Genomic DNA, 72,089 nt, shown 5'->3' on the forward strand with positions numbered 1-72,089 from the left:
TACACCCTGAGAAGGTGTCTTACAATAGTCGCCGAAACGTCGGAATTTTATAACTGACAATGCGGTCTCAAACCCAGAAGAATTTTATTGCCCAATGGTGAAAAGGTTATTAAGATCGCCGCTCTGCCAGCATCAAGTTGAAAGAGTGCTGAACGTTATAAAGTAAGTGGTAGTGGGAAATTGATATAAAGGTAGGGACTTAAAGAAAATCCATGAAAATAAGGGTAGCTGACGTCAGAGTTATGTATAATAACTAAATGTACGTCGATATGACCTGCAACGAAAAGACTTACGACGGAATAGATGATTCTATCATAAAGCAAATGTAAAAGTAGGTTTTCAGACAAATAACATGCCTAAATTCACATTCCACTATGACGTTTGTAATAGTTGGAATAACTTTAGGAATTTAGGCCTCTACAGGATTAACTGCAATGACAGCAGTAAAGAGTACATAGAGCAGTCGGAAAGGACGAAACTCAATTCAGCGAGCAGACGATGTGGCACGCAGTTTTAAAGCACTCTATCATGAACACTGACCAGGGCACTGACATGCCACACAGACCTCAAAAGGGATGATTCTTAACGTCTTGGAAGAACTCGAAATTCGCAGTCACAAAAAGGCTAGATCCAAATCTAATTTTATATCAGCAGATCAAATTCAGTCACAACGCCTATTTCACCATATAAGACGACTTACTACCTCTACAACTGCATCTACATGACTACTCTGCAATCCACAATTGAGTGACCGACAGAAGGTTCATCGAATCACCTGCAAGCTATTTCTCTACTGTCCTATTCTCGAAAAGCGTGCAGGAAAATGAAATACTTACATCTTTTCATACGAACTCTGACATCTCTTATTTTATTACGATGATCATTTCTCCCTGTTTAGATGGGCGCCAGCAAAATATTTTCGCATTCGGAGGAGAAAGTTGTTGATTGAAATTTTGCGACATGATTTCGCTGCCACGAGAAACGCCTTTCATTTAATGATTCCCACCCCAGCTCGCTTATATTCGCCACTCTCTCTCCTCTACTTCACAATAATACAATGTGAGCTTTCCTTATCTGAACTTTTTCGATCTACTCCATGAAAAATGTCTCATAGGGATCCCATTGCGAGCAGAAAAAACCCAAAAGACGACGGACAATCATAGTGTAGGCAGTCTCTTCATTAGTCCTGTAGCATTTTCTAAGTGTTCTGGTAATGAATCTAGTCTTTAATTCGTCTTCCCCACAACATTTTCTGTGTGGTTGTTCCACGATGTAATAGAAATCTTCGATATCGCATTGGCGGCTGAAAACTTAAGGCATTAGAAATCACCTTCCTTCTGCCAATGGCCTTGTCAAAGAGAGCGGAGGAGCGAACAGAGGTTCAAGGCACTCTCTTGTCCTTGGGGCGTGAAACCGCCTCTAAAGGTGGAAGAATCAGCAATGATCAATTCCATGAGGATGCAGAAGACAATGGAAACCACCGCATTAAAGCCACATTACGTGTATCCACAGAACATGTGGTCTGCAATGGAAAAAGTTTCATGATGATCTCTTTATTGGCGAAAGTTTCCGGAATAGTCCTCCATTTCTATCTCCTGGAGCGGACAGCCAAAGGGAAGGTGCCCACGAGAGAAAGATTGAATAACCAAAGAAAGTATAACGTTTTACGAGTCGATCGTGAAATGTCAGAAGCTTGGACGTCGTAGGGAACCTAGAAAATCTGAAAAGGGATATGCTAAGTAGATCAAGTTAAGGAATTCTGCTACATGGACAGCAACATAACCAATGACGGACGGAAAAAGGAGGACATCAAAAGCATACTAGCACTGGCAAAAAGGGCATTCCTGGCCAAGAGAAGTGTGCAAGTACCAAACATAGGCCTTAATCTGAGGAAGAAATTTCTGAGAATGTACCAAACATAGGCCTTAATCTGAGGAAGAAATTTCTGAGAATGTACGTTTGGAGCACAGCATTGTATGGTAGTGAAACATTGACTGTTAAAACCAGTCAGAAGAATTATGAACCAAAAAAAAAAAATACCGCTACAAGGCGTGGACAAATATTTGAAATCACCAAATGCACAACACTTTTCGTGTCTTCAAAAATGGCTCTGAGCACAATGGGACTTAGAACCACTTAAACCTAACTAACCTAAAGACATCATACACATCCATGCCCGAGGCAGGATTCGAAACTGCGACCGTAGCAGTTGCGCGGTTCCTGAATGAAGCGCCTAGGACAACTCGGCCACAACGGCCGGCGAATTCTTAAGGGACCAAACTGCTGAGGTCATGGGTCCCTAGACTTATGCACTACTTAAAAGTAACTTAAACAAACAAACTTATGTTAACTTATGGTAAGAGCAACACACACACCCATATCCGAGGGAGGACTCGAACCTCCGGCAGGAGGGGCCGCGCTGTCCGTGACAGAGCGCCTCTCCTCTCGCCGGGCAGCCACCCGAGTGGCAAAACAAATAAGAAAAGTTCGTCTTGAAAACAACTGAATGACTTCTTCGAGAACTCTAAGTTCTTGGAAAACTCACAAGTAAATCTCTGCGTAACACTATCTTCCGAAAGGTTCTCTTGCAAATGAAACAGACCATCTTCTTAGACATCAACAGTAGACAGAAAACTAAAGGCCCAACTGACGAGCATTAAAAGAAGTTCCAGCATCAGAGTCCACGACCGGAGCAGCGGGTGGTGATCTGCAGTGGTCCCAGGTGGTAAGGGCGACGTCGAGTCTGGGCGGCAACGTGGTGCTGGCGATCTTTTAATTCTGCTGGAGGAGACGGAACTGACTGCTGCTCGCCGGGCGAGGGCAGCTGTACCCACGTGACGGATGATTACCAGACAGCTATTGGTCTAGCGATGTGGGCTCGGATTTGCTGAGGAATATGGGGCGGCGGATGCAGCAGAAGGTCGTAGATGTGGTGGCCTCTACTTGCTCTTGTGCGCGCCCTCTGAACTAGTCTACTTTCTGCAGATCAAGCAAAGTTCGGCTGACTTCAGCAGGTGCGCCTGCAGAAGGCTAGAGCGATGACCCGCATAGCTGTGCTACGTTGCGGGTTGGTTGCCGTGCAGGATACCCAGGAAACACGCCAGACGAAGTACTCATCAGCGCACACATTAGTTCACGGAAAGGCTATATATATATATATATATATATATATATATATATATATATATATATATATATATAAATTAGGGTAATTACTGGTAATGCTGTTCAGATGGTTTCAATTAAATGTCCATATATAATCTTTTTACAGGTACTTGAATAATAAAATGGATAAAAGTATATAAAATAGAAGTATGAAATCAAAGTACACACCAGAAAATAAGTGTGCTTATAAGCACATGTGAGAGCTGATACCTTGTAAGGTAACTATTGGCTTATTTTAAAATTATGACAGTATAAAATAACATAGTTTCCTACAGTTGTAAATTCTAAAAAGGGAAAAATATCAAACCTTGCCCAGCTGCAAAATATACAGTGATATAGAACGGGTGTGCGGTATGAAAAACGGCAGCAAGGATCCACATCGTGTAGGCCACCCGCAAGCAATGTACAAGTGTATAACAGCATACGTAAATACGATATTTGCTAAGGACGATCTCCAAGGAAGAAAATTAACAATTTGATCTAATGTCCTCGGTTAGCAAAAAACAACCGTAAATAATTGCGAAAGCTAGATTACAGGTGTCATGTACACCACCTTATCTGTACGTAACAAACAAACAAAGTCGTGAATAGTAAAAGAACAAATGCAAAAATAAATGTCCCAGAACCACGCTTTTGTATGTAACACTCATTTAATAAAAACTGTCCTACGTAAAACTGTGTCACGTTCTGTGGGTAACTGCAGCAGTACTAGAACGGTAAGGTATATCAGGTTGCCCACGGCTAATGTTTATCTAAAGTGGAGACCAAGTATGGAACGCTATCCGGTACCCCATTAAATTCTAACCAAATGCGGACGACACAAAAATGACTAGTCATACGTATAACAGCATACTCTCCAAGGAAGTTGTAGAGGACAATAAAATTTAAAAGAAATTTGGAATGGGAAGTTGTACGTAGAAGAACACCTTATGTATAACTGAGAAATGGGTACAACAAGAGTACAGCTGCAAAAAGACCCCAGTTTCATCAGATGTACCGGTATAATGTATAGTTACGTATAGGACATCAATACGTTAAAAAAATGTTGTTTGGAGGTGGAGCTCTATGAAATCAATGAGATACGTATCCAGACGCTACAAACAATGTGTGAAGAAAGTAAATCAATAACAGAAACATATGTAGCATAAGCATAGTTGCCGACGAGAATTCCAATCCCTCGACTTAGGAACTGCACGAGCCTGTTCCGAAGAAACAAGAAGCTAATGCATAACTAGAAACACCCAAAACACAAAAATCAGTGATAGAATTTAGTTAACCCACGTCACTGAGGAATTACCTACCTGAATAATAATGGAAGGCATAGTATGACAAAATTTGGCAATCAGTAACACAAACTATACAAAGAATGGAGACTAAAATCCGAAACCAGGGCTTGCAATGCCAAATATGCCAGAGATGCTTACAATGAGCTAAAAACACTGTTGAATGTGAAGTAATGTTCGCCAAGCGAGAAAGAACAAAACGAGGTCAGAAACTCTTGAACTGCAGACCCACAATCCCAATGAATATCGACTGATACTCGAAACTGTTACTAAGTGTCACATCATATACGACGGTATTCCAGAGTTGCAAAGCAATAACAAGATGAGATAATAACTAGGCAGCAGAATAGTAAAGGCAGTGTTGGTAACAATGATAGGTAACTCACGAACAGGACCTGAAGGTGACGCAAATGCAGCGTTGAAACCAGTCGTCTGAATAATAAATATTTCGGAAATACAGCTACTGTGATGTTCCATTTCCATTACTTGTTTAGGTGAGGTTGACTGTTCAACAGTATGTGACAAGTACGATAAACATTATTGTCGTACTTTCCATAACCGGTTACCAAATGGCATACTTCATTAAGGAAATGCAGTGTAGTTCACACCAAAGACGCCTTGAATAATGTACCGATTCTTCACTGACCTCTCCAGTCCCTGATCGTCGCCTATAGAACATGTCTGGGATCCACTGGGACTACGTCTACTTTCATACAAGCTTCCAGCCAACGATCTTCATTAAATGAAACACCATGTGTTTCGGTCATGGCATGCAAGTCCTCAAAATCACGTTCGGAACTTCTTCCTCCCATGCCACAAAGAACGCAGGAGTATGTTAGTTCCCACGGGTTCGGCAAAAGTCATACAGACTTTTGGAATAAACACTAGTTCCAATGAAATGAAACTAAAACCTTATAATACCTCTAATGTTATCGGGCACTTTCAGCTTCAATCAAAGTATTAAAACTGCCCTTTCGTATTACATCTGTAAGTAATACAGGTTTTAGAAATTTCCGTAGCTTTTAAAGAGTTGAAAAATTCTCTCCGTGTGATATTATGTCGCCCGAAATTAATAGCAACTTGAAGTTCTTCGTTGGATACAAAGCGTTGGAACCTATGTTATCTTTTCATGTACTCGAATAGCTTAAAATCACTTGTAGCCACGACGGAGTTCGGCGGATGTTCAAAAACATCTCACATGTGGGGTTAGGGAACAATTTCTTGTATTTTCTGAGAAGCGGAGAATGGTGGAACATTGGCGTGCAAAAACACGACGCCGGAGGTCGAGAGAACTCGACGCTTGTTTTGAATGGCACTGGTTAGTTTTCTTAACGTCTCACAGAAAGATTCAGAATTCATTTATCTTCATGGCTCCATAAAATCCATAAACAAGAACAATTTAGCACCACAAAAAAGGTAGCCTTAACCTTTCTTGCTGATAGAGTACTGATAGAGTACTTTATTTTGAAGGTCAGGTGGTACAACTTCACATCATCTCGTCACCGGTAACGAGTCTTTTCAGTCGGCCTTATCATTCTGACTGAGCAAACTGGCGTAGCGGTACAGACAGGGGTTACGCATCTGGGAGGACGGCCTATCAATTACTGGTTTGAGGTGAATGCCAGGATGAACGCTTTTAAAGGCATGGCCAATCTCTTCCCCAGTCTTCTGCGTCACTACGCCTCGTCCACAGCTCGTGGTCGTGCGGTAGCGTTCTCGCTTCCCGCGCCCTGGTTCCTGGGTTCGATTCCCGGCGGGGTCAGGGATTTTCTCTGCCTCGAGATGACTGGGTGTTAAGTGCTGTCCTTAGGTTAGTTATGTTTAAGTAGTTCTAAGTTCTAGGGGACTGATCACCATAGATGTTAAGTCCCATAGTGCTCAGAGCAATTTCACTTCGCCTCTTGTTTGTTTTAATGCCAGCTCCATGCAGATATGAAAGATATATCGAGGTACCGCAAAACTCTATTAGTATGTGAGAAATTAAAATTGTGAATAACGTAAGGCAAACGTAATCAAGTATCTTGTAAGGACATGTGTTCTTTTTCAGGTCTATTATTGTAAGCATTTGATCTTACCCAGGAGCTGCAATTCTTACCATTATGCTTATAAGTTGTTTGTAGAGATACTGAAAGTGTTTCAGAGATTGTTTTAAGTATTTGTGGAAAGGCTTGGGCGATGATTGTTGAGGGAGAGTGTGTGTGTGGGCGACCATAGCATATGCATGGGAAGGGTCGGAGATGACACATTTTCGTGGTAGATACCCTCAAGTAGAGGAAATAGTGAAGAGCGTGATGAAAGCTCCATTACGGATCAACACGAGGAGGAAAGAGCCTCGTCAACTACACCAGCTCCACCAAGATTTCAAAGATGCTTCAAGACTCAGTAAAATTCCTTTAGTACATAAGAAATTACTATTGTGAATAACGTAAAGAAACAAGTTTGTTTCCGTGACCATTCTCCGTAGTAAGCATAGAAATAATTGTTTTGTAAATAAAACTGCCTTTTCCTGCTGCCACTTAATTTATTTATCCCAAACGCCTTTCGCCTTTTTCTTGTTCTAAGACATCATCAATGGGATCTATAACTATACAGTTTTGTTATTTTTAGAGTATTAAACAGTTCGCATCGCAATTTTGTATGTAAAAAAGTAATTAGTTACGATTTGCTAATCTTCGTTTCCTCTCATCTGGTCTGGAGGTCGCACTACCACGTTATTACTGACATTGTAAGACGTCGTGGTCTCCTGACCCTCATTGCTTACATATTCCACCCTCACAATCATATTCCGCAAATCAAGACGCTTCATTCAAACCCAAAATTGATAAGATAAAGTCAATGTTGTATGAATTCGTGTAAACGATATGCAAATAACTAGTAAATCGCAAATGCGCACCGAATTTGAAATACTCGAGGCTGGCGTACACACATACATTCCAGACGCGACGGTCACAGGAGATTTTAGTTTGGGAGAGGCAGACCACACGCCGGGACGCTGGTCCCTTCAGAGGACAAGTCAACCTTGACTGCCCATAGAGCAGACGGCATTGCCCCAAGTGAAAGGAAGAACGACCCCGTGTTCGGCTTAAAAGCAATTCCACTACATTGTGTGGGAGCGCCCAGCCTACGCATTTTTTACAAACATAGCACACAGTTTCAGAGGTTTTCACACGGAGACAGCAAACGCCAATGCTACAGATTTCCGGATTGGTCGCCTTAAACAAAACGTCATTCACCCGTTTTAGAAGAGCAATGCTGATTGGCAGACAATATTTCTGACGCTTTAAGCTGAAGGAGTAATGAAAGAGACCGAAAGATGTACCCCTTCATGTCTTGCGTGGAGAGGGGCCATTCCGTTGTCGCTCTTGGAGCGAGAACACGTAACGAGAGCGTGTGCGCTCGTACGTGTACTCAAAGAGTGAGGAACAAGTCTCTCCTCAGTACTTCATTGGGAGAGCACCTCTGTCGAGAGCGAATTGGAGTGTGACTATATAGAGTCCTTGCGATTAAGCGTTGTTCACTGTGTTGGTCGCCACACTTATTGTGTGGTGTGAACGGACAGAGTTATAGTTAAACGCCTGCAATCGAATTTTTGAGTGGCATCGCTGTGGACTGGTTATCTGACCGGTGTACCACGCCAATAGTTAGCCTAGGGGCGAATAGGAAAACTCGACTTCATCACGGCGTAGGGAGAGTTTGATTGGCGAAGGTCAATCCAGATAGAACGAGAGTTATCTTATTTGTCAGCAGCGAGCGGCGCAGACAGCAGTCATCGCAGCTTACAGTATTGTCCGCTACAGCTATTGCGAGCCCCATATTTGCTCCACAACAGTACACTTCACTGCATTTCACACAAGACAGCCTCGGCCGTTCCTAGCAACATTCTAACAGATAATTATTCAAGTTGAGTAGGCACCGCTCTCAGCCATTCTGCCAAGTCAATAACAATCTTAAACTTTGTATTGAAAGTTCATTAGCGAATCGTATCCTTAAGAGGTAACTCCCACATTCCGAAAATAACCTGGAAATAACTTGTTCAATTCCAAACTAAATTCTCAGAATTTTAGCAAAATAAATAATAATTTTCGTTAGTTTCATGTTTTTCTTACACTAACTAGCACTACTCCAGCACCCAAGTATCCCACTAGTTACGTAAGAAATGTTGTGAATTTTTGTGTCATTTCCTTACAGTGGACGACTCCAGAAGATCTTTATTGCTGAAAGTTTTTCAGGCATTTCTCTTTAGAACGTTACGAGCGTCTGTTTGACTTCTGTAGTAGTGTGGGGGTGGAAATTGCATCTTACAGAAGCCACTGGGTAAAGGATACATCTCAAATTAATCCGTTGCACAGAATGACAGAATAGCACCCACACGCTCAAAGAAAATGGCTACCCTGCCAGGATAGGTTAAATAGGTAAGCTACCAGGATAGGAAAGTGTCAGGATAGTTAGGTACGGCAGGTCGCAGCAGTATCACATTGAATGAAGAACTTTCTTTCGTGTATTAAATAGCTATTTGCAAAGATTGGGATCAGAATAAATACAGGTAGTGAAGAAAGCAGAATTGAAGGGAAAAGGGCGTGTGTTATTGTGTTGGAAAATTTTGCATTTTTTTGCGATTCTTGTGTAGCTGTTATGGCATAGGATTTTCAGGTGATAGGCACAGACGCAGAGTGACGCAGAGACGCAGTGTGTCGCAACATTATATAAGTTAGAATTCAGAAATAACATTTTTCTCCATTTGCAAGCGCACAGTTGGAGATGTGAGACTGTAGCAGAGCAGACAGAACATTAGCCCAGAAGTCACCACGTTGTTGTTGTTGTTGGTTCAACTAACTGGTAAGTGGTCGTACAGTTTTGTAGATAGGGTTGTGGTGTTTTGAAAGAATTTCCATGTTAACGAAAGCACAAGCCAAAAGGTTACGTGAGATGGGGGAGAATCAACCAGATAGATAGCAAGAAAACGAGCTTATTGTGAATAGGATAGAAGGTTAACCTGAGAATAGGACAGACGGTGAATCAGAGAATAGGACAGTCCGGGAGCTGCAGAATCAGCAGGCTCTGTTACACTGGGATAAAATTGAGACAGATCAGACAGATGGGAATCGAAGGGACGAGAACATCGACTTTCTAGAATATTAAATTCCAGGTAGGGCACATTCTGAGCCAGAAATAGACAGCCCAAGCAGGAAATGCAAAGATTAGAAGCGAAATGAGCACAGGAAACGCGTTTGTTTGCCGCGTATTCAGGGACAGAATACGCGTCAATACAGTCAATGAACCGGCAGTTAGCTAACGTTCAAAGAGAAGTAGACAGTGACGAAGAGGGGGAACATTTAGAATACGTCGAACCTATCGTACACATTCTAAATATGCCCCAACAACAGACACAGAATTTTGCGGAGTTACGAGCGCCATGAAAAGGTTCCGCAACAGACGCAACTGTACTTCCAAATTACAAGTCATACACAACAGAGAGGGCAGAATGCGGAGTTGTTTGCGCTACGTAATGGTTCAATGACAAACGCAACTAGTCCTCAACGCAGTCAGCACGGGTTATTGCAGTTATCAAACTTAGAAACGCCACAGCATAGCCCAGTAAACGACGTAATTGACCGAGTAGAAAACAATAGATCGAGAATACATAGTTCAGCAGAAGGTAGTGTTACAGGACAAGACGCGATCACGGAGATGTTACAAAAAATGAACGCTAGTATGACGAAACAGAATCAGGATATTAATACACAGATTCAGGATATTAATACACAGATGACGAAACAGAATACACAGATGACAAAACAGTATCAGGAATTGAAACAGGAATTGGAACAAGATAATCAGGCTATTAAGACACAGATCGAACAGGTTAAAATCCAGGTGGAAGAAGGGATCGCCAGAATTGATAGTCAGATCACTCAGATAAACAAAGACGCAAAAGAATCTAGCGAAAGAATTCAGGTAGTAACACAAGGTCAGCAGCAATTACGCACTGACGTGGACAACGTCCAGCTGGACATCGTAAACGTTGACAAAAAGGTGGAACGTTTTACGAAAAAAGCCACTCAAACAGCAGTACAAATTTCGGAAGAACAAGCAATTCAAAGCAAGGTCACAAAGGTTGCACTGAAAAAATATGATCAGCGGATCAATAAAATAGAACTTAAAAACAAATATCAGTTTCAAAAGCTTCGAACAGAGTTGATGCAAACTATCGAAGAAAAGATCGAGACCGATTACACCTGTAGCGAAACAACTGACACGTCAAGCATTAATTCAGTACATGAACACGAGCCGTCTAAGAAAGTTCAAGTAGAACCAAGGCTAAACGTAACACTCGCGCAGAAATCGAAACAGAAAACCCCGATTTAAGTAATACATGACATGCCACAGGACCAGGCACAGTATCTAGAAAAACGGAATACATACATGCAGCCGATAGCAATCGAAAGACAGGCAACTGAACCAGTAAATCCAATGACACAACATAATAGCAGCACAGGTACTATACCGCGAACGACGGGAGTAGAAACACACGAACAACACTTTTGTTCACCAATGATACGATATGACGCGGATATGAGTCAGGAAATTGAGAATAGGTAGACAGGCAGTAGATTACCAGAGAATAAACACGACGACACAAGCAGTGGCAGATTATTTGAGTCCATGAATCAGCCACAAACCGGATTTATGAGTAGATCTGATACAGACCACTTCCTTACAGTTAGAAAATTTCAGCATTTCAAGGAAGAAGGCGGTAGCTTGCATGCACGCTCATTCATCGATAAGTTTCAAGTGGCTTATCAAACCACTGGAGCGTAGCTCACAAACTTGACTTCATTTGTGCACACATATCAGGAAAGTAGCAGAGGTGATGCAAAAGATCGCGGCTTCCTGTACGTCTTACCTACAGTTCAGAACAGCATTTCTCGAAAGATATTGGTCTAAGGAGGCGCATAACAAAATTAAATACGAGTTACTTCAGATGACACCATATGAAAACTCAGGAGAGAAAAGGGTGGTAAAATTCTTTGATACAATGGACAAAAAGAATCAATGCCTAGACAAACCATACAGTAACGGAGAGCTGATACGTCTATGTAGAATGAACTTACCGGTAAAGTATCAACAGGCGACAGTAGGAAAAAATGAAAATACCGTAGAATCCAAAGAGGTTTTAAGAGAATTTGAATTTATATTTAAAGAAGACGAGGTGAAAGAAAAAAGAAAGGAAAGGGAACAGCAAAATGAAAGGACTAGGAACGGATATTCCAATAATAATAATCGTAATCCTAAAACCAATAATTTCAGGCAATTTAACAGACATGGACAGTGGCACAATGGAGACAATTGGCATAGAAACGATAACCAGAATAATTGGTACCGAAATAGGAACGGTAATGGACACTCATACAGTGGCGGGTATGGGTTTAGAAATCAAAATGCTAACGGTCAATGGTACTTTGAAAGAGGTCACAATGTTAGAAACAGCAACTGACGAGACCAGGGCGCGAATAATTACCGAGGAAATTATGGTCCACAGAGACAAGAACAACACAGCAAAGGGAAACCAGAAGTAGAAATTAGGCCACCAAATCCTGAAAAACGTAAAGATTGACGGGAAAATCCGGAAGAGGTTAGCCCAACCCTATCTTATACTAACCACTAAATAAAAGTTAAATTAATAGATCAACAGAACAACACATAAATTAAAAGAAAAAGAGACACAATACACACTAACAATCTCTTGTAGTATCAAGTACACTACAACATGCACACAAACAATAAATAGTACACAACAATTAAAAGAATGAGGAAGTGGTAGGACATCAATATAAAAAAAGTAATCATATATATACATTAACTTTTGCCACTATCAGAAAATTTTTGCATTATATGAAATCAGAGTAAAACAAAAACTGTAAATATTTCTACGTGTCAGAGGGACATCGCCACCAACACCAATCATCAGCTCCCTTAACACCAGATGCTCCGAGATAGCGACGGAGAGGGTACAGACATGTTGAGAAAGCACTTAGGACAATTACAACAACATGAAGGCCAACGCCACACTGGAAATGCAGGTTGCAACCAGGTTGAACTTCAGGAGGACAACGCACAGCACGGACATTTCATATGTCACGACACTGCTACACAACGGAAGAGCGTGGGGAGAATCATAATACGACGAGACGACAATGAAGGTACAAAAAAGTTACTAAGATCTACAAACTCATCAAGTGACATTTGGAAAGGCAGTCAGATCCTACAAATCCTATATCACTCCTACGCTAAAATTCACATATTCCTTCCCCAAGAAGAACAGAAGAATGCAAGAAAGAAGAGAAGAACAGAAGATGCAAGATGAAGAAGGGCAGAAGACAGCAAGATACCTTTCTCTCCTATCCTACAAAGCAAATTGCTACAAACGTCTTTCCATGAACTTTGAGGCATGGCAACTACTACAACCACCTCTCCAAAAATTAAACCTTGAATCAGCAAACAAATACGAGTGAACGGCAAACTGAATATTAAGTAGTACCAACCAACATTATCTAGAAATAGATTCAGCAAAATAAACAGTATTCTCCCAACCACATCATCAAATTGCCATACCGAACCAGGTGTGAAGTACCAAGACGTCACAGCACAATATTGGGTGGCGATCGTCGATAGTCAACTACAATAATCGAACTGCCATACTGTCACAGGTGTGACAGCATAGGAGTACCAAGACATCCTCGTTTATGCAGTAAACCACAGTCATCATCATCAGTTAAAAGTACCACTCCATGATGATAATGCCAACAAGTAAGAAACAGCATCGCATGCTAGAGTGCTTCTGTCATGATTTGTGACACCCATACAAATGAGTGGTACACTTCACTGCATTTCACACAAGACAGCCTCGGCCGTTCCTAGCAACATTCTAACGTATAATCATTCAAGTTGAGTAGGCGCAGCTCTCAGCCATTCTGCCAAGTCAATAACAATCTTAAACTTTGTATAGAAATTTCATTAGCGAATCCTATCCTTAAGGGGAAACTTCACATTCCGAAAATAACCTGGAAATAACTTGTTCAGTTCATAATTAAAGGTGCCATTGCGATTTCTCAGAATTTTAGCAAAATAAATAATAATTTTCGTTAGTTTCATTTTTTTCTTACACTAACTAGCACTACTCCAGTATCCTAGTATCCCACTAGTTGCGTATGAAATGTTGTGAATTTTTGTGTCATTTCCTTACAGCGGACGACTCCAGAAGATATTTATTGCTGAAAATTTTTCAGGCATTTCTCTTTACAACGTTACGAGCATCTGTCTGACTTCTGTAGTAGTGTGGGGGTGGAAATTGCATCTTGCAGGAACCACAGGGTAGAGGGTACATCTCAGGTTAATCCGTTGCGCAGAATGACAAAATAGCACCCATACGCTCAAAACACAGAAGCACAACTTTGCGTTCTGACCTTCTTCACACTGTTCACCATGTTTCTCTTACTTTTTGTGGTGTACTATTGTTCATTTGCCACTCGATATAACTATTTCGTGGCACACTGCTTTTCACAACGTAAATATTGCAACTCCATTATGTGTTTCCTCCTCTTTGGCGCGTTTACCTACTTCTATCTTGTTGATGTCGTTATGTAGTTTTTCGATTTTTGTTAGTGGTTCATCTATTAAGCAAAGGAGGTTATCCATATACCTGAACCAATATAATATGTTGTATTCTTTTTCTACTATTTTTATGAAAATGATCTGTTTAGTGTGGTTTACAAAAATATTTGCTAAGGCTTCTGAAACTGGGGACCTCATTGGTAATCAGTCTTCTTGTAAATAAAATTCGTTATTGAACTGGAAGTAATTTTGTTCTATTATGAGCTTTAATAATGTGTGTTTCCTTAATCTGTTCATTGGGGAGTAACAGCGTGAAGAAGATCAGAACGCAAAGTTGTGCTTACATGTCAGTAATAAAGTGATAGTGCGACCTCCAAACCAGATGAGAGCAAACGAAGATCAGCAAATCGTAAAAAATTCCTTTTTTAAATAAAAAGTCACGACGTAACTATTTAATTATCTAAAACTAACAAAAATGTATCATTGTAGATCCCACTGATGATGCCTTAGAACAAGAAAAAGGCGAGACGCGTCTGGGATAAATAAATTAAGTGGCAGCAGGAAAAGGCGGTTTTATTTACAGAATAAGTATAACATAAAGAAAATGTAAACAAGAATCTTGTAAGGAGATGTGTTCTTTTTCTGGTTCATTATTGTTATCATGACATTCAGCGTTCTGTAATGTGATTATGTACATGTAATGTGAATAAAAAATAAACAAATTAATATTGATGTGTATATGTTCATATAATATGAAAAAATAAAGAGAGAGAGAAAACATTTTTGTTGTGTACGGTACTGTAATGTGTAAAACAAAAATTTTTAACTAATGATTTTTACTTACGCTTCTATGTTTATGTACCTACGTGTTTGTTAAGTGCAATGAAAAATGAAACAATGTTGATGTTTGCATATGTGCAAAACTAAAGTGAGAAATTATCTTCACAAAGTGCATAATGTAAAGAGGACCACAGTGATTAACCAAGAATGTACATAATATCACTTTTAGATCTAAGATGTTCTAACTACAACAGAAGCCAGATTACAAATATTTTGCCAAGTCACTGTCAACAAATTTTTCCCATGGGAGGGGGCGGGGTGGTGGCGAATATATTATTGACGATCTGATGACGTGTACATTGTGTTGGAAACCAGCAAGTATACTCCAAGATAAGAAATCAGAGACAGAGTGCTGAGAATAGGCAAAAGTGATAGCGTTTAGGTTACCAGAGGTAAACAGTAAACGTCGAGGCCTGCAAATTGCAGACACTCTGAGCAGCTGTCCCACGTGAGAAGTTTCGCTTCAAGGAATTAACTGGTCATCCCATTCACGGCCTAGACGCTGTTATAGGTTTTTACACTAGAAGATGGTCACAAAAAAGACACGTCTTAGCAGAGGCACAAATCTTGTTGCTTGCCCCTGCAAACCGCAACGTCAGTGGGTGTACACAGGCTAGAGTGCTACAACATCAGTCCCCATTCATGAGAGGCCTAGGAGGGGACCAAGTGACGTAAAAGGCAGTTGTTGCTAGGCATTAAGAGGAAGGACAGTGACGTTAGCTGTTGCTACCAAACATCATTGATATAAAGTCCAGAATCGTTCCTTCCTATCGAGTAGTAGAATAGTGGAAGGGGGGTGGGGGGGGGAGAATTTGTATGTGGTTGACTGGAGTTGTCCAGGACGTCCAGATCCAGTCGCTCGATTGGCTGCATCCTGTTAAGTGCCAGTGGGCTGGTGAGCCCTCTGTAGGAAAAGAGATATAGTGCGCCACCATATCCTTTAAAAACCCATGTTTTTATATTTATAGTTCTCAGTCAGATCGGTGCTCCGCCGTGTCGCTCATTGCTAGCCTCAGATAGGCTTCGACACGTCTTTCTCACTTGGAGGGCTGGTCTGAAAGTTCGTATTTACTCAATTGCTAGAGATTGCCATTTCTGTTAGCACTCACCCCACCAACTCAGACACTGAAGTCTGTTGTGCAGCAAGCTACATCCTCTCCTTTTTCTAATGTGTAGGATTAGCCCTTAGAGTAGTTGTTACTCTGTTCATAAGTAAATAGCATTAATCAGACCAGTGACTATCCTTGAGTCGCCTGGTACGAGCATCCTAACGAGTGTACGCACCTCTTTTAGATGACCTTTGGCAGTGCTGGGGACTTATCAATACAATCAACCTGCCTTGTCAGGAAGATTGTCCATCTGCATTTGCCCCTAACCGCTCAGAAATTGCAGACCTACCTGTATTAGGACACAACACGTTATTAACATTCTACATCTTTATTCTTCATGTCTAAATATCTATTTCTCACCACAGTCTCCTTGGTGACGAACGCATTTCTCCCAACGATAGACCATGTTGTTGGTAATATAACGGTAGAATATTTGACGTTATTGATGGAGCCACCTCTGCTTGTACCGCTTTATCACAAAGTGAAATCCTGGAAGGTGTTCCTTAAATTTTGGAAAAAGATGAAAATCGGATGGGACCAAGTCGGGAGTGTATGAAGGATGATCGTTAACAGTGAAGCCAAGGCGTCGGATTGTTGCAGATGACTCAGCGTTCGTTTTATTTAAAGACCTTTAGAGTTTCCAAGTGAAACATTCTGAGGCGTTACTTTTCAGCAGGCCTTTGTACAAGTCCATATCGTCCTCCTTGATTTGTACCAACTGATTCATCGAGTTCTGGCCGCCTTTGTAGTGACAACACCTTCTTCTCTGATTCGACCACTGGAAAGACAGTGTCCGCAATAAAAAGGAAAAATACGATAGGAAAGGACCCAACACCAATACCACAGTCACATTCACCGCCACAGGACACTTCTAATACTTACATCTGTGTACCAACCACGAGCATTCTCTATATTCCCTGGCTTAAGAACCAGGTCTCACACACTTACTGCAGATGACTGTACTCCAATAAGTTACACTGGCTACACCTTAATGGATGCAAACCATCATCCGATTCTTTATTTATTGAACCATCCATACAGCTCTCCAATCCGAATGTTTAGATGTTGTGTGACCAACCACAACACCTCGGAAAAAAATCCAACTTTTTGTTTTCCCACTCACCACGTTGAAATGATGCTGCAATTCGCTCTCCTGTGATGTTTCTCATTGTTACTGGCTCTTCTTCCGACACCAAATATAACGGTATCGGTGATCCATACGCCACTATTAGCCAGGAAGGCCGCTTTTGCCTCACAATGGTGTGTGTATGAACTGTGAGCTACATTCTGCCAGTACTATGATGAGCGAGGAGTGAAGAGAGCTCAGTCAGTATAAACGTTTATTATTCAGCATGACTTCCTGTGACCGGCTAATTTGACCGATTCATTTTGTATGCCTCTCTCTCTCTCTCTCTCTCTCTCTCTCTCTCTCTATCTGTCTGTCTATCTCTCTCTTTCTCCATTATTTTTTCTCTTTTGAGTTGTGATAATTTTTCGTAATGCATATCGGTGTGTTTAACATTTATATGTAATTTCATTGCAGTTCAAGGCCACGACCCGGTAGGAGAATCAAAAATACCAGTGCTTAAGGTTAATAACGCAGAGAGAGATACAGTCGAAGGGCCGTGTAGGGAGATCTGCGCAGGACTAATCCGAGGTTACGTTATGGAAAAAGGTCGCCAGCGTTATCGAGAACTGTTTATTGATTAAAGAAGAAGGAAGCTATAAGTCAAGGACAGTGGTACTGAAAGATAAGATGACATCTGTTTTCTCGATGTATTTATTCTGTGGCTTTTAGTAACCCTTAATTAGAGAGGAAGACGAATTTGTAAGAGGAGAAGGCCTCAAGAAGAGGAAGCAGCAGAAGAAAGAAGACTTGAAAGGGAGAAGACACTGGGGAAGATTCATCTTAGAAGACGATACAATATACTTTGAACATATTAGAGTCTTATAACGCGTCAAAGACAGCCGGTGGTAAACTGGAATGATTCAGCTATACCACAAATTATCCCGAAGTATACAGAACCAGACGTATTGTTGAAATTTACACTCGAAAAAAAATTCTGAGCTGTGTCATATTCTACATCTACATCATACTCCGTAAGCAACTAATGGTGTGTGGCGGAGGGTACTTTCGGTACCACTGTCTGATCCCTCCAAGACTGTTCCACTCGCGAATAGTGTTTGAGAAGAATGATTGTCGGTAATCCTCTGTATTGGCTCTGATCTCTCGAATTTTCTCATCGTGGTATCGTGGTCAATACGCGAGATGTATGTGTGGGGGTTGGGGGGGGGGGGGGGGGGGGGGAAGTAATATGTTGTCCGACTCTTCCTGAAAAGTGTGAATAGTGTCGTCCCTAAATTTCAATAGTAAATCTCTTCATGATGCACAACACCTCTCTTGTAATGTCTGCCAGTGGAGTTTGTTTTGGAATCTCCGTAACGCTCTCTCGCCAGCTAAACGATCCCGTGACAAAACGCGCCGCTCTTCGTTGGATCTTCTCTATTTCCTCTCTCAGTCCTACCTGATAGGGATCCCAGATAGATGAACAGTACTCAAGACTAGGGCGAAAAATCGCCTTATAAGTCACTTCTTTCGAGGATGAGTTACATTTCCTTAAGATTCTTCCGATGAATCTGAGTCTGGCGTCTGCTTTTCCCACTATCTGTTTTATATGGTCATTCCACTGAAGATCGCTCTGGGTAGTTACGCCTAGACATTTGACGGCATACGCTATCTCCAGCTGTCTGTCATCAGTAGTGTAGCTGTACAGTAATACATTTATTTTCCTCTGTATGCACAGTATGTTACATTCATTTACGTTCAGGGTCAACTGCTAGAGCCTGCAGCATTCATAAATTCTTTGCATGTCTATCTGCAAATTATTACTACCTTCTGACATTGTTACATTGGTATAGACAACTGCATCATCTGCGAATAGCCTTAAGAGCATCCGACGCTTTCTACTAGATCATTTATACATATTGTAAACAGCAACGGTCCTATCACACTTCCCTGTGGTACTCCGGATATTACCTTTACATCTTTTGATTTAGTTCCGTTAAGAGCGACGTGTCGAGTTCTTCCTGCAAGAAAGTCTTGAATCCAATCGCAGGTCTGCTCCGATACTCCGCAAGCTTGCAATTTTTTCATTAAAGGGCAATGCAGGATGGTGCCAAATGCCTTACAGAAATCAAGGAACACGGCATCATCCTGAGTGCCATTGTCCACTGCGCTGTGGATCTCATGGAGGAACAGAGCGAGTTGAGTTTCGCAGGATCTCTGTTTGCGGAATCCATTTTGACTGTTTAGAGAAGGCGCTCATTTTGCAAAAACGTCATAATTCTTGAGCATAAAACATGTTCCATAATTCTAAAACAGATTGACGTTAACGATACAGGTATATAATTGTGTGGATCTGCCTTACGGCCTTTCTTAAAGACGGGAATGACCTGTGCTTTTTTCCAGTCGGAAGGTACCTTTGCTGCTCAAGCGATCTACGATAAATTACTGCTAGAAGGGCAGCAAGTTCTTTCGCATAATCTTTATAGGATCTTATAGGTATCTCATGTGGTGCTGAAGCCTTTCCGCTACTAAGCCATTGTAGCTGTTTTTCAATTCCGCGATTGGTTATCTGAACATCTGCCATTTCGAAGTTCGCACGACGATTGAAAGGAAGGACAGTGTTACGATCTTCCTCGATGAAACAGCTTCGGAAGATCGAATTCAGTATTTCGGCCTTCTCTCTGTTATTTTCCGTTTCGGTTCCAGTGTGGTCGCTGAGAGAATGAATAAATGATTTTGACCCACTTACTGATTTTACATGCGACCAAAATACGTTGCAAAGACAAGTTCAGTGAACTACTGTCGTTGGTGTAGTAAACTGAAAAGCTTGGTAAATTGCATCGCTTGGTAGGATGCAGTCATGAATAAGAGTAAAATACAGTTTGACTCTGAGAATTATTAATAAATGAGGGAAGTGTATAATTAAGAGTATGCTAGTCAGCTGTCCAAGGATAATGTTGAGTGGCGGTTTTTTTTGTGATCAACGATTGGTTGGGTCTTGTCACGTTTTACGGTGTATCAATGGAAATCGGTTACCTTTTTAGTTTTGACAATGTGACTCCTAGGACGAGAAGTCGAAGTATTGTTCGGTTGTCGAATCGCTCCATATGATTTATAGAATTTAGGGTCGCTGTATTTGCTCCAGACCAGCGATCAACGAGACAAGGAAGCGTTGGCATAAAAAAATGTCGCAGCAGTCATGCAAGGTAGGGAGCAGCCCAAAACACATCTATACAGCCATACCGTCAAATGTTAAATGACATACATTACAAAATTCATGAGTACAAACATTTAAAGTCTGTCACCTGGGCTCATGTCAGTTTTCGATTTATGTATTTTATAATTCTCTCGCAATAGCTCAGCAGATTAAAATTTCATATTTGGTATATATGACCAGTTCAATGCAAAGATGTTACATAACTTTTCACTTAACGAGGTGTGTTGAGATAGTGATTTACATGGAATACACTAGTTTTACCATTTTATTACTCTGCAGACATTAAAAGACTGACGCTTAAAAAACAGCTTTTTAAATAATTAGTTTATTGATACTTTGTAACGCTGTCTGCCACATTCTCAGAGACATTTACTATCACAATAGCAATTATTTTCAAATAGTAGTATACAATTTAGTCTGCTTGGGTGAATAACATATATTTATTCATTTTGTGTGTCCTACTAGTGTTTTGTGTTTGTAACCTCGGTCAAACGAATTGACGAAATATAGAGAAATGACGGATGTTTATATGAATTCGTGGTGTTTGTTCTTTCAGATATATCCGAAAGAGCTGACACCAAGCGAAATCCGAAAGTGTGATATATAGAGGGTGGTCCATTGATAGTGACCGGGTCAAATATCTCACGAAATAAGCACCAATCGAAAAAACAACAAAGAACGAAACTCGTCTAGCTTGAAGGGGGAAACCAGATGGCGCAATGGTTGGCCCGCTAGATGGCGCTGCCATAGGTCAAACGTATATCAACTGCGTTTTTTTTAAAATATGAGCCCCCATTTTTATTACATATTCGTGTAGTACGTAAAGAAATATGAATGTTTTGCTTCGAACACTTTTTTCGCTTTGTGTTAGATGGCGCTGTAATAGTCACAAACGTGTAAATACGTGGTATCACGTAACATTCAGCCGGTGCGGACGGTATTTGCTTTGTGATACATTACCCGTATTAAAACGGACCGTTTACCGATTGCGGAAAAGGTCGATATCGTGTTGATGTATGGCTGTTGTGATCAAAATGCCCAACGCGCGTGTGCTATGTATGCTGCTCGGTATCCTGGACGACATCATCCAAGTGTTCTGACCGTTCGCCGGATAGTTACGTTATTTAAGGAAACAGGAAGTGTTTAGCCACATGTGAAACGTCAACCACGACCTGCAACAAATGATGATGCCCAAGTAGGTGTTTTAGCTGCTGTCGCGGCTAATCCGCACATCAGTAGCAGACAAAGTGCGCGAGAATCGGGAATCTCAAAAACGTCGGTGTTGAGAATGCTACATCAACATCGATTGCACCCGTATCATATTTCTATGCACCAGGAATTACATGGCGACGACTTTCAACTTCGTGTACAGTTCTGCCACCGGGCACAAGAGAAATTACGGGACGACGACAATTTCTTTGCACGCGTTCTATTTAGCGACGTAGCGTCATTCACCAACAGCGTAATACATACTATTGGGCAACGGAAAATCCACGATGGCTGCGACAAGTGGAACATCAGCTGCCTTGGCGGGTTAATGTATGGTGCGGCATTATGGGAGGAAGGATAATTGGCCCCTATTTTATCGATGGCAATCTACATCGTGCAATGTATGCTGGTTTCCAACGTAATGTTCTACCGATGTTACTACAAGATGTTTCACTGCATGACAGAATGGCGATGTACTTCCAACATGATGTATGTCCGGCACATAGCTCGCGTGCGATTGAAGCGGTATTTCGTAGCATATTTCATGTCAGGTGGATTGATTGTCGAAGCACCATACCATGACCCGCACGTTCACCGGATCTGACGTCCCGGGTTTCTTTCTGTGGAGAAAGTTGAAGGACATTTGCTATCGTGATCCACCGACAACGCCTGACAACACGCGTCAGCGCATTGTCAATGCATGTGCGAACAATACGGTAGGCGAACTACTCGCTGTTGAGAGAAATGTCGTTACACGTATTGCCTAATGCATTGAGGTTGATGGACATCATTTTGAGCATTTATTGCATTAATGTGGTATTTACAGGTAATTGCGCTGTAACTGCATGCGTTCTCAGAAATGATAAGTTCACAAAGGTATATGTATCACATTGGAACAACAGAAATAAAATGTTCAAACGTACCTACGTTCTGTATTTTAATTTAAATAACCTACCTGCTATCAACTGTTCGTCTAAAATTGTGAGTCGTATGTTTGTGACTATTACAGCGCCATCTATCGCAAAGCGAGAAAAGTAGTCCAACTAAAACATTCATATTTGTTTACGGTTTCGTTCTTTGTAGTTTTTCATTTTACGATTATTTCGTGAGATATTTGGCCCGGTCTCGATAAATGGACCACCCTGTATACCGTACAAGAGCATGTTGCCAGCCTCCCAGCTGTGTGAGCGGTCATCCTGGCGGCAGAGCACTGCATCAGCATTGCTCCCGCTGACGTGTTTGGTCCAGTGGCAGCAGCTGTGTATGTCAGTCAGCGGGTTGTTGCCTCGGAAAAAGAACAGGTGACAGTGCTGACGCAAGGAAGGCCCATTCCGAAGCCAGCAAGCTTAGATTGCGGCAGCTTTGAATAGCATGTCGGGCGCGCTGACGCTCTGCGCCAAATCCAGGACACTTGGAGTTGTCCAGAGAAGGAGAAGGACACCCTAGAGGACACCTTCAGCAAGTGTCACCAGCTCGAGATCCGGCACCATCAAGTTTAGCAGTAGTGTAAATGGACATCCTCTTCTAGCATTACTTTTCCTCAACAGTAGTAGTCGATACCAGAAATATTTTTCTGGATTTTGGAGAGGTCAGTATTATCTAAGCTGCTTTACTGAAAAGTTTCATATAATTTTATACATACTACGTTATATTTAAAGTTATAATTTATGACAAGCAACTCCTTTATTTTCGTTGTTACAGTAGATACGTACTAGCTCTGAATGTACAGTTAATATTGTTTTCTAAGAAACATTTGAAAATTACAAATAATTTGGCAGACTCAATATTTCTATTATTAATTACGCAGTCTAGTACTGTTTATTATGTTTATTTCTGGATTCATTTATAAAATAATAATCTAAACTATTAGAAATTCATTTGTCAAGAAAAATTGTAAACCCTTTGGGATATTGTTATTACCGCAGAGTGAAGTAGTTGTAAGCATGCCTCTGATGTGATCGGATGTATTTTTGTATTTTAGGCGAACTATGTGAAAATTCAAAAGACAGTGTGATATAGTAAAATATGATACAGTAAATTAAGGTAAAAACAAAAATTCTGCAGCGACATTCATCAAAATTATTTAGATCAATTCAACCATGAGAACCTAAAATCTGAAAATTTCAGCTCAACAATCAGACCCCTAAACAAGAAGAACTCGGGCCAGATGTGCAAAAAGATAAGTAAAAAGTTTATTGTAAAACTTACTCCTCTCGAATCTTCAGAAAAGACTTTACGATAGTGGACAGCAGCAACAACAAGGAAGGACGGATGGATTACAGTAGCTCGTAGACCCTGTGTGGCTGGGTTGATGCTTTAGTCAGAAGTCCAGTAACCGCTCGAAGTGCAACTGATGCTAATGCCTCGCCCTATGATCAGTTATTGCACACCGCTCAGGGGACAGCAATGCTTAGTCTGGGGTTGTTACCACAACAATTCCAAGGATTCTTAACTGCTAAGATAAATTTAGTTCAATTTCAGAGGCGGCCGCTGTGACCGAGTGGTTCTAGGCGCTTCAGTCCGGAACCGCGCTGCTTCTACGGTCGCAGGTTCGAATCCTGCCTCGGGCATGGATGTGCTTGATGTCCTTAGGTTAGTTAGATTTAAGTAGTTCTAGGTCTAGGGGACTGATGACCTCAGATATTAATTCCAATAGCGCTTAGAGCCATTTGAACCTTTTTTTTCAATTTCAGAGGTAGTATAGACAACGAAACTACAAACTGTTTTACATATAAGCATATAATCCTCATCAGACTTCATATTAACGTACACGTAGCAGTAATGCACCTAATGATGGGGGCATGCTTCCGAAAGGCACCGTGCTATTAAGCAGTAAACATTATTTTATGAATTTCTAATGCACGAGCATCCTTTTCTTTCATCAAAATGTTATTTCGGATGTAATTTCTCATGTATTCTCGGCGTGACACATGGGCAGTGTGCTGTCTGGTGTTTAGATGAGGTGTAGCTCCATTCTTCTCCACATGATTTCGACTGCCGGCTCTCTCGTCATCTTCATGTTCAACTGCCTGTGTAATTTCACGTACTCGCTGCCTGGTCACCGCCCAGAGTGTGAAGTATTGCTTCATATTGTTTCGCTCTGTTTATAACCGATTTCGACTCACGGCGGTCACGAAACCATTTGATGCTCATTTGTTACTCATTTGTTTTTCGGTATCCACACTGCTTTGCACGAAACACAGGTTGTAACTTGTAATATTAAAGACGATCTACGTTCCGGAAAACCGGATGCGTACCACATTTCTTGAGAAAGTGGCGTGCCTTATTTGTGGTGGAGGGCTAGAACAGTCGAACATCAGTCAAGTCCATCGGCAAAAACAAACAAGTAACAACCTACCTCAAGTAGTAAAATTAAATACCGTGACACTAGTATCGTGGTGCAAATGTAAGCTTTCTCGTACAGCGTAGTACTGGACGTTTCATTTTAGTCCGGTACACAATTTCTTAAGATCTCACAGTATATCTCGTGCATCAGAAGTGGAAAACGCTGACAGAATGCTCACCGAATAACTGTGTGGGCTCCGAAAAACGAATAAGCGTCGAAGGGCGTAGGGGATGCCGAAAACCAGTCAGCTATAACAAGCGCCGCGACAGGAACGCCTCACACTGTGGCTGGAGTCCAGACAGCGATAATGGTGGAAGCAACCAAACGAACACAGTCGATTCAGTCGGTTGCTGGAAAACAGTCGACTCATTCCGTTGTAGTTTTAAGTATCAGTTGAATTATTCACTCATTCTTTCAGTCTCCGTAGGATCAATATCCATTCATTTCTTTCGAGCGAATCCATTCTGGGGCAGCAACCGAATAAAAATAGTCGACGCAATCTGGCACATTTCACATTTGAACGGAAACATTCGACCGTCTTGCCACTGTTAAATCATTACTGTTGATTGCAATGTATTATCGCCTGTCGTTCTGTTATTGCCGTCCCGATAGTTGCTTTTTATTGAGTGCTAATAAGAATCTTCTGAGTTTTTCGTCAATTTTTATCAATAGGCGTTTTCTTAATGGTCAACACTGTATCTGGATCACAATGTCGGAATGCTGCGGGCCGTGGGAATGGAAGAAATCATTTGATTGGATAAAAAGTGATTCTCGAGGTAAATCTAGTGCGATGTATACAGTAGTATCTCCAAGAATGATTCATATTATGCAAGTACAGTAATAAAAAAACTTCAAAGAAAATTGATGAATGAGGACAAATATTTCTCGCGAAAAAGTACACTTCCGAAAAGTGACAGTATATGCTTCAAAAGCAAATGATTAAATCACCAAAGAATTAAAAAAGTTGTATCTTACGTGCTTTCTGTTCACGTCACTTCACCATTTGTCGAAAAAGTGTTATCTGTGACGGGAATAAATCAAGCTGAAGAGAAAGAGAGAGCTTCAATAAATTTTGAATAAAAAACTAATTGTTCATTTGCTGAAACACACATTTGTAATGTAAAATCAGTTATTAAACTTTCAACACCAATTAAAAATTCCGTATTTAATTTCAGAAGTACGAAAAATCCATATTTAAAGTAATAAAAACATAAATTTGAAAAAAAATCGTTTTTGGGAGTATCCTTTTTATTCACCTCATTCTGAAAATAATGAATGATACCTGACTCTGAGAAAGATGGTAATCTTAGTCATAGTTCATTTATAACCGAAAACGTGGAAAGTACGTAAATGACCTGGAAAATGAGCGAAAACGATCGCGTAACTGCCGTGACTGTCACAGACTTGTGTCAGTAGGTTGATCCACATTAAGTGTAACCACTCATACACAGAGTGCAAGTGAAAACTTTCATACAGCTGACATGGCCGCAGAGACCAGTATCCTCAGATTGTTTCATTCGACTGCAAAAAACGACTGAACGAAAAAACAATCTGTTGCAAAAGCCAGTCGGTTTCCCCACTATAGGCACCAGGACAGCATAACAACACAGTTCGCAGCGCAGGAAGGAGACGATTGAGTCAATCTCTGATACACTGGGTGAAGAAAAAATGCTGCACTTGGAGGTCGTCATACGATTCCTCTTCCATATTCGAGACAAAAGTTTGTGTGTCAAAATTAGATCAGGTGCATTACGAAAACACGTTTATGAAAATGAGGAGCTGGCAACACTCACATGTCGTGCAGCAGATTGCGATACACAGAGGAACATGAATCATCCCGCCCTACCGTACCAGCGTCCGTAGCTCACTGAGTACAATATTTTTCGTCGCCTGGAGCAACGCCTTCGAGAAACCGGTAATCTTCGTCCACAACTAATGGACAGAGATCGTCCAAGGTCTGGACGTACTCCACAAACAGAGGACGCGTTTGTTGAAACAGTTCGCTAATTCCTCGGCGAAGTACCCGTTATGTTGCAAAGCCGTTCCAGATATCTCACAGACTGGTTGTTGAAGAACTGCATCCGTATCATTACACGATAACTCGACACCAGGAGTCAGAAGACCGCATTCGATGAGTACAGTCTCGTGAATGGCTTTTGCTCCAAATGGAAGATAACCAACATTTTATAAATAACTTGATATGGACTGACGAATCTCGCTTCACTCGTGAAGGTATTTTCGACCTCCACAACAGCCATTATTTGTCGGAACACAACCCACACGTTACCTTTGAATGTGACTTCAACGCACTCTTTGGCATAAACCAGTGGGCTTGAATCATGGCAGGAGTGCTTATGAGATCCTACGTATCGACGGGCAAGTTTAATGTGCCCCTGTATCGTGCGTTTCTTTGCAGTACTTTGCCTGATGCATTAGAAAACGCTCCGCTTGGTGTTCCGCTACAGCTCTGGTTTCAGCATGATGGAGTACTGTGGTACTTTGGAATGAACGTGCGTAACTATTTAACACTTAAGGGAACAAGATTTTTGTACTCCGCCCTTGGGGGAACACTACCTAATAGCTTGCGTGCGTGCCACTTCGGAAATGGTGGATGCAGGTGTGTTGCGTAGGGTCCAGCAAAGTATGATCCAGCGAGTGGTGAGGTGGTTGCAAACGCAAGGTGGTCGCTTTGAACATCTAGTATATAGTGAACGTTGCTCATACATATACGTATCAGCACTGTGAAAATAAGCCAAGACATCAAACGAGCAGAATGGAATTAGTGTGCGTGGCATAAATGTGCAGTCTAGTGCATTGAATGCAGGTGATGTTACTGTATCCAGTATTATTTTCTGTTGGTTTTATTTGTGTCGCGGACAAAAAAAGTGGTCTTTTATGTCTGTTGTGTCTTAACGTTTAAATAAAGGTAACAGTAACAGAAAGAAATACACAAGATGCAGCAATTTGAGGTGTAAATTGGATACAATTTGATTCTTTAACTCAAAGAAAAAAATGTTTGGCGCAAACACAACTCGAACATCGGCGAGTCTGCCTATCCGTTCCCCAAGGTATTCCTTTGTCTCACAGAGCTAATGCGACAGCTCCAACACGGTTCAGCAGGCAGCAGCGGATCTTAACCACATGATATCGGCATGCTCCAAGAACACGAATCCACAATCAGATCTGTACAAGAAATCGGTTGCGAGATGTTACCCCCTCCCCTCCAGTATTCTTGTTTTACTCCACCCTTTTGATAACTTGCTCGCAGACTAGCTGAAAGCCAAAGGCATCCAAATTTAATTAAGAGTTACCGAAGTCTCCATTTTCACATTGCATCAGCTAGGTTCGTAATGGGGTGCGTAATTTTGTGTTTTAATTTGCGTACAGGCCTCTGTTTGCACATTAAATTTACATTAGTGTGCATTTTATGTCACTGTTCTACTGACGCTATCATACTTACTGTTGCTTGTATTGTGTTAGTCATTTTGGGATTTTCTTCTAATTTAAGTATTTCAGTATTCTATCGTTCTCATGTTGTTCTGCACTGAAGAGCCAACTACCTAATATCGTGTAAAGCCCCTGCGAGTACGTAGAGGTGCCGCAACACGACGTGATATGGACTAATGTCTGAGGTAGTGCTGGAGGGAACTGACACCATGAATTTTGCAGGGCTTTCCATAGATACGTAAGAGCACAAGAGGTGGAGAACTCTTCTGAACAGGACATTGTAAGGCATCCCAGATATGACCAATAATTTTCTTATCTGGGGAGTTTGGTGGCAAGCGGAAGTGTTTAAATTCAGAAGAGTGTTCCTCGAGCCACTCTGTAGAAATTCTGGACGTGTGGGGCTTCACATTGTCCCGCCGGAATTGTCCCAGTCTGTCGCAATACACAATGGACATAAATGGATGCACGTGATAAGACAGGATGCTTACGTACGTGTCACCTGTCAGAGATGTACACAGACCTATCAGGGGTCCCATAGCACTCCAACCGCTCACGCTCCACGCCATTACAGAGCCTCCACCAGCTTTAACAGCAACCTGCTGACATGCAGGGTCCATGGATTCACGAGGTTGTCTCCATAACCGTACATGTCCATTTGCTCGATACAATTCGAAACGAGACTCGTCCGACCAGGCAACACACGTTTCCAGTCCTCAACAGTCTAATGTTGGTGTTGACGGGCCCAGGCGAGGCGTAAAGCATTATGTCAAGTGTACATCTGTGGGCCTTTGGCTCCGAAAGCTCATATCTATGACACTTGTTGATAGCCCAGCACTGAAATCTGCAGCAATTTGCGGAAGGCTTGCAAGCCGTTCGCTGTGGCCAAGCGGTTCTAGGCGCTTCAGTCCGGAACCACGCGGTTGCTACGGTCACAGGTTCGTATCCTGCCTCGGGCATAGATGTATGTGACGTCCTTAGTTAGGTTTACGTAGTTCTAAGTCTAGGGGACTGATGACCTCAGATGTTAAGTCCCATAGTGCTTAGTGCCATTTGAACCATTTTGAAGGCTTGCACTTCTCTCACGTTGAACGTTTCTCTTCAGTTGTCGTTCGTCCCGTTCTTGCATGATCTTTTTCGGGCGGCAGCGATGTCGGAGATTTGATGTTTTACCGGATTCCCGATATTCACGGTACACTCGTGAAATGGTCATATGTGAAAATCCCCACTTCACATAGCTTGTGCGCCGACTATAACACAACGTTCAAACTCACTTAAATCTTGATAACCTGCCATTGTGGCAGCAGTAAGCGATCCAACAACTGAGCCAGACACTTGTTGTCTTATACAGGGTGTTACAAAAAGGTACGGCCAAACTTTCAGGAAACATTCCTCACACACAAAGAAAGAAAATATGTTATGTGGACATGTGTACGGAAACGCTTACTTTCCATGACAGAGCTCATTTTATTACTTCTCTTCAAATCACATTAATCATGGAGTGGAAACACACAGAAACAGAACGTACCAGCGTGGCTTCAACCACTTTGTTACAGGAAATGTTCAAAATGTCCTCCGTTAGCGAGGATACATTCATCCACCCTCCGTCGCATGGAATCCCTGATGCGCTGATGCAGCCCTGGAGAATGGCGTATTGTATCACAGCCGTCCACAATACGAGCACGAAGAGTCTCTACATTTGGTACCAGGGTTGCGTAGACAAGTGCTTTCAAATGCCCCCATATATGAAAGTCAAGAGGGTTGAGGTCAGGAGAGCGTGGAGGCCATGGAATTGGTCCACCTCTACCAATCTATCGGTCACCGAATCTGTTGTTGAGAAGCGTAAGAACACTTCGACTGAAATGTGCAGGAGCTCCACCGTGCATGAACCACATGTTGTGTCGTACTTGTAAAGGCACATGTTCTAGCAGCACAGGTAGAGTATCCCGTATGAAATCATGATAACGTGCTCCATTGAGCGTAGGTGGAAGAACATGGGGCCCAATCAAGACATCACCAACAATACCTGCCAAACGTTCGCAGAAAATCTGTGTTGATGACGTGATTGCACAATTGCGTGCGGATTCTCGTCACCGCACACATGTTGATTATGAAAATTTACAATTTGATCACGTTGGAATGAAGCCTCATCCGTAAAGAGAACATTTGCACTGAAATGAGGATTGACACATTGTTGGATGAACCATTCGCAGAAGTGTACCCGTGGAAGCCAATCAGCTGCTGTAGTGACTGCACACGCTGTACATGGTACGGAAACAACTGGTTCTCCCGTAGCACTCTCCATACAGTGACGTGGTCAACGTTACCTTGTACAGCGGCAACTTCTCTGACGCTGACATTAGGTTTATCGTCAACTGCACGAAGAATTGCCTCGTCCATTGCAGGTGTCCTCGTCGTTCTAGGTCTTCCCCAGTCGCGAGTCATAGGCTGGAATGTTCCGTGCTTCCTAAGACGCCGATCAATTGCTTCGAACGTCTTCCTGTCGGAACACCTTCGTTCTGGAAATCTCTCTCGATACAAACGTACCGCGCCACGGCTATTGGCCCGTGCTAATCCATACATCAAATGGACATCTGCCAACTCCACATTTGTAAACATTGCTCTGACTACAAAACCATGTTCGTGATGAACACTAACCTGTTGATGCTACGTACTGATGTGCTTGATGCTAGTACTGTAGAGCAATGAGTCGCATGTCAACACAAGCACCGAAGTCCACATTACCTTCCTTCAATTGGGCCAACTGGTGGTGAATCGAGGAAGTACAGTACATACTGACGAAACTAAAATGAGCTCTAACATGGAAATGAAGCGTTTCCGGACAATTGTCCACATAACATCTTTTCTTTATTTGTGTGTGAGGAATGTTTCCTGAAAGTTTGGCCGTACCTTTTTGTAACACCCTGTATAGGCGTTGCCGACCGTAGCGCTGCATTCCGCCTATTTACATTTCTCTATATTTGAGTACGCATGGCTATGTCAGTTTCTTTGGCGCTTCAATGTATGATGTTATTTTACTCTTCAGCTGTTGTTGTAGTTGTTGTATAATGTGCGGTAATTGGCTCTTCATGTTTTGCCTTTTTCTATAATAGCTTATGCACGTTTGTTATAATGTTGCTGTATAATGCTGTTTGAAACTCTGCTCGTAGTTATTACTGCTGCCGGCTGTTTGGGGTTTGTCTAACTGCGCTTTTATTTTACTTTAAGTGTTTTTGTATGCTATGCGTAATTTGGTGCTATTCTGTTTTTTCTTTTGCGATTATGTTCCTTTGGCACTTTATAACCGTTGCTGGCTGAATGGTCCTTCTAACCCAAAGCGAAAATAAAGAAATTTAAAAAAAAAAAAAAAAGAAAACACGATTCAGAGTTCATGGGACCTGTACTTCACCACGCTGCATGCAGTTACAGCGTTGCCAGGGGTTCGCTTTTTAAATATAATTTTTATTAAACTGTTGGTGGGGCTAAGTTTTGAAAGATACATTTTTGTCCTGAGTTGCGATGAGGAATCGCATGCCGACCGCGAAGTGTGGGATTTTTACTTCGCCCTGTGTAGGGCAGAAAAATGTAGTCAGCAATTCGGCTGGACGCCCGAAAGCACACCACTAATCATTTTATAATATTCTTTCACACAATGCCTGCACAGCATCCTAACGAATGTGCACTCAACTTGTACCCAGTTTACTCCAATTCATCGGGCAATCTCGAATCGCAGCACAGTTTAACTCTTTCACAAAATCAAATTAGTAGCCTAACGAAGTGAGGAAAAGATAGAGACACATAGTAATATGGGGTCGCGAGGTCGGAAAGCTCGGCCGAGATTTTCCCTCTACGCTTTGTTGTCCTTCAAGGCATGCCCTTCAGAAAGGCAAGGCGGCAAGCGCGCGTGCGTTGGCAATTCGACTACAGAGCGACAAAATGAAAATAAAAAGCTGAAGAAACAAAAGAGCCGCCACGGAATGAAAACAATTGCCGGCGCTGCCGCCGCTCCGTCAGCGGACAATGCGCAACAGCTCGGCGTGTTGGCCCGCCCGGGGAACACAGCGCGGGGAAATGGGAAGGAAGCGCGGATAAGCGCGGGATACTAATTTGCTGGAATTTTACGCGCCGCAGCAGCGGGAAAATCTACGCGGACGGCGGAAAAATCGTGTGAGCTTAAAACTTCTTAACAGTTTATTGTTCCGCTTATCGTAATTCAGCCGGCTTAGCCGCCTGGCGCGAGGGAGGTAATTTAGCATGTGTTGAAAGGGACAGGGAGAGATTTTGCCGCCGGGCATACGAGGGAGGGGCGTTTCCGAACTTCTGTTGCCACGCTGAGCGCGCAGTCTGCGGCACATTGTGTTCGGAGATGGTATTTTACAGAGTCTATTGGAGTCGCTCACAGTACGTATCTACTGGGGCCCTTTTGCAATAAGGTGCAACGGAACTTTTCAATGGGAGGAAAATTAGCTCCTCTATACATTGTTAATTTTTTGCGTGAGGCATTTTGACCTCAGACAATTTACATTCTTCACATTTCTGTTTTCTTTCCAATTACACCAAATTAGCTGTTTTACTGCTCGTGGTCTCGCGGTGGCGTTCTCGCTTCCCGAGCACGGGGTCCCGGGTTCGATTCCCGGCGGGGTCAGTGATTTTTCCTGCCTCGAGATGAATGGGTGTTGTTGTGTCGTCTTCATCATCATCATTCATCCCCATCACCTCCACTAGGACCTTGCCTAGTAAGGCGGTGCGGGTCTCCCGCGTCGTTCCCCTACGCTCTGTAAAGAAGCATGGGACTTCATTTCATTTTTTCGAGCTGTTTTACTACTTATTACAGGTAATGCTTAAATTTATTCGCTTCTTTCATTGTCTTTGTCTGTATACTCAGTAACATGTCTCAGAAAATGTATTTCGACACTTCATATTCATGACGTCTAATTTTGCTGGTCCTACATCCAAGCACAAAAACTCGTATTAGAATTTTGCTAGCCCTACTTCCATACACAAAAAATTTCGTTTTAGAATTGCTTTATAATATTTTAGCACTTTTCTTTCTCCCTCTGTGGCTCCTACAGCAGTCGTCACATCTCATAAATCCGTCGCCAGCGATTTCTATCTTCTCATAGTTCCTCTTTTTTTCACGGCGTCCTGTACTCCGTTTCTCTCTGTTTCTTCCCTAAGGATGGTTTATCAAAGTCTTCTTTGGCCATATGTCGCTCGTATTATACGTCTATCTGTTTTATCTGTAATGCAGTCTTGATACTGGGTTATTGGGCGTGAAATCTTACGGAACTTAACTGCTCAGGTCATCAGTCCCTAAGCTTACACACTACTTAACCTAAATTATCCTAAGGACAAACACGCACACCCATGCCCGAGGGAGGACTCGAACCTCCGCCGGGACCAGCCGCACAGTCCATGACTGCAGCGCCTTAAACCGCTCGGCTAATCCCGCGCGGCCGATTCTGGGTTATATCCCTAATCGCGTTTCTTACATGATCTCTTCGAGATATTCTACACGATCTCCAGAGAGAGTCCACTACTTCAATCATTTTTTTATTTTTTTTCAGAAAAACCGAGCACCCGCGTCCATAAGTTATTATAGGCTCTACAACAGTTCTACAAAGCGTCTTCCTTACTTTTCGACATACCTTAGAAGTCCATAACCGATGGTTTAGCTACTGGATTGCTAGTTTCCTATGGGCTATACGTTTTTCTGTTTCACAGTTACTTGTTACATCTTCCGATACGATGCTAACCAAACATTAAAACTTTTTACATGCCTCAATGTGCTGGCCATCTAATACTACTCTTCCTCCATTTCCTCCACTGTATAGGTATTCGGTCTTTTGAAAATATACCTTCAATCCTCACTCATAGTGTTCTTCTGATAGTCTAGCATAAATCAGATAGTATCCACTTCACTAGCCACCACTACCTGATCAACTGCGAAAAAAAAGTTGTACATACATTGGTCTTTATTATCTGAATATCCATTCCTGCAAATGTCCTAGTCCACAAATCTAAGACTACCTAAATGTACACTTATGCTCATAAATTAAGAATAATGCTGATACATGGTGAAACAACGCTCTGGTGGGCGGCTTGCGGGATTAAATCACCTCTGGGTATGACGATGCGGTGCATTTGACCTTCGGTCGCCGCACGGTGGCGCTGGCAGCAGTCCACATACGCAGAGGCGTGTTGGTGCATGTCAGAGTACGGTGCAGCGAGTAAGCATACAGAGATTTTCAGACGAGCTGTGGTTACTGTGTGTTGAAAATGGCTCAAAGGGCACTTATTGATGACGTTATGAGAGGTAGAATACTAGGACGGTTGGAGGCTGGTCAAACACAGCAGGTCGTAGCACGGGCCATCCGTCTGCCACAAAGTGTGATCTCAAATTATGGCAACGATTCCAGCAGACAGGAAACGTGTCCAGCGCTACAGTACGAAACGTCCACAATGTACAACACCACAAGAAGACCGATATCTCACCATTAATGCCCGCAGACGGTCACGGAGTACTGCAGGTAGCTTTGCTCGGAATCTTACCGCAGCCACTGGAACAGTTGTTTCCAGACACACAGTCTACAGACGACTGAACAGACATGGTTTATTCGCCCAGAAATATGCAAGGTGCATTCCACTCAGCCCTGGTCACAGGAGATCCCGTAAAGCCTGATGTCAAGAACACAGTACATGGTCATTGGAACAGGGGTCCCATGTTATGTTCACGGACGAGTCCAGGTATAGTCTGTACAGAGATTCTCGCCGGGTTTTCATCTGGCTGGAACCAGGAACCAGATACCAACCCCTTCATGGCCTTGAAAGGGATCTGTATGGAGGTCGTGGTTTGATGGTGTGGGATGGGATTATGAGTGATGCACGCACACCCCTGCATGTCTTTGACAGAGGAACTGTAACAGGTCAGGTGTATCGGGACGTCATTTTGCACCAGTATGTCTGCCTTTTCAGGGGTGCAGTGGGTCCCACCTTCCTCCTGATGGATGATAACGCACTGCCCCACCGAGCTGCCATCGTGGAGGAGTACCTTGTAACAGAAGACATCAGGCGAATGGATTGGCCTGCCTGTTCTCCAGACCGAAACCCCACCCAGCACGACTGTGATGCTCTCGGTCGACGTATCGCTGCACGTCCTCAAACCCCTACGACACTCCAGGAGCTCCGACAGGCACTGGTGCAATAATGGGAGGCTATACCCCAGCAGCTGTTCGACCACCTGATCCAGAGTATGACAACCCGTTGTGCGGCCTGTGTACGTGTGCATGGTGATCATATCCCATATTGATGTCGGGGTGCATGCGCAGAAAACAGTGGCGTTTTGTAGCACGTATGTTTCGGGACGGTTTTCTCAACTTATCAGCAATACCGTGCACTTACAGATCTGTGTCGTGCGTGTTCCCTATGTCCCTATTATAAAGGCACATTTGCATGCCGTGCGTGAGTTTCCTCGGAAACGCGAAATCTTAATTAAATAATTAATCTCTGACAAATAAATAAAGCCTATGGCACAGAACTGCAGCGCTATGTCGCTGATAAAACAAAAAACAATTAGGACACTCTTATGTTTGATTAAGAAGGAGAGGTCTTGTACAACAACTGGTGCGGGAAGCACGTATATTTTATTGACTGGCACACCGCCATATTTGATGTTATATAAGAACACTGCGAGTTGCAATCTTACTAGGCACTCGATTCTGTAAAGAATTTATATTTATGAAAGTAAGTAGAATTATTTAACTGTAGGCTTATTCGTGGAATATATCTGATTTAACAAATTGTGTAAACTTTTTATGTATAGTAGACAGTCACCTCTGTACGACGTATTGACATGGCTGGCAAATTATACTAATATTGAGATTTAGATTTGAGTCCGCACCTACCGCAGCAGTCTTTGGAAACGATTTAAATACGAAGTCCGATTATTTGAGTCTTATTTCACGGTCAACTACGAATAACATTACATTTACGAAAAAGCCATTGTCAAGCGTCTGATACCGAATAATTAAACGTCCATGTTCCAGATAAGCAAATATTAATTACAACCAATCACTACCATACATATACAATAATTAATATTTTATTTTATTTATTTTATATTGGCGACTGCGTGTCGGACTTGTTATTTTGTCATTTGTTACATTGTTCTCTTTGTTTCATGTGAAAAATCAACTTTCTGGACCTGGACGTGAATGTATGAGAAATAACAAAAATCTGAAGATATTTTCCAATTCTAAAATTTTGCGGGAAGACGCAATGAAGCTTCCAGCAAAATAAGGTAAGACGCAGCATCTTTGCATTGGCAGGCTTGACCAGACGCATAATTCAGTGTATTAGCTCTTCAGTAGATTCTGTAGTATTTCTTTCGCGCGTAGCAGTTTTCAGTGATAAATTTCATTCTCAGTGCTTTTCCTTAAACAATAACTTCTGCAACAATACCAATACACGAGTGTACAATATGGCCGACTTCTGTACGATACGTTGTAACATGGCCAGCAGCCATTAAGAATGATCCGATATTCAGTTTACATTTTTAAATTAACAAACAGCCATTGTTGCTACGAGCGATTCATGTTCAACTGCATTTTATTTTAAACTTTATTTTCTTGAAGCATACCATTCGTGTGGCATGGTCATAACTAGAAAACAATACGCAAAGATGGAACAGCAAAGACATACTATTCAGACGCAATCCGACTCGGACGAGAGACAAATGTTAGAAAATGACTTTACGACAGCAACCGGTAGTGACGATTCATCAAATATTGACGCAAGTGTTAACGGAAATTTTGACAATAGGCAGTCCACCACAAAAATTTCAAAGTCTCAGTCAGAGCCCATGTTAATACATGACGTCACGTCTAATGACGCGGCGGGGGCAGAGACCTTGCAAACAGTAAACATTGCCAACATGTTACAAATGCTAATGAAACAAAACGCAGAAAATATGGCAACCTTAAGGATGCAGAACGCGGAAAACCTGGCAACCTTAAAGACACAAAATGACGAAATTAAATCTGACCTCATAGCAATCAAGGCATGTAATGACACTTTATGTAAACGTGTATAACTTATAGACGCCACACTGACCAAACAGATGACTGAACTCAGTACGAAATTTTTCAAGCTTAATACGAGACAAGAAAAGACTACAAATGACGTGGCACTTTTACAGACACAAGTAAAAAACCTTAATGTCACGTGTGAAGCTCTTACTGAACAAATTCAAACATATCCTTCAGTACATGACAACCTTGAAAAACGAATTACTGACGTGCAGAATAAATTTGGCGATGTTGAACAACAACTGACTGACAGATTACAATCTGATGCCACAGCTCATTTTCAAAATATTAATAAAGAATTTCATGATTGGGTAGAGAGCAAAGACAAACATTTTGATAGATGCAAACGTGAAAATTTACCAACAATTGTGCACGACTCCGTAGCGGAATACATCACTAATAACAAACAGCTGATTAGTGACGCAGTACAATCCGTCACTGCACCAATGACACAATTCACGGATCAACCACAGTCTGAATGTAACGAAAATATCAGTCAAAATGTACAGTTCAGAAACCAATATACATACGAGTATGACGCACACATACCGCACAGAACAAACACACAAGAACAAAACACACCACTACAACAACACATACCACGTCGTGCAAACACAAACACAAGCTATTATCATGCTAAACCACAGCAACATTATCGTAATTACTCGCCATCTGAACATTACAGTAATTACAGTGGAACAAATCCATATCATAATGCAAAGGAAGAAGAAAGCTTAATAAAACACAGACAATTTCAGACTTTTATCCCAGAAAAACGAATCATTCATCCGATATTTTTCTTAAATCTTTTAGTAACGCATTTCCACGCACTTGGAGTGACCGGAAAAAGATTTCATATATTGTCGGTTACATCCAAGGCGATGCAACTGTCTGGGCATACAGTCAAGCTGACGTTTGTACCACGTACAGTGAGTTTGAGAGTGCCTTTCTGAACAAATTCTGGTTGCAATCCGTCCAGGAGCGACTCAGAAGACAAATTTTAGAACCTGAAACTTTTAACAGTAAAAATGGTAACTTACGCAGATATTTTGAAAAATACTTGAACATGGGACATTTTTTGGACGAACCAGTCGCAACACGTGATATACTCCGTGCGTTGAAGACCAAATTGCCTTTCAACATTAAAGAAAAACTCATACATATTCCGGATGACGATCCAGATTATTTTTTAACGGCTTTAGATTCGGTTGACATGTTACTAGAAGATCAGCGCTTCGCGCGGCAAAACAGCAGCCACAATGTTTATACTAGTGGTATGCAAAACATGCAGGCTTGCCAACTCAGTTCTGGTGCGCCCACAGTTGGATACGCGGTACAGCAAAAACAGCAAACTCACATGCCGTCTCAATACGGAAATCAAAATCAACACGCGTATTTCAATACAAACAACAGTTACAACAGTAATAACACTTCATGCGGCAATCCATACAAAAGGCACCGCGGTAATAACAACAACGGTAACAACGGATTCAAATGTAACAACAAAAACACAAACAGAAATAGAAATAATAATAACTACGAGCCGAGACAGCATCAAGGCTGGACTCGTAGCGATCAATACTTTCATTCAAACACTGCTATACCACAGCAGCCACCAGGACAAAATTGGAGCATACCTTACGACCGACAGGTAAGTTATAATGCGCAACAGCAACAACAACCGCAAAAGTTTGGAGATCACAACAGGCAATATCCGAATGTGAATATAATAGAAATGACACCTGATACACAACCTCAATCTGTGTCAGTACCTAATACAAATGCTAATCCAACAAACTAGAAACAGTCACTTCTATGCCCCGGGTCGTGGCTGAAGAATTCTTGGGGGGCGACTTCAATGTTAATCAGTTATTTGACACCACCATTGAACAACAAAATATTGATTTACCTAATAATTCTAAACAAAAACTACCTGTTTTATTTATACGATATAACCACAATGAGAATATATCAAATGAACTTTTGCAAGACAGTACACAATGTCGTTCAAACACAAATGAAATTGTTTTAGCCTCTACTAATGGTGTAGTAGGTGGGATTCCAACTACTGTTATCTTAGATACAGGTGCAGCTGTGAGCGTTTTGTCTTTTAGTTTCTATAAAAAGATGTGTGAATTGGGGCCTGTGCCTGAGTTTCCTGTCCAAGACTGTAAAATAACTACTGCTCTAGGTAATAAGTCATGTAGGGTTACGAAGCAAGTTTTTGTAAACATTAAAATAGGTAATGGAACCGTACAATGGCCATTCCTGGTTGTACAAAACCTTGTGACAAATTGCATATTAGGAATAGATATTATGAGCGAGAAGGACTGCATTATAGACTTCTCCAAAGGTAAATGTATTTTAAATGATAAAGGCAGTGTAATTTTTATTGATTTGGACAGGAGAACTCTAAAGCATGACAAACACTGTACAAGGGTACAAGGTTCAGTTAGTACCTGACAATGACATTCAAGACATGCAAACACACTCATCTGACACAGAGCTAATGGACTTGAAAACATTGCTTGATCATAAGATAAATGAAGCTACAGCTCTCAGTGTACATGAACGTATAAAACTACAGGAAGTGTTATCCAAATATTTACAAGTTTTTACCAAACGATTAGGTGTTATCAACACGTATGTGTACAAGATTGAAGTTAAGCCTCACAAGATCTTCTACCACAAGACATATAACGTACCATTATCTCAACGACCTGCTGTGTGGCAAGAACTAAAACAAATCACAACATAGGTAATAAGTAGTACAGAAATTTTCATTTCAGCTGTACCAGTGACGCAGTTGAAGACAGAAGAACTTTTCTTCCAACGCCGCGGCACCACCGAGAAGACTGAATATTAAAGTAAAATTTATGATTACGTAGCAGTGAATGATATATTAATTTTTCACGGAACATTTGTGACTGTAGGTACCACTGACTTGGTATGACACCTGACGAACCGACAGACGTCATCTGTGAAGCGATCTTTTACTTCGAGAAATAGATTAAACGCACATCTCTCAGCAAGAAAAGCATCTACCAGTAGCCAAGGCCACACAGACACTATACACACACGCACAAAACGCGAGGAATCTAACAGCTTTCCGTCTCTTATTATTTTGAATATTTATTGAGTAGTGAAAACGCCTGGTCTTGCCTACTGATGTAATGAATGTTGTGTGTAACCTATCTTAATTTCAGATGACATCACAAAAAAAACATCGATAAAATCCCAGCAAAACCGTTAAAGAGGACGTAAATATCTGCAATTCATGTAATCAAATGTGACACAATGTAATAATTTATAGCTATGTAATGATGATGTAAACATGTTTATGTGTAACTGTATTATGTTTATGCTAAGAAAATAAGTGACGTGTTTATGTATGATTACTTACGGTTTTTTTTTTTTCTTTTTTTTTTTTTTTAAACTGATGTGTAATGTAACTGTTACTATGTGAAAATTTGAACGATAACGAGTGCCAAAATGTGAAAAACTTAAAAAAAATAAAAAATTGCGTAGTGAACCACTGTTCACGGACATAACATAGATTACTAAGTCTGCAACTACGCTGAAACCTATGTGAAAGAAACTGTTAATGACATTCATCATGCATCGTACCTTTGTAAACGCGATGAACGATCTCTTTGATAAGTAACTACGAACATTTAGGTGAGCTATATTTAGCAAAAAAACTGAAAATGTTAAGTGCGTAATTGGTGCATCGTCTAGTGACATTACTACAGTATCTAACTTCAAGATGTTAACTGGATTAAATGGTCACAACGTGCCTGTCCAGAAAACAACACGACGAGTGGAAGAATTTTTGGTTGGAACTTCAGGGAATGGAATGTTCTCGAAATGTGACGGACACACTTGCCTGGACTGTCCAAGGATCGACGCCAGCTATGTGCCGTCCGAGGTTCAGCAACCAAGCTTCCACGGAATATCGAAAACGAACTGCATATGGACCAATTACTCGACGGGTCACGTCTGATCTGTAATAAACAATGCTTTTTGTCACAACGAACTGCATCACAACGACTATAATGGAAATAGGAAATGGACATGCTTATGTATCAAATCACGTTGTTATACAGCGATGTTACTGTGATCAAAAAATTTTACCACGACGACACTAACCTGTGAAAAATTATTGTGCAGCAGATGAATATAAACTGTAATAACGACACGATGTGTATAGGTCAACGCACCTGAAACAAAAATACATTTTTCTTTGAAGCATTTCAATGCAATACTATGTAACTAAGAACATTCAACAATCTAAAGTTGTATTGTATTATAACAAATATTGTAATTTTAAAACAAAGTTACCTGTCATAGAATGTACTCTTCATATGTAATCTTGGTGGAATATTTCCTTTATGCAACGACTAAGAAACGCGCGCGCACACGAACAATATGAACTGCAATACTGTGCCGCGTGATCTAAATTTTCGATATAACGGCAGTGCCGGAGTCACATAGACGCTTCTGCGCATGCGCGCACTCTATTTTGCCAACATCAGAACTTTTACGGCGCACGCGCGTCATTCAAATTTTGTATATAATATACTGTATAATGTATGTCATGTAAATAGTTGTAGATAACTTAGATTTTCTTGAGCCTTTAGGTGAATTGCTCGCCTGCAGGTGTGTCCTTTCGCCTCGCTATTCAGGGGGCAATATAAAGGCACATTTGCATGCCGTGCGTGAGTTTCCTCAGAAACGCGAAATCTTAATTAAATAATTAATCTCTGACAAATAAATAAAGCCTATGGCACAGAACTGCAGCGCTATGTCGCTGATAAAACAAAAAAACAATTAGGACACTCTTATGTTTGATTAAGAAGGAGAGGTCTTGTACAACAACTGGTGCGGGAAGCACGTATATTTTATTGACTGGCACACCGCCATATTTGATGTTATATAAGAACACTGCGAGTTGCAATCTTACTAGGCACTCGATTCTGTAAAGAATTTATATTTATGAAAGTAAGTAGAATTGAGAGCTGCATCAAACCAGTCTCAGGACTGAAGACCACAACAACAACAACAAGTAGAATTATTTAACTGTAGGCTTATTCGTGGAATATATCTGATTTAACTAACTGTGTAAACTTTTTATGTTTAGTAGACAGTCACCTCTGTACGACGTATTGACATGGCTGGCAAATTATTCTAATATTGAGATTTAGATTTGAGTCCGCACCTACCGCAGCAGACTTTGGAAACGATTTAAATACGAAGTCCGATTATTTGAGTCTTATTTCACGGTCAACTACGAATAACACTGCATTTACGAAAAAGCCATTGTCAAGCGTCTGATACCGAATAATTAAACGTCTACGTTCCAGATAAGCAAATATTAATTACATCCAATCACTATCATACATAATTAATAATTAATATTATATTTTATTTTATTTATTTTATACTATGCTATTAGCTCCAGTTTTGTGTAGTGCCAGTTGTGTGACACCACATTCTGCAATTATCCGTAATTTATGAGCATGAGTGTGTATTTAAAAAAAAAAAAAACAGGAAAGAATCCCTTTGTAATTTTAAAAAAGCTCCGACGGAATTTTCTGTACTTTTGAAAATTTTGTAGGTTGCATATACTTCTGACATAAGTGTTTTCAAGTCCACTCCCCCTCAGGACTTGAATTTCTTTAATACTATAGTGTCATGCACTTTCTCGAGATCTTAAACACTAAACCGCTACTCAGATTCCTTCACAGTCCCTTTGCCGTTAGTTGACTTGAAAATGTCATTAATGGACCTTCTCTTCCTGAATCCACTTTGCTCTTAACCTCCACCAACATCCGCACTGACTTTCTTTTAGGAGCCGACCACACAATCTACGAACAGAATTTGTAGCACTGACTCCACGATAAATTCCGCACACCTTCTTACAACCTTTCTCATAAACTGGACTTAGGTATCCCAATTTCCCTCCCTTGAGTACTTCTTCTCTCTCTATCATGCAAGCATTTAACAATTGTTCGCCGCGCGGGATTAGCCGAGTGGTCTAGGGCGCTACAGTCATGGACTGTACGGCTGGTCCCGGCGGAGGTTCGAGTCCTCCCTCGGGCATGGGTGTGTGTGTTTGTCCTTAGGATAATTTAGGTTAAGTAGTGTGTAAGCTTAGGGACTGATGACCTTAGCAGTTAAGTCCCATAAGATTTCACACACATTTGAACATTTTTGAACAATTGTTCCCTTAACGCACTTGGCCCATACTTCATTAATCCTATTGGTATGTTTCGTGGCCCCAGAGATTGTACATTTCAAATTTCTTCCACAAATCTTCCTGATTCTTCTGTAGTAATTAGATTTTTATTTCCAGCAGATAGTTCATTCCACAATTCCAGTTCTCTCTCCGTATATGCGGTTCCCTCTTCCGTAAGCACTGTCATGAGACGATTTTCCCATTCTCTAATAGCAGTAACTGTTATTGTTTCAGTGTCTCATATTCTCTTTACTGCTTTATTTCACTGTTATGTGCCATGTCTATTTTATCTAAGAGTTTTTACAGCACAAGTAAGGATGCTGAAAGGGCTCTGAGCACTATGGGACTCAACATCGGAGGTCATTAGTCCCCTAGAACTTAGAACTACTTAAACCTAACTAACCTAAGGACATCACACACATCCATGCCCGAGGCAGGATTCGAACCCGCGACCGTAGCAGTCGCGCGGTTCCTGACTGCGCGCCTAGAACCGCTAGACCACCGCGTCCGGCAAGGCTGCTGACAAAAGTAAGTCACTCTAAGAGCACATCAGTCTAATACAGCGTAACACTGTCTTTCCGCCTAACGATGGTTCCATTTCGGCATTTCGGCTAGGAAGGGAGCCCACAAGTCCCGTAACATATGCCATATCCAACTGAAGCCACTCACTGAGCTGGTGAATTTTCCAGGTTAAATGGTATTGGTCTGTGAACCTTTTTCGTTTCTGACTTTTCGTCCAGTGTTGCTTTAGACACCTTCGGAGTTGCTCCAGTATCCACCCCCTTTTAGTATCCACCCCCTTTTCCACAGTATCTATGCAGCACTCCAACGTCCGACCCAACAGAACTAGGAGCACCTTTGAAGATGATCAACGCAGGTCTGGACGAAACGTCAGAAAGGAAAAAGTTTCATAGACCACGACGAAACAACTTGGAAAATTCATTCTCAGCCTTCATTCCATGACCATTCGTTGATGATTAGGTCATGTAGAACCACTAAAATGCGAAGATGGTGGTTGCTACCATTCATTCACGGTTCCAGGTAGTTTGAGACATTTTCTGTGGAATTATGGTAGCGATCGATGAAGAGACGATAAGCATACTCATTATGACGGTATAGAAGTGTGGCAACACCGGCAACGTTGAAATAATCCCAGTTCATTGTTGACAGTAACCTGCAATATTGGACCAAACGCCACTTCTCGGATTACAATATACGTCCACACTCGACTGTTTTTCATTTTCTGTACTGTTTGATCCCACTGAACACACGCAGCTTCATGTGCTGCTGTAAGCAATGGTCTTGTGCTTGTAGTCCCGTTCGGAGTGTCCTCTCAGAAACTGGGCTGGATGGGCCCATATTTACTGACAGCAGCAGTTTTCATTCGATTTCATATCGACTGTCACTGACAACAAGTCACACACGTCTCTGTTCCCAAGCGGTTAGGATCTGTTTACGACCACGGTTCTTATGTTGCACTATGTGACTGAGAGCTCGTTATCAACACAATCGTTAAACACAGTTTAAGAGTTAATGTGACCACGAGAGGGTATTACAAATGTCTGAAGTTGTATGCTGTGCATACTCCCATCTTCCAAGATCAATACATCTGTGTTCGCAGGGCTGCACCCATTCGTTCCTGGTTTGACGAACAGTCAGGCACCCTTTCGCACCTCTAATAAACCCGATATTGATTCCATAAAATGTGTCTGGAGCTACAAGTCCGCTAGCGTGAAGGACGTTCGTAAAACAATCAACGTCATTTGTACATTAAAAACGAAATGACCAGGAAATGAGTAATTAAATGACAAATCCAAAAAATAGTGTAGTTAAATGTAAATAAGCAGTCCAATAATTAGACTGTAACTGAGTGAAAATCTACTGAAGCACGAGAGCACACTGCAGTTACATGGAGTTTGGGTGAGCAGGGAAAGAGGTGAAGTTAGGGAGAGGTGGGGAGGGGGGGGGTAATGGAGGGGTGAGGCGCTTCTGCTGCTAACAGGTTTGCCCACGAAAAGCAAAGGTCACGGCACACAGTTTTAATCTGCCGGGAAGTTTCATATCAGGTTTAGTATTTGGAACTTCTTCAGTGCTAAAAATTAAACATTCAAGTGAATGGTGTTCATTTTGAACACTTCACTGTTACTCGTGTAGTTACTAGTTGCCAGTAAATAACTCATTTCAATTTTATATAGCCCTCTGTACTTCATAAAAGTTAAGCTGCTGGTAGTGATACGGCTCTAACATAGCATTTCCATTCTGGCTGTAAGTAAGAAACAGTTAAAAGAACTGTGAAATGAGATGATGCAGTTTCTTAACAGCGAATATGGCTTGAACATAAAGACTGAAAAAAAATGGTTCAAATGGCTCTGAGCACTATGGGACTTAACATCTATGGTCATCAGTCCCCTAGAACTTAGAACTACTTAAACCTAACTAACCTAAGGACATCACACACATCCATGCCCGAGGCAGGATTCGAACCTGCGACCGTAGCAGTCGCGCGGCTCCGGACTGAGCGCCTAGAAGCGCTAGACCACCGCGGCCGGCTAAAGACTGAAAAAAGTGTCAGGAAATCAAGAGTACAAATCCGTTAAAGCAAATGTAGAAAAGACGCAATGAAGAAATTATGTCACGTATTCGCTGAAATGACACAGTGATCCAAGAGAAGTTTGGGTGATAATCACATGCAGGTAAAGAACTCTTCCTTTAGTTATTCAAAGTTGCTTCTCTCAAAAACACGGACGACAGAAACATGACTATCACACAATGTTGGTATCAAGAGTGCTGTAGTGCCATGAAAAATGAAAAAAAAGGTAACGTAACATACTATGGAATTTGAAGTTCTATCACAGAAAGTCAAGTTCGAAACACACATGTGATATATGTAACTACAACAAATCCAAGCACAGCACAATAGGCTGTGGGCGCAACGTAGGAGAGTAAGAATTACAAAAGACGGCAGTACATCACAAAGTGCTGGTACTGTCTGGCGTATGAGAGCGGACGGATGAACACACTAACAAAAGCTAAGAATAGATTAAGGACCATTTCAATTAATACAGGTACTTGTATATATTCCATTCCCTCTAGTGCCCTATTCCTAAGTGATGTAGCACAAGTCGCGCTAAACGTCTACTTGTTAGGAGCTTTAGGTAGGCTTACATCCTTGCTTTCTTCTTCAGACACGTCCGCTAAATTTTTAACTTCCTTCTGTGTTACCAGATTCACAATAGCTCACATTCTTGTGTCCTGATTATCGAACTATTCATGTTGTAAGTAACTACTTCTAGAACAGTTTCCCCTATGACGGAGATTTTCGTTTTATGCAACTGCTATTTGTTAATTCGCTTTTGCTAATTATCTTTGATTTCAGTATAAAGTAAGTACATTTTATTTACTGATGTTGTTAACGTAGATGTAAAATATGCATGAATCTATTCAAATGAATGAAACTTTAGTTGTAAAGTTCTTTTATTGCACTTGTGTGTAGTGTTAACGTATTGAATATATGCAATGTAAATTTTATGATATGTGTCATGAAAAATGCCTGCTAGATCAAAATTAATATCTGTGTTTTGTAATCGACTTAGGAGAACGACAAACAGTTGGTAATGAGTTGGTGCAGAACCGAGGTTGATGTACATTTACGGAGGAACGGTTCATGCCATGGGGAAGAAAGAAATATTTTGAAGCGCTGTTGAGATTGCGATGTGTTGAGAAGAGTCAGGCAGAAAATATTGTAACGGGAAGGAGTTAAAGTGAAGCTATTTTGAAAAAGCACGAACATACCGCAGACTGTTCTCGCGGACGTTATTGGGATCGTATTAGTATGGGGCGGTGAATTGTAATATGACACATAATGTATATAGAGATTGTTTTAACATCGTGGAGGTGGATCAAGAAAGAAGAGAAGCGTGTTGACAGTTGGTTGAAGAGGCTGAATTAATTTTATGTAGAATATTTCAAGAAAAGAAGAGAAAAGGAAAGATCGAGAACTGTTTAATGGTGGACGGTAACTATGTCGGGATAGAAGGATTATTAACTTCTTGAACTCATAGTGAAGATGTGTGGGTGGAAAGAATGAAAGAAGAGTTTAACGATTAGTGAGATTACGTCTTATTTTATTCGACACAGAACAGAAAGGTGCACGTTGACTGTGGCAAAGTAACGAACCATTTTTCTGAATCAGTGACTGTTGCTTTGACTTTCGTAACAGACGGACAATAAAGAACCCATTAATTGTTTGTGTTGGCATAGTACATGTTTTTTGGAAAGTGGAGTTTCGAATAAAGGTGCATGCCACCTATCAAATGCTCAGAATATTGCTGGTGTTCATTTTTGTGATTAACAATTATGTTTTACCAAAATACCTCGCTGAAATAAGTCCTGGATTATCCCGTGTGTTCTGCGAGATGTTTAAGGAACGTCAAACTATTGTCTATAGAGGAATCTCCACTGTATTAATTTTTTAAGGATTTAGTAAATTTGAATTAGAGGCTCAGCCATTTTCGCAGCCACCTGAGATCAGATCCATGACCGCGGTCCAGCAGTGATTAGTAAATAGCGTATATTCCCATAAATACCATATGGTAGTATATTATTATTGTTATTATTATTATTATTTCACATTAATGATCTGTTGTCTGGCTTTAGAGTGTGTATATGTGGCTTCATATCTCTGTTGTCTATGTAGAAGGTTGAGGCAGTACACTAACAGAGAAGTTTGTTTATTAGTGTGAGTTGTTATCGATTAGATGGACGTGAAGAAAGAGGTAGCGATATTTTCTGCGCGTCCGGATGCTTTGTAAAGAGTACATAGAAACAGATTCAGTGCAGGTTGAATCAAGATATTACAGAAAAGGATCTGCACCTTACCATTTTACTTGATAAAACGATAGAGACTTCCGTTCAAATTATTACCGTTTTAACCCATTTCCGTGACAACTGAATTTTAGTGGTGCTTGAGAACGAACTTTCAACGCTGAGACGGTAACAGAGAAATGCGCCGAATTTCTTACGTTCCTGTGGGAGCAGTGGTGCCAACTGGGCAGCCGTTCATGTAATCTACAGAAACATGACGTAATGATGACGTGCACCATTTGTTCACAAGGTGGCTATCGGCTATGAAAGACCACCACAGCTGCCACATCAGTTGTGCTTTCTCAAGACAGAGCAGGCAGTCGTCGAAACCTTGAGAACTTACACTGATGTTACACGGCAAGTAAACCAAGAACATTTCATACAATCATTTTCACCTTATTTACTGTTCCAGAGCTTTCTAGCTTAAAATAAGTTTTCTCACTTGGTGTATGCTCAAGTTGTGTTTGCTTTTCTCTTCAGGAACCTGTCGCTCATCTCAGTGTTGTTCAAAGAATGTTACAGGCAGCGATGATTCTGACCAGGAGATCGTCTGGAACCTCAGCCGATATCTCAAACACAAAACTTTTCACAGGCCCGCATAAGGAGAAATCAAGAAGAGTCAGATCAAGTAAATGAGATGGTCACGAAAACTATCCTACTCTTCGTATCCACGGCTTTTCTTTTTTGAGTTGGTAGTTGATGGTTGCAGACACAACATCACTTGTACAGTATTCTACGGAAGCCAGCTGATAGATGGTGGCCAGTGCTGAGATCGTCTATACGATTGGAGTTCACCCCCTCAGCGCCTGTTAAGGCCTGAAGATGGTATACTGACTCACCGAAACTGGTTACAATATAATATAATAACGGTGGCTCCACGTGTTTCATTTTATTACTTAAGTGAACGGCTGAAGTCCAGCAGACCATCAATTACAAGCATGGCCATACAACAACTTCATAGAAACCACTTGGGCTGCTTTGAACGACTATGTAACTCTCTGTTATTACAAAAACGTGTCTTCTTGGATTTTTATTGGCAGCAGGTCAACGTTAAATTTGTATTCACCATTTCTGCTTATGAATTTCTGCACTTTTGTCCAAAATTAAAGCAACAAACAGAAATTTTGCAAGATTGCGTTTATTTGGCGACAAAACAGTAAAACCAGGTGACAGTGAAGTAGAAAAAATACAAAGAAAACAGAATGTAAGCAACTGCAACATGCATAATGATAGACAAAAATTTTCTTCGATTTTCCCAATCTAACGGATTTACGCACACAGTCTGACAACTGGTTAACGCGCTCAGTATGGGGTGTGACCACCTCTGGCAGCAATACAATCCTGACAAATGACGGGGCATGCTGTGAATGATGTCATCAGTCTCATGATGCAATAACGCCCATTCTTCCTGCAGTGCTGCTCGGAAATCTTGGAGAATGGTTGTGAATCTTGACGTAATTCAATCCGTATCACTAGTTCATCACAGGCGTGCTCTATGGGATTCAAACAGGGAGCCACGCCATGCGTGCAGTATCTTCCGTCTCCGAGAAAACCTAAAGCACGCGTTCTCTATGGAGTCCATTATCGTCCAGCAATACGAAGCCTGGGCCCACAGCACCTCGCAACCACCACATATGAGATCGCAAGATCTCGTCACGATACCTGACAGCAGTTATACTGTGCCGATTTAATCGTACAATTTCATGAGGAGGTGTTCGTGTAGTCAACATAATCCCAACCCACACCGTTAGCGATCATCCTCGATATAAGTCTCTTTCCACAGTCCCGAAATCGTGTTCCACGTTCCCTCCCGATGTGAATTTGTCGAGAATCAGTGTCTAGGCCAAATCGGGACTCATCTGTGCAAAGAACTTTGGCCCAGTGTTTGACAGTCCAGGTAGCATGTTGACGGCTCCACTCTAGACGTTCCCTTCTGTGGAAACGCGTCGGAGGTACATATACAGCAGGTCTGCGACAATAAAGGCCACACTGCCGAAGCCTTCTGTACACCGTTTGCCTCGTTATAAGACGTCCAGTGGATGATGCGACGTCAGAACTCAGTTGCCGTGCAGTACTAAGGCGGAACCGGTTCTCTCTTTCTGATGTTACACCTGGTCAGCCTGCTCTTGTCTTCGGGATATAGTTTAGATCTCTATAAACTGTTGCCACATCCGAAAAACAGCAGAATGATTCACATTACGCCATCGGGACACTTCAATTTTCCACTGTCCTGCTTCTGTTCATCCCATGACCCTTCACCGTAGCCAGCCTGGTACCGTAGACGTCTTCTCTGTGCCATACTGCACCGTCTGTGACTGTCTACACAGCGATTGTGGATGTGGGACACCCGGCAAACACTCTGCCGTTTGATAGGTGCCCTGACGTCCTCGTTTGTTTGGTTGCCCGTGAACCCGAATGCCATCTTCCATGCAGGACAGGATCGTACGGACATCTGTTGACAGTCTGTGTGATTATATCGTGAAGTAGGCACAGACCCTCCGTCATTATGGAAAGTTCGCACCATACTTTTGGAGAGGCTAACTTATGAGTTGGCATGCATGAAAGTAGAATAAATACTGCATACTTAATATACAGATAAAACAAAAATAATCAAGCAGCAATAGTAGAAAATCCACAGATTAGAAAAGCACGGGGAGAATAGTTCAATACAGGGTGTCAATAGCTCATATAGCTGTATTACATAAAGCTCTCGCGTGACACCATGGAATTGCACAGCGATCTCAAAACGTGAAGCGATCTGACATAACGTTGACGTTGAGGATCGTTTCATCAACGGTTGGTGTGGATGGCACAGTTTCACCAAACCGCTCAAAAAAAGTTAAATAATTCGTGATTTGTTTAAATTGGGAATGTCTCTGTGGATATTGTTTTGACCACAGAAAATGTAATGCCTTCTGTGTAATGATTTACAGGGTGAGTCACCTAACATTACCGCTGGATATATTTCGTAAACCACATCAAATACTGACGAATCGATTCCACAGACCGAACGTGAGGAGAGGGGCTAGTGTAATTGGTTAATACAAACCATAAAAAAGTGCACGGAAGTATGTTTTTTAACACAAACCTAGGTTTTTATAAATGGAACCCCGTTAGTTTTGTTAGCACATCTGAACATATAAACAAATATGTAATCAGTGCCGTTTGTTGCATTGTAAAATGTTAATTACATCCGGAGATATTGTAACCTAAAGTTGACGCTTGAGTACCACTCCTCCGCTGTTCGATCGTGTGTATCGGAGAGCACCGAATTACGTAGGGATGTTAAGTCCCATAGTGCTCAGAGCCATTTGAACCAATCTCCCCATAATAACTCAGTATGAGGAAGTGTCACAAGTTACGCACTTCAAATATCTAGGAGAGATACTCCACCAAGATAGAAACTCAAAATTACAAAAAGAACATAAGCTCGCGTCGAGTCATTACAGTAAAACAATCTGTCATGCAAAATTAAGACATTCCAGCACAGTGGTTCTCCCGGAAGCTCGCTGCGATGCAGAAACTATGGTGATTAGTTGTCAAATAACAATGTGAGCGATTGAAATGTGGGTGAGGAAAATTTACAGGAGAATATTAGGACCAGTTTTTCATGAAGAAATCTGCGTAAAGAGTCCGTCGAGAGACATCTTCAAACAGACAGAAACAACAGCGGACACCTATAGAAAAAGCAGGACGAAATTTTGTGGACGTGTCCACAGGATGAACAAGAACAGGCTAAGAAGACAAATCTTCCAGATAGCAAACACTAGCAAAACTAAGACAAAATGCATATTTGAAATGCAGGAAGATATTAAAGGAGAGGGAATGACATAATATAACCTGTCGAGAGCAGTTCTCAAACACCACAAAAAACGCACACTCAAACAAAACTACACACATACATACATACATACATACATTAATCCTTCTTCCAAAGATCATGAATACGACAGTTCGAAATGATATGGAACGTGTCACTTTAACAAGTTTTCATTAAACAAAATAATTAATTAATAAAGAGTACAGGAAAAAATAGTTGGAAGAAAGCAATAGAGAACATAGTGAGAGTATGAAGAAAATTCGGAAAGGACTAACGAACATGAAAATACGATAGCTACTCAAGTTTAAACGCTCATACAAAAGATAATATTCGAGAATATGAAGTTATTAAAAAAAAGTGGGAATTACGTAAGTTAACATAAGCTGTTGAGACTATGGATTTCAAAAATAATTTTGTTTGTAGAGGGAAACGAACCGACATTTTCCTAAGACACTGGCCACCCGCATCAAAGACATGGTGAGCAGTAGTTGTTTGAGCTGACTCCAGCTACACATTACAAAAACGAAATTGAAAATATGTGCCGAAATACCTGAGCCAAGACATTTTGACGAAGAGGAACCGCATGTGAGCCCGAACATCTTTGGGATGTTAGCTCGCAATTTTTATGATGTACTTAATTGTATCATGTTTGTAGAATCAGAGGCTTGAAGATGGAGAAGGCAATGGAAACCAAGGTATTAAAGACACATAATGTGTATCTACAGGACATGTGGCCTGTAACTGAAGAAATGTCATGATCATCTCTCCACTTGAAAAAGAATCCGGACTAGTCCCCCCTTAGCGCCTTCCGGGTGGACTGCCAAAGGGGAGGTGACCACGAGAAAAAGACTGAATGTTCAACGAAAGGGAAACGTTCTACGAGTCGGGGCATGGAATGTGAGAAGTTTGAAAGTAGTAGGGAAACAAGAAAATATGAAACGGGAAATGCTTATGCTCAATCTAGATATAAAGCGGACCAGTGAAGTCGAATAGAAAGAAGACATGCATTTATAGTCAAATTAGTGTAGGTAAATATCAATACCAGCAGAATCGTTGTGAATAGCAAGGTGGGGCAAACAGTGCATTATTGTGAAGAGTTCAGTGATAGGGTTGTTATGATGTCAACCGACAGTAAACTAACATCGCCAACAATGGTTCAGATATACGTACCGACGTCGCAAGCAGAAGACGATGAGATGAAGTATATGAGGGAACTGAACAGGAAATTCTATACCTAAAGTGGGATGAAAATCTAGTAACCTTTGGAGATCTGAATGAGGGTTTGGGTGGAAATAGTGGAAGAAAGATTTACGGGGCGATAGGTGTCTGCTAATAGCACTCAGAGAGGAGAAAGACTCATTGAGTTCCGCAATACATTTCAGCTAGTACTAGCGAATACTCTGTTCAAGAATCACAAAAGAAAGAAGTACCCCAGGAAAAGACAGGAGAGACAAGAAGATTGCAGATAGATTACTTCATGGCCATGCACAGATTCTGAAATCAGATACTGGATCGTAAGGCGTGCCCAGCAGCAGATATAGACTCAGATCAAAGATCAGTAACTATGAACAGGCTAGTCAGGAAGGATTAGTGCGCAAATAAGTGGGATACGAAAGTACTAAGGAATGAACAGACATGCTCGAAGTTCTCTAACGATTCTACGACAGTGAATAGCTCAATAGGCAGTGAATTTGAAGATGAATGGATATCTCTTAAAAGGACAATCACAGAAATTGCTGAGAAAATCATAGCTATGAGGAAGGAAACTCCGAAGAAACCGTGAGTGACAGAAGAAGTACTTCAGATGATCGACGAAAGAAGGAAGTGGAAGAACGTTCATTGCATTGCATTGCCTAGGCATTGTATAATTTTCTGGATTATCTGCCGGCGAAGTATGTAATACGCCTAATCCCACCATTTTTTCCGCCACCACTGTTTGCGATGGCGTTCGGGTCTTTGTCTAATGGTTCCGAAAATAGCTTATTGTTGTACGATGTTCAACTAACACGCCACTGATATCGCCGTAATAGTCCTCCTGAGTACTGCATCCGGCTGAAGTTCCACTGACACTCTTCCGTCAACTTTTCCCGTTGTTCTCATATCACTATGTTGGAAGGAAGTGTTGTGCCAGGACAGAAATCACGTCATGCTGACACTTAACGACGGTTCTGCGATGAATTATGTCAAGTAAGATCCAATGCTGCTAAAAGCTATGTTTTCCCAATCGAAACCAATTACGTGAAATTTGTCAACGATATGAAACAGTCTCTGAAAACAATGAAGAAGGACCCAGAGGTCTACTGGCTGCTGAAAAACTATGACTTAGTGATGGTCGAGAATAAGATTAAGCTGATCTATCTTGTTAAAGGAGGCACGAGTGCTGTTCAGTTTTACGTCGCGGACACCAAGTTGTTGGTCATACTCCATAAGGCCCATTGGCTGATGGTCATGGACGACGGGACAGAATGTTGAAAAAACATTCACCCAAGTATACTGACTTTACCCGTCCTGTTGCCAAGTCGATCGCATCGATTTTCAGTTCCATCCTGATGGAGAATACAAGTTTATAACGGTCTACCATGACATCTGACAAAATTTTTGTCCTCAGGACTCTTAAAGAGTGCGGAAGAAGTAGCCTACAAGTTCATCGACATATTTACGTTGCTTGGTGCTCCAACGATTCTACAGTCCGATACCGGCAGAGAATTTGCGGTCAATATGGTAAGCAGCCTAAAAGTATACTGGCCCACTTTGAAGATGATCCATGGTAAGCCGCACCACTCACAAAGCCAGGAGAGCGTCGAAAGAGCAACTCAGGACATTGAAAATAAGCTGTGTGCTTGGATGCAAGATGAAAAAAATAGCTGATAGATGGCGGACTGCGGTTAGCCCAACTTATGAAAAACATAAATTTTCATTTCGAGATTATCAGCTCGCCATACGAAGCTCTGTTCGGCAGCAAAGCTCGAGTAGGCCTCTCGACGTCGTCCCTGTTCAAATGTGTGTGAATTTCTAAGGGACCAAACTGCTGAGGTCATGGGTCTCTAGACTTACACATTACTTAAACTAACTTATTCTAGGAACAACACACAGCCCCTTGCCCGAGGGAGGACTCGAACCTCCGACGGCAGGGGCCGCGCAGTCCGTGACATGGCGCCTCTAACAGCGCGGCCACTCCGCGCGGCCGACGTCGTACCTGCCTGACGACGTTAAACAAGACGTAGAGACTGAGGAAGAACTAGAAAAAATAATAGAGAGCGTACAAACAATGCAACAGTCGAAAGAAAGACGAAATGATTCAATGCAAGACGCACAGCTCCCAGCAGAAGACGTAGATGAGAATGCAATCAATGATGGAAGAACCCAAAATAGTGATGAAGCCATTTTTATCGAGGAGCCTTCCATTTCTAGGATTACCTAAAATCCTTCATTTTTATATCTGTAACGTCTTTTTCAAAGAACCCAGCGGTGCCCATACACGACAAAAGGTTGCCACAAACGCCATCTGTGAAAATTTTCCTAAAGACGATGACTCCGAGAAGAAGATGGTTATGGGGTTAGCATTTTTTGCAGTGTTTGCCTCAATACTGAGAAAGTTACCCAAAGTGAAAGGGAATGTTAACTGAACCTTGAGATCCAGGTCATAAAAACGAAAGGGACCCTGAAAAAAAGTTATTCCTGTGCCTTTGGGTGCCACAATGTGAGATCCGATTCCTGACGTCGAAAGAGGGCGGGGTGACTGTCGCAGTCTGTTGGCAGTTGTTATGGACGTGAAAGAAGACAGCTTTTACCGTCTTAGGACTGCAGAAGGAATCCTGAAGCAGCTCTCAGCAAGATCAGAATTCACCGTATGTCCAAAGAACTTAACGAGGTTCAAATGGTTCAAATGGCTCTTAGCACTATGGGACTTAACATCTGAGGTCATCAGACCCCTAGAACTTAGAACTTCTTAAACGTAACTAACCTAAGGACATCAGACACATCCATGCCCGAGGCAGAATTCAAACCTGCGACCGTAGTGGTCGCGCGGTTCCAGACTGAAGCGCCTGGAACCGCTCGGCCACTCCGGCCGGCACTTAACGATGATTGAAGACGTTCCTGACCACGAAATTCCGATATGTAGGTACTTCTCAGTCCAGAGGACGCCGCTAAGGATTCGTCGTCTATATGTGCAACACTAAATACCAAAATATGATATGCCATAGTGCGAAAAAAAAGTGCAATTTAAAACGTCATTCTACCTTCCCCTGCTGCAACAAGTGTGTCATGTCAGTTCAGTATTGTATTTTATCGGTAACAATATTCTGCTCACATTCTTCTTTACGTCATGAAATGTATCAACAAGATCAAATTGCCAAAACGTACAGGTTTTTCCTTTTTTGGTGAGGAAGAAAAAGTGAATGCTTAGTGTACAAATTACTTCAATTTCAGTTCCGTTTTCATTGTTTTCCGGTAAGAATATCATGCCCTTTATTTCGTAGATTTGTTCTTTCAGTGTCAAATGCGTATTAATTAATAAAGGCTTTTCATCTTGTGTCCTTTAAACACTTCGCGTAAATGTTACTTGCCATTCTGTATAATGCCTAGGAACTGCATAGAATGCCTAAGAAAAGTATCTAACATTTTCACAAAAAGCTTATATTTCATAGTTTACCTAAAACCTTGAGGCATTCAACACTACGTACACGTTCTATAGAATACCAGGATTTTACACAATGCCATATATATATCTTGTCCACCCAAAATATCTCTCGAACAATAACAACTATTGGAAAACGACTTTCTCCGATTTCAATGTAGGGCTGGGGCCCATGAATGTACATATTTGGAAACATTCTAAAACGAAATCATATGTGTTTTTTAACACAAACTTATGTTTTTTTAAATGGCCCTCCTATATTTTTTCTTCAGCAATCCATAGCATGACAAAGCACATACACAATGGCGTTGATTGCATCGCAATATTCCCATTACATCCCGAGATACTGAGACGCGAAGTTGACGCTTGAAACACTCGACATGCGCTGCTAGCGCACGTCCTGAGGCTCAGGCGTGAACCCCATGCTGCCCGTAATCGCGATGTGATTGACATGTTTAATCACACCTCCATACTTATCAAGAGGCCCGAAACGAATAATACGGTCTGCTGCCATCAACTCTCATAAGCACATAATGGTTCCCCTCTTGCACGTTTTACGTATCTACGTACACAATATGAAGCAGTACCGATCGGTGTACACCCGTCAGGTTGTCTTATTTATCCTGTACACCCAAAATAAGGTTTATCTAATGCGTTATATGACCCATTGTGCCTGTCGCGCAGGGCCTGGCTCTACCTAGTCAAGTGTCCAACGTAGTTCCCACTACTGCCACAGTTACCACTTCGCCTTGTTTATGATTTGCGACCCATGCAAACTCCTGTACTCCACCACCCTCCGAGCCTCCCATTTGTTGTTGCTTTGGCGTGCAGTACACCGCTTGCCAGTGTAGTCGTGCATCAGAGTAATCTAGTGACGGCACGGAGGTAGTACACATTCTGAATAAACGCTGTGTTGTGGAACTTGTACTGTACAGTATAATGTATACACATGAAGATATGGTAGAAATGCTGCTGATCTATGGAGAATGTACGTTGACGGGAAATACGTTATGAGATTGCTTGCTTGTTGATAGTACTGTTAGCGAACATTATGATTATTAAGTTAGTATGTCTGTTTTCTACCCTACTCTACATACCTGTACTATACACTGTTGTAGGTGGAAGAAATGCTGTTCAGGCAGAACGACTGCACAGAAGACGATTCCCTGACAACCAATCGCCTTCGCGCCGGATGTTTGGTCGTCGCACATCTCGTCTACGTGAAACGGGAAGCTTAAATCCAAGACCTCGACATCGTCCTAGAACACGCACAGATGAACGTGCTGAAGTTGCTGTGCTCCCTACCATAGCTGTGAATCCTCAAATCAGCACACGTCAAATTGAACGTGAAGTTGGTGTGTCGAAATCAAGTGCACAGCGTATTCTTAAACGTCATAAATTTCATCCTTATCATGTTCATTTACACCAGGATCTTCATGGATATGACTTCCGCAATAGGGTAACATTTTGTCGGTGGGCTCAGCAAAACTTCTTACTAATCCAAATTTTTTTGCAGATGTTCTCTTTACCGACGAGGCATCATTCTCCAACAAAAGAATTGTCAATATGAGGAATATGCATTATTGGTCCGCAGACAATCCAAAATGTCTCCGTCAGGTACAGCATCAACGTCCGTGGAAAGTTAATGTTTGGTGTGGGATTATTGGAGCTACCATTACCGGACCTTTCTTTATAAATGGCATCAAAAATGGCAGACAATACTCCAGATTTATACGACACAATCTTCCTGTTCTCTTGGACACGGTACCTCTGAACCTGAGAATGGTCATGTGGTATCAGCATGACGGATGCCCTGCACATAACGCCTTACGTGCACGACGACTTCTGAACCGTAAGTTCCCTGGTAGGTGGATTGGACGAGGTGGACCAATTAGATGGCCTGCCCGATCTCCGGACCTTACACCGCTGGATTATTTTCTTTGGGGAGCAGTGAAGGACGCTGTTTACCAACATGAACCAACAACACCAGAGGACGTGAAGCAACGCATTATTGATGCTTGTACAGCCATCAAAGAGGAAACAGTAGCACGAAGTAGGGCATCCTTCATCCGCAGAGTGACCCTATGTATGCAAGCCAATGGGCATCACTTTGAGCATGAGATGTGAACGCTATGTTTAGTATGTAGTGCTGGTATCACAGTGGAAGTTTCTACAAAGGGCCATTTTACCCAGTGATGTTAAGAAACATTTGTTTGCAACAATTTGTCTTTCAACGCATTGGCTAAACATAACATTGATAATTATGTGATAATAAAACTAAGTGGTTAAACATGTTTTACATTCATTCATCTTCTATGTCCTACCTGAACTTCCCAAATCAAAAAATTTTTACCTAAACAACGGTAAAACTTTTAGTCCACTTGCTCGTTTCACTAAAACCATCAACATGAATTTTACTATTACGAGTGAATGATTAACTGTCACCTGCGCTAGATCTACAGTAAAGTAAAGTTTTAACGTTGAACGGCATTACCTTTTTAGTAACGGATTAACAATAAGTGAAGTTAACTTTGTGACTAACGTTGCGGTACACGGATATGTTACAGAACCGCATCACCCCTAGCCTATGGGATAAATACCTGCTGGAATGTACGACGTTAATGCAGGATGGCAGCAGACCGTATTATTCGTTTCGGCCCTCTTGATAAGTATGGAAATGTGATTACGCATGTCAATCACATCGTGATTACGGGCAGCATGGGGTTCACGCCTGAGCCTCAGGACGTGCGCTAGCAGCGCATGTCGGGTGTTTCAAGCGTCAACTTCGCGTTTTAATATCTCGGGATATAACGGGAATATTGCAATACAATCAACGCCGTTGTGTATGTGCTTTGTCATGCTATGGATTGCTGAAGAAAAAATATAGGAGGTCCATTTATAGAAACACAAGTTTGTGTTAAAAAACATATATGCATTCGATTTAGAATGTTTCCAAATATGTACATTCATGGGCCCCAGCCCTGCATTGATACCGGTGCAAGTCGTTTTCCAATAGCTGTTATTGTTCCAGAGATATTTTGGGTGGACAAGATAGCTGGGACACCCATATGTATGGGAGAAAAAGGGATTGATACACTAAACTTTATATCTGTATACGCTTATACAGCAGCTGCCAGCCGAGAAACAGCATCAACAGGGAAGTTCCTCACCTGGAGCGAATTATGTAGTTTCATCAGCGCGCTTCGGTAGTTTAGTTTTTGAATTTCTGTGTGTTAGTTTAATATTTAATACACAGAGTTCACGCGTGTTCGTTTGTGTCAGAAAGTAACCGATTTTGTGACATTTTTCAAGTCCCTAATCAGGAACGAATTATTTAGTCTCACTTACGTGCTTTTCTAGTTTAGGTTTTGAACCTCTGCGTGTTAATCTAATTTATTCGAGACATTTTTTGCGTTTTCGTCAGTGCCTACAGTAGAGTTCCACAGCGCGTGTCGATAGTCGTTTGATCGTCAGTGTCGTGTAATTTTGCACTGCCTTTAGTATGCATAGGGACTATGACTGCTGTGTGTGGATGGGAGCCGAGCTGGTGACACTTTCCTCTCAGCTCCAGGCTGTGTTGGCTACAGTTACACACCTTGAGGTTGCAGTGGACGGGCGTCACAGTTGTGGATCAGCCGTGGGGCTCCAAGGGATGACCAGCACAACCCAAGAGTTCGCCAATTGGGTCGCACCGGTGGCCAGCCCGGTTACTGCTCGTATTGAGGTTGACCCCTCACCTGTGGTCGAGTGGGAGGTCGCTTCAGGGCGTGGAAAACTGCGAAAGACTTCCTGAGGGCCGAACGTAAGGCCTCCCAGAGTAGTCTGACAAACAAGTTCCAGGCGCTGCCTGTGGATGACAATGTCCCTCAGCCAGATGCAGTTGCTTGTTCTGCCTCAGAGGAAACCTCTCAGCCTGCATGATCTGGGCAGTCAGAGAGTGTGGGATTATTGGTAGTTGGGAGCTGCAATATTAGGCGTGTTAAGGGACCCCTAAGTCACATGGCTCCCAAAGAGGGAAGAAAGCCAGGGTGCATTCCATGTGCATACCAGGTGCACTCATTCCAGACATGGAAAGGATCCTTCCAGATGCCATGAAGAGCACAGGGTGCAGTCAGCTCCAGGTGGCAGCTCACGTGGGTACAAATGACGTGTGTCACTTTGAATCAGAAGGGATTTTCTCTGGTTTCCAGCGGCTATCAAAAGTGGTAAAGGCTGCCACTTCCGCTTGTGAGATGAAAGTATAGTCAACAGGACTGACTGTGGAACTCTAGTACACAACTGAGTGGAGGGTCTGAATCAGAGAGACAGTCGGTTCTGCAACCGCGTAGGCTGAAAATTCCTCGACTTGTTCCATATGGTGCCGAGCTTTCTGGTACCGCTAAAAAAAGTCAGGACTTCAATACACACAGGAGGCAGCCACAAAGTTAGTGGGAACTGTGTGACGTGGACTGGGCGGCTTTTTAGGTTAGAGGATCTTCGGGAAACGTAAAAAGGGCTTCAGTCTCAAAGGAAGAAAGTCGAACACAGGAAGAACGTAGATCTAGCAACCATCGGTATAGCAGTTGTCAATTGTCGTAGCTTTGTCGTGGAAGTACCAGAGCTCCAAGCGCTAAAAGAAAGCACTGAAAGCTAGCTAAAGCCGGAGATACGTTCAGGCGAAATTTTTGCGAGCAACCTAACAGTGTTCAGGCAGGATAAGCTAAATAAAGTTGATGGTGACGTGTTTGTTGATGTTAGAAGCAGTTTATTTTTTAGTGAAATCGAAACAGATAGTTTCTGTGAGTTAGTAACCGTAGAGGTCATTCTCGGCGACCGGAAAATATAATAACTGGATCCGTTTACCGACCTTCCAAATCAGATGATACAATTGCTGGAAGGTTCAAAGAAAACTTGAGTTTGATTTCAAAAACATACCGATCATGCAATTATAGTTGGTGGTTACTTCCAATTTACTCCCGACATGTTGGCGAAAATACATGTTTAAGTCCGGAGGTAGCATAAAACATCATCCGAAACTGTGCTAAACGCATTCTCTGAAAATCATTTCGAACAATTAGTTCGTGAGCCCACTCGACTAGCAAACGGTTATTAAAACACACTTGACCCTTCAGCAACAAATAATCCTGAGTTAATTAGTGAACACACGATAGTCATAGCGAACTGAATAACGTAAATCCCAAATCAACCAAAAATAAACGAAAAATATATCAATTTAAAAAATCAGCTAGAAATTAGCTTGACGCCTTCTTGAAGATCAGTCTCCACTCCTTCGAAATTAACAATGTAAGCACAGACCAGATGTGGCCTGAATTCAAAGAAATATTATCGACAGCGATTGAGATATTTATATTGAATAAATTAACAAACGACGGAGCTGATCCCCCACGGTACACAAAACAATTCAGGCCACTGTTGCAGAGACAACGTAAAAAGCATGCCAAATTTAAACGAACATAAAATCCCCTGCATTGGCAGTCTTTTACTGGAGCTCGAAATTTAGAGCGGCCTTCAATGCGAGATGTCTACAATAGTTTCCACAACGAAATTTTATCGCGAAACCTGGCATAACATCCAAAGAGATTCTGGTCCTATGTAAAGTATGCTAGCGGCAAGACAAAATCAATGCTTCTCTGCGCGATATCGATGAAAATACTATCCATGACAGTGCTGCTAAAGCAGAGTTACTAAACACTGCTTTCCCAAATTCTTTCACCAAAGAAAGCGAATCAGATACTTTAGAATTCGACTCAAGAAGAGCTACCAACAGCTAAAATTTAGAAATAAATATCCTCGGAGTAGTGAAGCAACTTAAATCACTTAATAAAAGCAAATCTTACGGTCCAGAGTATGTGGTTGCAACAGCTCCAAACTTAACACTCATATACAACCGCTTACTCGACGAAAGATTCATACTCAATGACTGGGAAGTTTCACAGATCACACCAACATTCAAGAAAGGCAGAAGAAATAATTCACTAAAGTACAGACCCATATCATTGACGTGTTCATTCGAACAAAAAGAATTACTTGGAAGAGAATGGCCTACTGACACGTAATCAACAGGGGTTTAGAAAACATCGTTCTTGTCAAACAGGACTAACTCATTACACACGGTAATTGTTGAGTGCTATCAACAAGGGATTTCAAAATGATTCCGTATTTTTAGGTTTGCACAAGGTTTTTGACACTGTTTCTCACAAGCGGGCCGACCGCTGTGAGCGAGCGGTTCTAGGCGCTTCAGCCCGGAACCGCACTGCTGCTACGGTCGCAGGTTCTAATCCTGCCTCGGGCATGGATGTGTGTGATACCCTTACGTTAGTTAGGTTTAAGTAGTTCTAAGTCCAGGGGACTGATGACCTCCGATGATAAGTCCCACAGTGCTCAGAGCCATTTGAACCATTCTCGCAAGCGGCTTGTAAACAAATTGCGTGCTTATGTAATATCGTCTCACTTAAGCGACTGGATTCGTGATTTCCCGTCAGAGAGGTCACAGTTCGTAGTAAATGACGGAAAGTCATCGAATAAAACAAAAGTAATTTCTGGCGTTCTCCAAGGTAGTGTTGTAGGCTCTCTGTTGCTCCTTATGTACAGGTTGTCCCATTAATCTTGACCACCCTTAATAACTGTTTGTCCAGATTCAAACTACAAAATATTTCAAGTAAATGTCCTTTAGTCGTCAGGGGGACATCAATCAGCATGATTGCCTTCGTTGTAGCTGTGTCTTTTTACAAATAAATGAACAGCAGTATGACTTTTTTAAATGTCACCTTGTATTTTTTACTCGGTAATTCATTTCCTCTCCTAAAGACCTATTCAAAAATGTATCGCGGTGTACCATTCAGTGAAACACAACGTTATTAATTACATAACACGACACTGGCGTTGACGCTCCCAGCACTTAGTGCCGGTACTCGGGGTAATGGAACACATCCACGTGCTGACGTTGACAGAGGACAAATGTAAACATAAGTAGAATGCAGACCTGTCATTCCGTCAACCATCGTCAGTTGAAGAGTTCTGTGAGTAGAATGTACACCAACGAAGAGAAGGTTGAAATGCTACTCATCTATGGCGAATGTAAGTTAGCAGAACAGTAATTGCAATACTGTTTTCTTATGTACGGGTACATTTAGTACAGTAGTTTAGTCCTTTTAAATACTGTTGCGTAGAGTAGACATACAGTAAAGGCTGTCCTTCCTGCAAACTGCATCGACATTACGTTTCTTTTATTGTTGTTGTTGAAGGTAGGCGAAATGCTATGCAGGCAGCGGAACTGTACAGAGAGCGATATCCTGACAAGAAACCACTTTCCCGATGAATGTTTTCTCGTCTTGTTGCGACGCTTCAGGAAACGGGAAGTTTCAACCTACGACAACGCAATCGTAGCACTCGCACAGACGAAGCTGCCGAAGTTACTGTTCTCGCTTCCGTTGCTATGAATCCACATGCGAGCACACGACGGCTTGAAGACGAGATTGGCATTCCTAAAACCAGTGTACATTGTATTCTTACACGTCACCGGTCCCATCCTTACCATGTACACCAACATCAAGAATTGAATGGGAATGATTTCCAGAATAGTGTACAGTTCTGTCAGTGGGCACAGCAGCAAATCCTCGCCAACCCGAACTTCTTTTTCAATGTTCTATTTACCGATGATTGTTCCTTCTCAAACAAAGGACAGGTAAATACTAGGAACATGCATTATTGGTCCAGCGACAACCCTCGATGGCTTAGACAGGTGGAACATTAGCGTCAGTGGAGAGCTAACGCCTGGTGTGGGACGCTTAGTACTACAATTACTGGCCCTTATTTCATAAATGGTAGTATAAACAGCACGGCGTATGCCAACGTCCTCAGACAAATACCAACTTCCTCAGACGAATTCTCTTCTGTATGAAGTGCCGTGAAGAACCAGAATGCTTATGTGGTATCAAAACCATGGATGTCCAGCACATAATGCCTTGCGTGCACGTCGTGTTCTGAACCGAAGGTATCCTACCAGATGGATTGGTCGAGGAGGAACAGTTACTTGGTCTGCATGGTCTCCTGATTTAAATCCGTTTCACTTTTTTCTTTGGGGATGCATAAAAGACGTTGATGTTGTTGTTGTTGTGGTGGTCTTCAGTTCTGAGACTGGTTTGATGCCGCTCTCCATGCTACTCTATCCTGTGCAAGCTTCTTCATCTCCCAGTACCTACTGCAACCTACATCCTTCTGAATCTGCTTGGTGTATTCATCTCTTGGTCTCCCTCTATGATTTTTCCCCTCCACGCTGCCCTCCAATACTAAATTGGTGATTCCTTGATGCCTCAGGACGTGTCCTACCAACCGATCTCTTCTTCTAGTCAAGTTGTGCCACAAACTTCTCTTCTCCCCAATCCCATTCAGCACCTCCTCATTAGTTATGTGATCTACCCATCTAATCTTCAGCATTCTTCTGTAGCACCACATTTCGAAAGCTTCTATTCTCTTCTTGTCGAAACTATTTATCGTCCATGTTTCACTTCCATACAAATACTTTCAGAAACGACTTCCTGACACTTAAATCAATACTCGATGTTAACAAATTTCCTTGCCATCATCATTTGTTGCAAGTCGTGGTTGACGTTTCACATGTCGCTGAACACTTCCTGTTTCCTTAAATAACGTAACTATCCGGCGAACTGTCCGGACACTTGGATGATGTCGTCCAAGATACCCAGCAGCACCCCTATAGCACACGCCCGTTGGGCCTTTTGATCACAATAGCCATATATCAACACGATATCGAATGTCACGTGATACCACGTACTTATACGTTTGTCACTGTTACGGCGCCATCTATCACAAAGCGAAAAAAGTGGTCCAACTAAAACAATCACATTTCTTTGCGTACTACACGAATATGTAATAAGAAATGGGGGTTGATAGTTAAAAAAAAACACAGTTGATATCCGTTTGACCTATGGCAGCGCCATCTAGCGGGCCAATCATAGCGCCATCTGGTTTCCCCCTTCAAGCTAGACGAGTTGCGTTCTTTGTAGTTTTTTCGTTTGATGCTTATTTCGTGAGATATTTGTCCCGGTCACTATCAATGGATTACCCTGTATGCCGATTCTCCTGTATCAAAAATCATACGACCAGGAAGGATAAGATGGGCAGGTAATGTGGCAATAATGGAGGAGTCTGAGGTGATGAAGAAGATTCTCTTTGTGAATCCAGGAGCACAAAGAGGGCGAGGTCGACCTCGAGGAAGACGGCTGGATGGAGTGGAAGAAGACATACGGAAGCTCGGATGCAGAAACTGGAGGAGGGTAGCATGTGACCGCGATGGATGGCGGGAGCTCGTTGGGAAGGTCAAGGTTCACCCTGGTCTGTAGAAGAAGAAGAAGCTGTATTAGTCCTTTTTTATTGGATCGCCACCGGTTTCGTTGCACTAAAAGCCACATCTTCAGGTGAACATATGACTAAAACACTAGAGCGGAAAAGCTCGGGACCTTTTTACCTGACATTCGTTGGTGGTGTTTTGTTCTGACGGACAACGAATGCTGGGTAAAAAGATTCCAAGCTTTTCCGCTCTAATGTTTTAGTCATATGTTCACCGGAAGATGTGGCTTTTAGTGCCACGAAACCGTAGTAATCCAACAATAAAGGACTAAATACAGTTGAAGCGGTTGTTAATAACCAAGTTGAAAATTTTGGTGGTTTTCCAACATTTTAGAACTTAACTTCTGAAACTCGTTGCAAATGAGGTCGCCACTGGTACCCGAATGCTGGAGTGGAGGATGTGGGGCGGGGCACAGGTCAGCTCACGGCTGTAGAGAGACGCTACGGCGATCTGTAAACATTTTATTTTCCTTTGCGTCAGCGTTACAGGTGTCCGTCATCGCGCTCACGTCGAATTCCGCTCACTCTGCGTTTTGGTCTCCGAGGACACAGCTCCGTTGCAGCAGCCACGGCGAGGCACGCCACCCCGTCAGCCAACTGTTCGATGGCGACCGCGCGCCGGCCTCCGACGACGAGTACACTCGCGCCATGCCCACCCGCTTCCTGCGAATGCCAGAGGCTGATGCTGGCGGGTGGACGTCCTCTGCAGCAGCCGGCATGCGACTCCCGCCCCCGGGATGGAGTCGGCTGTGCCTCTGGAAGCCCTGGCCTCGCCAGCCGCTGGCTGGCCCCGAGTCCCTTGCGAACTCAGAGAGTCGAACCGTGGCTCCATCATAGATTGGGACTGCGGTTCTCCGCTGGAGCTTTATATGGCCGCCCGTAAGGCATAGCAGCGTTGTCCAATAGTGCTGTGACACTAAAGGACGCTGGTATTACTTGTGGAACGTGAGTCACAAGAATACGCAAACACAGGCTTGTAGTTCACAAAGTTTTATTACACATATCCCCAAAACCAGTTGCACAAAATCTTTTACAAACCGGCCTCCCAACAGCCATCAGTAACAAATATAATTAAATAATCAAAAACCTTATACAGTGTTTGTAAGATTATACGGAATGAAACAACTTAAGTAAAGATCCTAGGCCGGCCAGTGTGGCCGAGCGGTTCTAGGCGCTTCAGTCTGGAACCGCCGACCGCTACGGTCGCAGGTTCGAATCCTGCCTCGGGCATGGATGTGTGTGATGTCCTTAGGTTAGTTAGGTTTAAGTAGTTCTAAGTTCTAGGGGACTGATGACCTCAGATGTTCAGTCCCATAGTGCTCAGAGCCATTTGAACCATTTTTAAAGATCCTAAATAACAAATAGTCCCAGATAAATATAGATGAGGAGCACACAAATGTAACAGGAAGTTACCGGGACTAAATGCCCCTTGGTAAAACAAACTACGGTACAGAATTTTAATTTTAATAATTAACAGCCTCAGTTGTACCGTTTACCTAGAAATTTATCTAGGTTTCAGTCGGGATAACGCAACCTTCTTCAGAATAACAGTAACTACCGTTTGTCCGTATACGGACAAACGGTAGTTACTGTGATTCTGTCCACTATGGACAAACGGTAATTACTGTGATTCTGAAGAAGGTATGGTTATCCCGACTGAAAAGTAGGAAAATTTCTAGGTAAACGGTACAACTGAGACTGTTAATTATTAAAATTGAAATTAATATTTATACAGTTGCTCTCAGGACCGCGAAATGTTGAAGATATACAGTACAGAATATTACATCCGTCGTAGAACAACGGAATTCCACCAATATATAACACCAATATTTAGGCACAATATTTAGGCAACAGCGAGCGCAGCCCAACGGATGACCCACCCTAAAAGAAGAGTGAGCAAACTACTAGGAACAGGGGACGCACCTTCGCACAGTCCGTAGACATTAACGAGAGAAATCTCCAAATAATTACAAGAGAGAACACTCAACTCCTGTCAAGTACAGGGGCGAGGAGAGTCTCTGACAGGACACAGCCTAGTAGCGCCGAACGTCACCAAGACGTAGCTGGCCGAGCTAACGGCGTCCGAACGCATTTCGATCGAGGCTCTGCCTCCTGTATTGGTCAATCCGGAACTGATTGTGCTTGGCACTCGTAGTACACTGTAACATTAAAAAAAAGAAAGGACAGACAACCAAACCAAAGGACATAACACAAACCCTCTTATTTCAGAGTTATGCGCCCCCCCCCCCCTCCTTTTTAAATTTAATGCACTTAACATACGGAAAACCTCAAACAAATAGCATGAAAAGTTGTTTACAGCTCATACTTCTTTACTCAAAAATGGCTCGAATGGCTCTAAGCACTATGGGACTTAACATCTGAGGTCATCAGTCCCCTCGGCTTAGAACTACTTAAACCTAACTAACCTAAGGACATCACACAGATCCATGCCTGAGTCAGGATTCAAATCTGCGACCGTAGCAGCAGCGTGGTTCCAGCCTGAACCGCCTAGAACCGCTCGGCCACAGCGGCCGGCACTTATTTACTCTTACAGGCAGACCCCAATAATAAGCATAAAGCCTGGAGAAGTTAACGGCCTTCCGAACCAAGAGCATAAAAACTCGTAATACAAGACACCAAAGTCACTGCCCGAAGACCATGGAATAAAACATAAGATACTCAAGTAACATTACAAGCACACTGTCTTAAGAGTAAACTTGGCCTGCGCACTATCCTAGAATGACTCATGCAGCCCTCGCGCTACTCACGCTTAGCGCTCCCGTAACTGAGCAATGTTTTACCACCGTAATAGCACTAAACAACATAAGCCGGAACCAAGAGCGAGTTCATTATTCCCGCCACGGCGGGGATAATCACATACAAATCAGTTTCCGGCTGTGAACACAGAAACAACTTCAAAGAAATAGCTGATGCCCACCTTTAGTAGCAGCAAACAACGAGAATCTACATTGTACATATAGGCATCCAGCATCACATAGTACAATATACACACTTGCTAGTGCATTGGAGGCCTTGACCACCAGCCCGCCGCCGACACACTCCTCAAATGATAACACAGCGCCGCGAGCAACCAATGCTCCTCCGTAACGGTCATTCCAAGACTTGCCAACACAACACATGCCCAAGTAATGGGGAAGCACGACGAGTAGGGCCCCGTAGCGGAAAACCAAGAGAGCATAGCTGGAAGCGCCGCGCTCAAATAGCGGCCAGAACAGGAAAACCAAAGAGAAACCGCGCATGCCAGAACGAGCGGGATTACTGCACCTACTAGATAACTGGCGCCAGCGACTGCCCCACGCCTCTTCAAGTCACGTAGTGACACACATTAGGTTAGCGTCAATGCGCTGGTTGCGAAGGCAGCATGCGCCAAGAATTACTTGCAGTCCCGCTTAGCACGGCGTTTCGGCAGCTCTTGCCTCCATGTCGGCCCGAGATGCCTTGCTACTTCAAGTTGCATAAAGTCGCTATCAACAAGTCCGCGGATATAGCTGCAATCCACTAGCGAAAATTCACACTAAAATTACCTTACGCGGTAAAGCAGCTAACAATACAGCTCTTCAGGTCTTTTTATTCACATTTGCTACATCTACATCAGAGGAGGCCTCTTCTCCTAGCTACTGGCACATCATCTTAACGTTCTTCTTGTTTACCAAGCAGTTTCATCAAGTTAAGTGGTAGAACTTTCAGCCAAAAACGAGAATTCTTCATTTTCCCAGTCATTTAATTCCGCACTACTGTCATTAAAAATAGATTCTAATTGCTCATTATTTAATATTTCATGCATTCCTGCAGAGTGTAGAAATAGTTATTTAAGCCCGTCACGACGTCCTCTCCTGTTCCAATCTCAGAATAGCATTTGTAACCCACGTCCTCAGTTATTCGCTGGATGAATTCCAGTCTTCCTGTACAGCTTTTGCCCTCAACGGTTCCCTCTAGTACCATGAAAGTCATTTCCTGGTATCTTAACAGATGTCCTATCATCCTGTTCCTTCTCCTTGCAAGTGTTTCCCACATATTACTTTTCTCTCCCATTCTGTGCAAGAATTCCCCACTCCTTACCTTATCAATCCATCTAATTTTAACAATCTTCTGTAGCACTGTAACACGCCCGGGAATACGAATGGGTGGGGGGTTGTACATTTAAACTGTCTTCGTCGTTTCGTGACCGTTGTTTTTCTTGACCTTGCCCCCCGTCCAGACCACGTATCTGATAATCCCGCCGCGGTCGTACTGTTCTGCTCCAGACTGCTCCTGGCTTGCCTGAAATTATTTATCGAAATATGCAAGCGAATAAGGGGAGCCACTCAACGTTAAAACACAACTGTTCGACGTCTGGTGTGAACAACTATATTCTGAGACGATTAAAGGAACATCGCAGGTTGCACTGTTTACATTCTGATTTAGAAGTGTTATCGCAATTAATGGATGATTAACAGTCCACAAAATATCATTTAGACGAGCGTACGCGTAAACGACACGACGCGGGTAATTGTTGATGATGCGGAAGCCGAATAATCGAACGGAAGTTCTTACGCTCGTCACACATACAGATACCTGGTAATAGTCCTCCTTGTCACTAGTGATGATGTAACACTGTCCGTAAAGTTAATTTTTCAGTTCTCAGTTCTCACTTGTACGAGCGTGCGCGTAACCGTCGCGGCGCGGTTGATTGTTGATAATGCGGAAACGCGATGATCGAACGCACGTCGCTACAAGACACTGGCACTTGACGGCACTCTTTTATGGTAACTAATTTTTGCTGATTCACATTGTTTCATTCTGGGAGACCGAACACGGCGCGGATGGTCGATGCTGTGCGACACGCAACGAGAGGATACACAAATACGTTATCGACGGCACTGCTCATTTTTGCATCTCTTCTTGACGCACTTTCCTCTGAATCACTTCCATATTTCATCACTTTACTGTAACAGCACTTGTAGCAACACTTCAACCTGAATACTAAAAACGCCTCTCACATGCAGACCTACACACTACACACCATAGCAGTCCCGTGTCCCGCGCTCGACTCTCTACAGACGCGGCTGCCCGCAAAGATACTCCACAAATAAGCCAGCGACATGACAATACGCTTACAGCACCAAACCTCAAATGCTTCGATTCTATTCCATTCTGGATTTCCCATAATACATTTTTCATTACCGTACAATGCTGTGCTCCAAACGCACATTCTCAGAAACATTTTCCTCAAATTAAGGCCTATGTTTGATACAAGTAGACTTCTCTTGGCCTGGAATGCTCATTTCCCCATTGCTGGTCTGCTTTTGATGTCCTCCTTGCCCCGTCCGTCATTGGCTACTTTGCTGCGTACGTAGCAGAATTCTTTAACTTCAACTACTTCGTGACCCTCAGTCCCGATATTAAGTTTCTCGCTGTTCTTATTACCTCTACTCATCATTACTTTCGTCTTTCTTCGATTTACCCTCACTCCTTATTCTGTACTCATTAGAGTGTTCATTCCATTCAGCAGATCACGTAACTCTTTTTCACTTTCACTCAGGATAGCAAGGTCATGGACGGATCGTATCACTGATATGCTTTCACCTCGAATTTTAATTCCACTTCTGAGCCTTACTTTTATTTCCATCATTGTTTCTTCGATGTCGAGATTGAGCAGTAGGGGCGAAGATTACATCCTTGTCTTACATCCTTTTTAATCCGAGCACTTCGTTCTTGGTCGTCCACTGTTATCATTCCCTGTTGGCTCTCGTACATATTGCACAGTACACGTCTCTCCCTAC

The sequence above is a fragment of the Schistocerca americana genome, chromosome 6, assembly GCF_021461395.2.
Source record: "Schistocerca americana isolate TAMUIC-IGC-003095 chromosome 6, iqSchAmer2.1, whole genome shotgun sequence".
Lineage (NCBI taxonomy): Eukaryota > Metazoa > Arthropoda > Insecta > Orthoptera > Acrididae > Schistocerca > Schistocerca americana.